Source organism: Fundulus heteroclitus, chromosome 4 (genome assembly GCF_011125445.2).
Source record: "Fundulus heteroclitus isolate FHET01 chromosome 4, MU-UCD_Fhet_4.1, whole genome shotgun sequence".
Lineage (NCBI taxonomy): Eukaryota > Metazoa > Chordata > Actinopteri > Cyprinodontiformes > Fundulidae > Fundulus > Fundulus heteroclitus.
Genome location: NC_046364.1, coordinates 18,727,144 through 18,797,113, shown reverse-complemented (window position 1 = coordinate 18,797,113; position 69,970 = coordinate 18,727,144). Strand labels below are relative to the sequence as shown.

General features: G+C 41.2%; 5 protein-coding genes across 9 annotated transcripts in view; 3 read left to right on the top strand and 2 right to left on the bottom strand.

Annotated features, from left to right (window-relative positions):
• Window positions 1–12,499: 12,499 nt before the first annotated feature.
• dtwd1 (DTW domain containing 1) lies at window positions 12,500–16,876 on the top strand. Of its 4 annotated transcripts, none has more exons than XM_012877164.3 (5): window positions 12,500–12,580; window positions 13,878–14,205; window positions 14,382–14,519; window positions 15,780–16,065; window positions 16,190–16,876. In XM_012877164.3, the coding sequence occupies exons 2-5, from the start codon at window positions 13,948–13,950 to the stop codon at window positions 16,417–16,419; spliced, it is 912 nt and encodes a 303-aa protein (XP_012732618.2). In that variant the 5' UTR covers window positions 12,500–12,580; window positions 13,878–13,947; the 3' UTR covers window positions 16,420–16,876. The 4 variants fall into 4 exon arrangements, with proteins under 4 accessions (XP_012732618.2, XP_021179551.2, XP_012732619.2 ...); XM_021323876.2 differs by lacking the exon at window positions 12,500–12,580 and adding an exon at window positions 12,626–12,794; XM_012877165.3 differs by lacking the exon at window positions 12,500–12,580 and adding an exon at window positions 13,293–13,394.
• A 2,363-nt stretch (window positions 16,877–19,239) lies between these two features.
• Window positions 19,240–41,133, bottom strand: LOC105936358 (NAD(P) transhydrogenase, mitochondrial). Its single transcript, XM_012877149.3, has 21 exons — window positions 41,004–41,133; window positions 40,102–40,331; window positions 39,783–39,982; window positions 38,619–38,706; window positions 38,408–38,496; window positions 38,119–38,306; window positions 35,689–35,822; window positions 35,419–35,610; window positions 34,757–34,907; window positions 32,284–32,445; window positions 32,094–32,204; window positions 31,868–32,013; window positions 28,821–29,016; window positions 27,522–27,755; window positions 25,938–26,098; window positions 25,575–25,754; window positions 25,331–25,490; window positions 22,436–22,517; window positions 20,295–20,413; window positions 19,810–19,925; window positions 19,240–19,720 (listed from the first exon to the last, which is right to left on the bottom strand). Exons 1-21 carry the CDS (start codon window positions 41,131–41,133, stop codon window positions 19,574–19,576), a joined length of 3,216 nt encoding a protein of 1,071 aa, XP_012732603.1. The 3' UTR covers window positions 19,240–19,573.
• On the top strand, window positions 41,131–51,203 carry spata5l1 (spermatogenesis associated 5-like 1). Of its 2 annotated transcripts, XM_021323869.2 has the most exons (11): window positions 41,131–41,447; window positions 43,806–44,472; window positions 44,556–44,741; window positions 45,802–46,086; window positions 46,157–46,342; window positions 47,832–47,990; window positions 48,068–48,277; window positions 48,360–48,587; window positions 48,680–48,814; window positions 50,747–50,872; window positions 50,998–51,203. In XM_021323869.2, exons 2-11 carry the CDS (start codon window positions 43,879–43,881, stop codon window positions 51,133–51,135), a joined length of 2,247 nt encoding a protein of 748 aa, XP_021179544.2. In that variant the 5' UTR covers window positions 41,131–41,447; window positions 43,806–43,878; the 3' UTR covers window positions 51,136–51,203. The 2 variants fall into 2 exon arrangements, with proteins under 2 accessions (XP_021179544.2, XP_035992105.1); XM_036136212.1 differs by lacking the exon at window positions 41,131–41,447 and having other exon boundaries at window positions 43,374–44,472.
• A 181-nt stretch (window positions 51,204–51,384) lies between these two features.
• Window positions 51,385–52,722, top strand: c4h15orf48 (chromosome 4 C15orf48 homolog). Its single transcript, XM_012877114.3, has 5 exons — window positions 51,385–51,504; window positions 51,607–51,658; window positions 51,744–51,832; window positions 51,921–51,981; window positions 52,209–52,722. The coding sequence occupies exons 2-5, from the start codon at window positions 51,620–51,622 to the stop codon at window positions 52,275–52,277; spliced, it is 258 nt and encodes an 85-aa protein (XP_012732568.1). The 5' UTR covers window positions 51,385–51,504; window positions 51,607–51,619; the 3' UTR covers window positions 52,278–52,722.
• Window positions 52,723–67,366: 14,644 nt separating this feature from the next.
• The window catches only part of slc30a4 (solute carrier family 30 member 4), a 16,782-nt gene continuing 14,178 nt past the window's right edge, over window positions 67,367–69,970 (bottom strand). The window contains exons 6-8 of the mRNA XM_021323864.2: window positions 69,204–69,309; window positions 68,968–69,102; window positions 67,367–68,438 (exon numbers count right to left, since the gene is read on the bottom strand). Coding sequence (XP_021179539.2) covers window positions 68,284–68,438; window positions 68,968–69,102; window positions 69,204–69,309 — 396 coding nt within the window. The 3' untranslated portion in view covers window positions 67,367–68,283. The remainder of the gene's footprint in view (window positions 68,439–68,967; window positions 69,103–69,203; window positions 69,310–69,970) is intronic.

Genomic DNA, 69,970 nt, shown 5'->3' with positions numbered 1-69,970 from the left:
GTCTTATAAATTGCTTTTCTCACCTGTCACTGGCTGTTCTGCAGTACTGTAAAGAAGACATTCCTACATGCTTTTTGCCTTTGTTGTAGGTGTTAATATACAATGAAATTCTGAGTTAAATTCCTTATATGTTTTAACATGGCAACAAGAAAATCACCAACTTTGTTTACTGTTTAGAAAACAGATTCTAAAGGTAAGCAGTGTTGGGAAGTAACAGAATACATGTACTGCCGTTACGTAGTTAGGAAACCAATAATAGTAACCGTATTCTGATACAGTTACTATTTTAAACCTGGGTATTTACAATACAGTTACATTGTAAATAACATGCCACAGTCTAAAAGCTGAGTTATACTCACGTGTTGGGTTGCCACATCTGTGCGGACTGGGCACGAGTCCAGAAGCACTATAGACGTTTATACTTGACACAGACGTAGTTGCAGTATTCACAAAAAACACAGGTGAACAGTACTCAACATAACTAATGGAAATGCAGTAAAAAGAGAAGAAACGGTAGATGTCACTTCCAAAATGGCCGTGTGCAGTATTGTAAACAATAATGAAGAATAGTTAGAGCATTTATGGCAGCTAAACAGAAATATGCAAAGGATTAGAGACATAGCAGAAGATGTTACATTCACCCATTGCATACAAAAGACATGAAGATAGGGAAAAACAACCTGTCTGTAAGGCCCATGGGCAGACCTGCAACTTCTGTGGAAAGTTCAGCGTGGGATAATGGTTATTTTTCGCAGCACGGATGTTTAGTCTCATTTTCACTGACTAGACTGGAAGTAGGGATATTTACCTTTGTTAAAAAGTGAAAGAGTATTGTCCACACTTTATTGTTCAGTTAATGTTTTAAAACATAAAATTACACAAAATTGTTTTCTCATGACTGTTTCAATACGAGACTGCCTAATATGAGGAGAATCCCGTCTGTTTAAACTCCATTCACAAATTTACTCTCAATATTGCACGTTCTCAACAAGTAAACGGCTCTGTGTGTCATGATTTGGGGTTTTTGTTTATTTTGCTTTTGGACTTATCAGGACTTTTCTCATGTAGCCTTTTCACCTCTCAGCCACCAGCCATTATCCAATCAGCTCAGTCTGCTTCCAGCCACCACCCGGTTCTAGATCATCTCCCCCTGTTGCCACTAATTACATTCAACTCTGGTCACCTGTTCACCTGGGGCCTGTTTCAATAAGGAGGTTCAACCAACTCTGAGTTAAAACTTGAACTCTGAGTTGACTTAGCCTGAGATGGGAAACTCTGAGTTTTGGGTTTCAGAGCAGCTGAAATGAGTTAGTTCAATCAACTCTGAGTTCACTGACTCTGAGTTAAGTGCGTGCACCACAACTATAAAAAGCCATTATCAATGGAGTGCAGATATTACGAGTCACCATGGCAACAGCTTCAGACAAAAAAAGGTGTGCATTTTTCTCACCAGCAGAACTGGATGTGCTTATGCAAGCATATGCAGAATTTGAATATGTATTTGAAAAAAAAGCTAATTAGTAAGTAGACCAATACTTTCTAGTGACAGTAATTATTACATTAATCTAATTAGACTTGTTGAAGATAAAATTTGTAGTTAGTAATTAAGAACTATTTTAGAGTAACTTACCCAACTGTTATAATATCAGAGGTGAAACTAGAAGAACAGTATTTTATTAAACCTTATTTAATTTTCATGGATATGTGCAATCCTGCAGGCATCAAAAGAACATGGCAGCAGCTGAAAATGAAATATAAAAACATATTTCAAGCAGGTAAGCCTTGAGCACATCATAGAGTAGAGTAGCTACCTGGCTGTACAAACATTTGACATATTAAATGACTAAATGGCATTCAGTGTAGCATTTTTGACATATGTCTAAATGTTCATTCTCATTTGACTTCTACTCAGCCAACAGAAAGAAGGCAGAGGCTCGTAAAACAGGGGGAGGACCTGTACCACCACCCTGACAAATGCAGAAGAGATGGCCCTGAGCCTAAATGCTGGAAGGCCAATGGCTGAGGGAATTCCTGGAGGGACTTCATCAGAGCCAGTCACTCCAGAAGATTTAGGTGCCTTCATAAAATGTAAGAGGTCTACCTACAGTGTGATTTTCTTTATATAGACTAATGTGTGATATCCCATTTATATTACTTTGAGTTGGGTTTTTTGTTGGTCCCAACAGATTCGGATGGTAATATCTGCCTCTTGGAGCCTCCTGTCCCAACAGTACCCCATACAGTTGTCAGTAGCCTACTCCATACACCATCAATTATGACAAATAGTATTATAAAGTGTACTCATTGAAATGCTCATCTTCACAGGATGATGGGTATGAAGAAACCGTTTCTGCTGCCACAGACAGGCCTACAGAGGTAATTTTAATATTATATGTCTACACATCAAACAATCTACACATTCACATTTATATGTGGAGTAGCCTATAGAATCCAAGTTTATATCTATAAATGGTCATTCTTATCTCTACCCCCAGAGTGTAGAAGAACAGCAGGAGGAAGGTCCATCAACTTCTGGTGCACAGATGGACACAGTTCAGGGATTTACAGTAAATGCCACAGTTTCATTCTGAATTTTAGACTGCATTCATGATGTAACTATAATCTAATGTATTTTCAGTTGCCAGTTAAGGAGTTATATAGACTTCTATAATTAAAAAGATAGAAAAAAAAACAGCAAAGAACTTGTATACTTGGACCGCCAGATCCAAAAGGCAGATCTGGAAATCGACATTCTGAAACTAAAGCTAGAGGTGAGTGTATGGTCACAGGTGAATTCTAGGAAGTATTAAAACTATTTTTAAAATCTTTCTTTTTTTTTTTTTTTAGCAAATGAAGAACACCATATAAATTGCTGTGATAGGATAGAGATATTACAAAAATCCACTCTGGCCTTAAAATCCTTCCCGACGTAAATGTAACTCCCTACGAAGTAATACAGCCTCTTCGTCAACAGGATCATCCATAAAAGGACATGCCATTTCATTCCCTTTGATGCGGTCTGCGTGACTGAAATTAAAACGTTAAACACCACTTCCTCTTTAAAAAAGGAGAGGAGACCAAAATAAACTCTGGGTTTTCTGAAGAAAACCTGCTCCTGACCAGGTTAGGTTCACAGAGTAAATTGCCATGGTAACTGACTCTGAGTATAAGTTACCTCTCTTTCAGAAACGGGCTTGACTTACTCTGCTTTCTCAGGTTTAACTTACCTCCCTTTCTGAAACAGAAAACCCAGAGTTTTCCCTCATTTTCAGGGTTAACATACTCAGAGTTTTCACTTAACCTCCTTTCTGAAACAGGCCCCAGGACTTTTCTCATGTAGCCTTTTCACCTCTCAGCCACCAGCCATTATCCAATCAGCTCAGTCTGCTTCCAGCCACCACCCGGTTCTAGATCATCTCCCCCTGTTGCCACTAATTACATTCAACTCTGGTCACCTGTTCACCTGGGGCCTGTTTCAATAAGGAGGTTCAACCAACTCTGAGTTAAAACTTGAACTCTGAGTTGACTTAGCCTGAGATGGGAAACTCTGAGTTTGGGTTTCAGAACAGCTGAAATGAGTTAGTTCAATCAACTCTGAGTTCACTGACTCTGAGTTAAGTGCGTGCACCACAACTATAAAAAGCCATTATCAATGGAGTGCAGATATTACGAGTCACCATGGCAACAGCTTCAGACAAAAAAAGGTGTGCATTTTCTCACCAGCAGAACTGGATGTGCTTATGCAAGCATATGCAGAATTTGAATATGTATTTGAAAAAAAAGCTAATTAGTAAGTAGACCAATACTTTCTAGTGACAGTAATTATTACATTAATCTAATTAGACTTGTTGAAGATAAAATTTGTAGTTAGTAATTAAGAACTATTTTAAAGTAACTTACCCAGCTGTTATAATATCAGAGGTGAAACTGGAAGAACAGTATTTTATTAAACCTAATTTAATTTCCATGGATAGGTGCAATCCTGCAGGCATCAAAAGAACATGGCAGCAGCTGAAAATGAAATATAAAAACTATTTCAAGCAGGTAAGCCTTGAGCACATCATAGGAGTAGAGTAGCTACCTGGCTGTAACAACATTTGACATATTAAATGACTAAATGGCATTCAGTGTAGCATTTTTGACACAGGTCTAAATGTTCATTCTCATTTGACTTCTACTCAGCCAACAGAAAGAAGGCAGAGGCTCGTAAAACGGGGGAGGACCTGAACCACCACCCCTGACAAATGCAGAAGAGATGGGCCCTGAGCCTAAATGCTGGAAGGCCAATGGCTAAGGGAATTCCTGGAGAGACTTCATCAAAGCCAATCACTCCAGAATATTTAAGTGCCTTCATAAAATGTAAGAGGTCTACCTACAGTGTTATTTTTTTATATAGACTAAATGTGATATTTCCATTCATATTACTTTGGGTTGGGTTTTTTGTTGGCCCCAACAGATTTGGATGGTAATATCTGCCTCTTGGAGCCTCCTGTCCCAACAGTACCCCATACAGTTGTCAGTAGCCTACTCCATACACCATCAATTATGACAAATAGTATTATAAAGTGTACTCATTGAAATGCTCATCTTCACAGGATGATGGGGATGAAGAAACCGTTTCTGCTGCCACAGACAGGCCTACAAAGGTAATTTTAAATATTACATTTATATGTGGAGTAGCCTATAGAATCCAAGTTTTATATCTATAAATGGTCATTCTTATCTCTACCCCCCCAGAGTGTGGAAGACCAGCAGGAGGAAGGTCCATCAACTTCTGGTGCACAGATGGACACAGTTCAGTGATTTACAGTAAATGTCACAGTTTCATTCTGAATTTAGACTACATTCATGATGTAACTCTAATCTATGTATTTTCAGTTGCCAGTTAAGGAGTTTATATAGACTTCTCTTATTAAAAAGATAGAAAAAGCAGCAAAGAACTTGTATACTTGGACCGGCCAGATCCAAAAGGCAGATCTGGAAATCAACATTCTGAAACTAAAGCTAGAGGTGAATTCTAGGAAATATTCAAACTATTTTTAAAATCTTTTTTTTTTGTTTTCTTTTTTTTTTTTTTTTAGCAAATATCACACCATATAAATTGCTTTGATAGGATAGGATATGACAAAAAATCCACTCTGGGCCTCAAAATCCTTTCCCGACGTAAATGTAACTCCCTACGAAGTAATACAGCCTCTTCGTCAACAGGATCATCCATAAATGGACATGCCATTTCATTCCCTTTGATGCGGTCTGCGTGACTGAAATGTGCGCAATTAATATGTCCCAAAAAAATCAATGAGGTGTTTAAACACCACTTCCTCTTTAAAAAAGGGGAGGAGACCAAAATAAACTCTGGGTTTTTCTGAAGAAAACCTGCTCCCGACCGGTTAGGTTCACAGAGTAAATTGCCATGGTAACTGACTCTGAGTAATAAGTTACCTCTCTTTCAGAACGGCTTGACGTTACTCTGCTTTCTCAGGTTTAACTTACCTCCCTTTCTGCAATAGAAAACCCAGAGTTTCCCGTTCCATTTCAGGGTTAAAATACTCAGAGTTTTCACACTTACCTCCGTTTCTGGAAACAGGGCCCCTGCTTACTTACACCTGTCTCTGCCAACTCTTCCCTGTCAGAACGTCTCTCTTCTCTTCTCAGCTAGTTTGGTAGAGCCCTTGCTCTACCAGCTTATGTGTGCTCAGCCAAACCAAACCAAACCAAGCCAAGCTAAGTTGCCTGTGTCTGCGTTCTGCAGCCCTGGCTGTTTCTCAGTGATTCCCTGCTGCTTGCTCTGCTGGTTTGGGGGGTTTCCTGGTCTACACCGCCTGTTCTGGTCTCCTGCTCGTCTCTGCCTGCCTGCACCTCCAGCCAAGACTCATCTGCCTGGTCTGGTTCTGTTTGCTCGCCTTACCCGCCATGATTCATCGTACTCACAATAAACTGTTTTGAGCGCTACTCTGTGTCTGGTTGAATATCGGGTGGTACTGGTACTGCAATACTGCCATTAGATGTCTGTTTATATTTGTTAATCGTGCCCAAGAGCAAATGATCTTTTGGCTCAAAAAGGACCATCAATACCCTATCAAGATGGAGGTTTGGTGTGTATATAACCTTATTTTATCATGATCTAGTGGTTTTTGGTCTTTTTTTTTCACAAGCATATCACATGGCTATAAACCTTTGACACTAACAGCAGCAGGACTCTGTGATGGCCACAAGCTGTGAAAGAAGCTGAACCAGCTCCACAGAAGGCGATGTTTAGACTGAGCTGTGAACGGATCATCCGCAGCCCAGGTGGGCGTTGTTGTGTTGTTGGGTTTTGTGTGTGTGTGTGTGTGTGTGTGTGTGTGTGTGTGTGTGTGTGTGTGTGTGTGTGTGTGTGTGTGTGTGTGTGCGCAGTCAGGGAAATGCGTGTATCACACGGTCATAGCGTGAGAGTTGAGAGCCCTTCCCATGGGGATCTTTTTTTTTGATAAGTTTTTTTTTTTTTAAAACACTTTGCTTTACTAAATAAAAGCTGATGGCTTTACATAATGATGGTTGTTGTTTTAGACTGATTTGGAATGTAAGTGATGGAAACAGAAATCAAAAGCCTTGTTTGTCCCCATGGCCAATAAACCAAGTTAGAGCAATTCTTCAGATAGGGAAGACTCATCTTCACTCCTCATCACAACCGAATGACAGATAAGCACTCTTATGTCCTTCTTGCTGTGCTACAACGTCTTTACTGGACTGCTGATTAGTCATATAGATAGACTGGTGGCTACTCACTAATGTGTTTGCCTTGAAATAAGACTTCAACCTGTTTTACTCAGTGCTGTTTGATTCATATACAGCACATTTACCATTCTGCAAATATTTGCAATGTTCTTAGGAAAGAGGATTTAATAATCAGCATGAAGATACAAACTTTGTTAAATCGTTTTACTTGCAGTATAATTATTTTTTGTACCATATTTTCTGACATAGATTTATTTTATTTTGTGAATTAAAAGGGGTAAGCAAAAATGCAGATTTCTTTTAAGAGATGAGTTGCTGCTATGTTCAAGCACTTGTTCACGTTATTACAGAAACAAATATAATCTGTTAACACTAATAGCAGACAATTATTTTGAATTAATTTCTAATCTTTTTCCTGGTCAATAATGTTTAGCATTAATGTTTTTTTATGAGGGAATAGCTCTCAGTGCATAATGTGACAAAAATGCAGTTTTAAGCGTAAGTGTTCCAAGTATTTAGAATCCAGTATGATTAAGCAACACAATAGAATACATTACAAAATACATTTTAAAGCAGGTTTTCAGTATTCTGTGACTAAATACATTTAGAAAGTATTCTCCTCAACACTGACCGTAAGATGTAAACTTGAACAGACCGTTTGTTTTTTACCTGCTGTGGGGTACAATTTTCAGTCTGATTTGGCATCTCTAAACCTATCTCAGAATTACTTTAAAGCGTTGATAAAACCATAACATTTTCACTGCTCTAGAGTCATCTTTATATTTGAACTGTGTTGCTATCTTGCACAAGTTAACTTTTTCAAACAGATGTGGGATCTTAATGGGATAAATCTGATGAAGTAAAGGCAGTGAATTAAAATCAATCAATGAACAAAGTATGGGTCAGCATATGGCATGAATTGTGTGATTAAACAATAAGAAAATACCTGTTAGTTTATTGCAGTCGTACATTAATAAAATCAAGACATGAACTGTGTCAATGTTGGCACAAAGCATATGTTAATTTATAAGTACAGCAAGAGCTCTTCTTCTATGACCTCATAAAATCCTACAGTTTTGGTCCATTACATTTGAGCAAGCGTAATACTATCTCATGGGTCTCATCTTTAAAAGCTGAAAAGGTTCAAAGCAAATGAGTAACACGTGTCTTTACACTTGGAAAAGTTAACAAACCCCAACTGGTCAGGGATCTGTCTGGCTTTAAATGGCTCTTTAATGTTTATAGCTTTTTGCAAGGATTACTATGCGTTTTTGTTCCAGTAGAAAAGAACAGAGAAGGTAGTGTGCAATAGAGGCATCGAGTCACGACATCTCTCCGCTGTGAGAACAAGTATCTTCCAGCTGCACTTACGTCTTTCCATTGGTGGTGAAGTGAAAGAAGTAAATGAATCCGTTTTGGGTCGAAGTCTCCATCAGACTTTGCAGCCAAGTGCGATTATTTCCATTAGATCTGCAGATATGATGCTGTAATTCTCCCAAGAACTGGACGATACTCTTAAAAATGTTACAAGACATTGCAGGATGAGGAAGGATATAAAAGAGGCATTTTTGTGAAGCGGCACTTAAATGAGAATAAGGATGCTGAAATCTAAAACATGACATTCTAGGGCAGAAACGACAGAATCATAAAGGTTAATTAAACAAAATAGACAAAAATGTAATCTTTTTTTGTCATTGCAGCTTTGTACATTCCAATGAATTTGTCATCTACATCCATCCCTTAGACAGCAGTGGGCTGTCACTGAGTGGCACCCAGAGAGCATTCTGGGGCTATGGGTCTTGCTCAAGGACCCAGACGGACAGTCAGTGGGATTTAAACTTTGGAACTTGCAGTTTCTCCAAGATGCAACTTCCCTGCCCTAACCACTAGGCCACTAATTCCTACCCAACTATATTTACATTTACACTTTTACACACTCACTTGCCACTTTATTAGGTATAATTGTCTAATGGCTTGTCCAAACAAATAGCTAATCATCCAATAAAATAGCAGAAATGTAGTGCCTTGAAATATCTAGACTTATTAGTCTGTCAGTAACCTGGCCATAGCATTCGCAGTTACTTAAATTAATACAGCAGACAACAGATATGTAAGTTTAGCCTTGTTCCAATTAATGTCCGATCCCGGACATTAATTGTCCACATATTTCCATAATTAGGTTGCCAATACTGGACTTGATGGATGTAAAGAAGAAGGAAATTGCTTGGTTGATGTCCAAGTGGTGTTTTTCTGTTGTTGTTGTTTTGTTTTACCTAAATTTGTTAAAGATAATTATCAACAATTCAAATTTTTGTCTAGCTTATTGATCTAGGTCAGTAACTAATGTGGTTTAAAGACATCTACAACTGAATATTGTCAGCATTAACATGATGGTGGAGATCATTAAAAGACTGAATAATACCTTCCAAGGAAATAAAACAAATTACTATGGATCAGGTGTTGAATCTTAGGAAACTCCAGAAGTTACAGAACCTTTTACAGAGGATATTTCAAGAAATATTTTTTTCTTTTTTGAAACATAAAACAAGTGACAAATCCCATAGAAAGTATACAAAAATGAAATGTAAAACGTAAATGTTTTTCAGCAAAATTTTATTAAATATTTTTTATTTTTTATTTTTAATTTTGCATATAAAAAACAATTCATTTAAAAGAAGCTCATTATTCAAACTCTCTTCGTATATAGATACTTTAACAGATCAAGAGAAAATAAATTTGCCATGGCTTAATATCACAGGTTAAATGTGAAAGCCAGCAGGCAATGACTAGATGGGGCTTCAACTTTAAGTATCTCAATAAAATCATCCATAGAAAATCGTTTGAAACCCTGTTTGAAACACTGTTTGAAACACTGTTTTATCATTAAGGAATTTAAACCTTGTTTAAACATGTAGAAGGCCTATAAGGTTTAAAGTTTAACTCAGTTATGTCTTACAACATCTGCATTTTAGAACTAATAATTTTCAACAAAATAGAATATGTGTTCCAATAAGGCTTGATTTCAGATAAAAAGTACCTTTTTTGTATCACAACCTTCAAGCAAGTATTAAAGCAGCATTTACTTTTCATTAAGCAAGCTTCTCTGTATCAAAAATATGTTTTATGATCTGACATAAGATTCTAATCTTAAATGTCATGTGTTCATCAGCTGTAAGGGGAAAATAATTAACAGAAAGAAAACCTTGAACATCCATCTGAGTCTTTAATCAATCAATATAATGTGTTTTGTGAATTTCGGTACTGAAATAAATCATAATATTCTACTTTTTTGAAAATGTCCTTATGCTTGCCAAGATTTTTAAAATAACATGTCACGGTAAAATAAAACAAGAATTTGTCTGCGACTATGAATGTGTATATTTCTCTTTTTACACTTACATCCTGTTTTATTCTGTACAAAAATAATTATTTTTTCTGTCCTGCCATATGATTTTAGGCCTAACCAACAGGCCCCAGGTGGTGAGGATAGGGAAACACACATCTGCTCCACAGGAACACCACAGGGTTGTGTCCTAAGCCCTGCTCTCTTCACTCTTTTCACCCAGGACTGCTCTGCTGTCCACCCCACAAACACGGTGGTGAAGTTTGCGAATGACGGCGCTGTGGTGGCCGAAGTCTCATCTCCAATAATGATGAGTCCCACTCCAGAGATGAGGTCTGCAATGTGACACAGTGGTGCTGTAGGAACAACCTGATCCTGAACACCAGTAAGACCAAGGAGGTGCTAATAGATTACAGGAGGTCCAGGAGGACTGAACATGTTCCTCTGTGCATAAAGGGGGAGGTGGTGGAGCATGTGGACAGCATTAGATTCCTGGGCATTCACATCTCCTCTGACCTCTCCTGAACTGTGAACACCTCCCACCTGGTGAAGAAGGCCCAACAACGGCTCTTCTTCCTCGGGAAACTGAAAAGGACCGGACTTTCCACTAAACTGCTAAAAAAAACCTTCTACAGAGCTACCATGGAAAGTGTTTTATGTCTCAGTATAACTGTAGGTGCAGTGCATGAGGAGGTGCAGTGCAGGAAAGGAAGGATTTAGTACGGGTTGTGAGTACAGAGCGTACTAAACAGATTGTGGGATGCCGTCTGCAGGATTTGGACTCAAGTTTTGCAGAACGAGTCCATAGAAGGGCCAGATGCATCTTTACTGATCCCACCCACCCAGGCAATGCACTGTTTGCCCCTCTCCCATCAGGTAAACGCTTCAGGAGCATTAAATCCAGAACTAATAAACTAAGGGACCGCTTCTTCCCAAGAGCTGTGCGGAGTATTCCTCCCTCCAGAGAAATTCATGGTCCATCATATGTTACAGTCAATCTACTGTTATTGCCACGGTTTCTCAGCAGAGGGCGATAGCCCCCCTGCTGAGAAATTATCCATCAGATGTCCATCATATGTTTCAAGCATTATGTTACAATCCAATAAGTTAAATATGTAAATATGTAAATATGTCCATCATATGTTACAGTCACATTGCCTCTGTCGCCTATTTGCAACAGAGGCAGTATTCTCTTACTCTCAGGAATATCAAATTGCAGATTTTTGTAAATGAAGCCTCAAAATCACTGCACAAAAACTACCTCATTACTTGTGATTCATGAATGACTGACTACTGTATGTAACAGGGCTCATATCACTCGCTATAGGACTAATATCAGAGCCCTCAAACTCTGATGCAAATTTTTTCACATTTTGCACGCTCCAATGTGAAAAACATACCTCTAAATAATAAGTCTCCTGTGCACAAGTGCCATGTTACTTGCTTATTTTTATTTCCTTTTTTCTGTACACCCTAAACTGAGTCTGCCTCAAGGGTATTGTCATCACGAGATGACAATAAAGTTGTCTTGATTGCCTAATTCTTGATCTTGATTCTTGATCTTGATTGGGTTACTTTGTCATTCAAAGTAACCCAATCTCAGCGGGAAGTCGCAACAAAACCAACATATTGAGACAAAATATTGTGATAACATATTAGATCCATATTACCCATCCACATTAATTAAAAATTAAAACTGTTTTCTATTTTTTACCTCAACACTTTGCAACTATAGGACTGTATGAATATTATTTTTGTCACTGTCCAAGGAACAATTTCAGTTGACTAGATGACTCAATGGTCTTCTTAAACCATTGAAAGACATGTGTAACAAAATAAATGTGTGCAAAAGGTGAGTTGTGTGTTGAAATTAAATGTTGCTGCATTAAAAACCAACATCCCATTTTAATACCACTAAGTAACCAAAACTAATATATAACAAACTAAAAGCAAACTTAGTTATCAAATCAACTGACATCACTCAGGTGATAAAATATTTCATCAACAGTTAAACAATTTGTGCAGAATTGTCAATGTCAAATTGATGTTTTAAAAAAACACCTAATGAGTAGAACTACTGCAAGGTTTACTTGTTAAAGGTAATTAACTATGGAGGATTGGTCCACCATAATTAACTGAAATTTCCAATATATATATATATATATATATATATATATATATATATATATATATATATATATATATATATATATATATATATATATATATATATATATATATATATATATATATATATATATATATATATATATATATATATCTATCATATATATATATATATATATATATATATATATATTGTGCTAAATTGCACAAATTAAACTATGTATATTGAAGAAAACTTTTGCGTTCCAACTTTTTGCTTGAAATGTCACCTTTGTTCCAGTGGGGGCGCTAAACCCGTCGAACTGCTCGATTGTTGCTTGGCAACGGAGTCCTTGTTTCTATTTCCGCCCCTCGGAGTAGCATTTCCGGTGTGTAGAGAAGACGTGCTTTCTGGTATGCGTCTTTGAGTTGTTTTGCTACGAGTTTAGCCTTAGAGGTGTCAACGGCGAATACTTTATAACCGCCTCTGTTTTGCGTTTATCTTGCTTAAATAGCTTTTAGCTTTTCAGTCCGCTAATGTTTACGGCCTGATCCGTAGATGGGAAGCTAACACAACAGTTAGCTTGACTGATTGATGTAGCTTCAGTGTGGGATAAGGAGGAAACACGTGTGTATTTTTGTCTGATCTGACTTTATACCGCGGAACAGTGTATTTATATGTGAACTGTTTTGTCGTCGGCTACACACGTTTGTCACTTCACTTACTTAAAGCTTTCTCACAGCAGCTAATGCTATAGCTACCCTCAGTTGAGTGTGTGTCAGCAGCTCAGCAACTGCCTCTTCAGCTGTTTTTTTTTTTTTTTTTTTCCCCTCACCATAACTTAGGTTCAGGATTTTACTCAAATATGAACATTTTAATCCGAATGAGACGATGTTGTAGATCTGAAGTGGAATATACTAAAGTTTCTGTTTATCTTGGAAATAATGAGAACATTAGTATTCATATTGAGGCACAAAGAATAGTTAAGATCTCCCAGTTGTTAGGTAACTTAGTAATTGTCACAACTTAGCCACAGTCTAATACTTTCTCTTCCAGCTAGAGATTCCAGCTTTGTAAATAATAATAATGATGATAAAACAGTAAAATATTAAATATGGCAGTCGAATACAATTGAACAGTCTGTTTTTTTCTTTTACCAGTGGTCAGTGCTAAAAAAGGAATGACTATCCACCAATCAAGCGTACCATCACTTCCTCCTGCCTAAAAGTGTGTTTATGTCCCTTTTGCCTTTTAATTATTTAACTTTATATTTAATTGCTGACATTTAGATAATTGTGATTGCGTCATGGCACATATAGTTATTAATCCCCTCTATTTCTGATATCCTGACACTTATTTTGCTCTGTAATGGCCAGTTTAAGTGTTCAAATCCAAGATTTTGACTTTTTAAAGAATTCAACAGAGGAAAATACAGTTTGGCAGGAGGCAGGTCATATGTGCCTCAAGGGAACGTTTTGGTATGAAAACAGATTTTGCTGACAGCCTTCATGATTGTATCATATTTCTTTAAGCAGTGACGGCCCACTCAGTTCAACTCATTTGTCTTTAGAAATTAATTTCCCCTTGAACTTTGTTGAGTAACTTCAAGCCTGATAAATGGTATTTTTATGTTACTCTGTCACTTTCTTTTTCTTACAGTTATTGTTCAGAGGCTAAGTCGTTGATTGATCTATTTATTTTTTTTGCCAGTTTTGTTCGATGATGATTGCAGAGTCAGCCGACTCCAACACAAATACAGCCACATCTAAAAAAAGCAACCATGAGCAGCCTGGATCATCACCAGCCAGTTTATCCCAGTTGCCGTGACAAACCCACAATCATCGGTGATTCATCAGACATCCGTGAGCTCGTCAAGCCGCCTCTCCAGGGGCTAAAATTGGCATCGCATGCGGTGCTGGATGCAGCCCAGCAAAGAGGCAGGTTGAAGTGCTCTAAATGCGGAGGATCCAGGATGTTCTTCTGCTACACATGCTGCTCATTAGTGGGTGTCAACATGCAAGAAATTCCCGTAATCAAGGTCAGGAAGACTTAAGAAATCCATTTAGTGTTCTTTTAACAGAGTCCCTCTGGAGCAGTTATTTTAAATCTAATGTTTCACAATGTGATTCAAAGGTTTTTTTTCGCAAGATCAAGGAATCCTGCTCATAGGGGATGAACTTGGCCTGATTCTCAACATTATTGTGTTGTGCTCAGCTTCCTGTGAAGATAGACATCATCAAGCATCCAAATGAGACGGACGGGAAGAGCACCGCAGTCCACGCCAAGATACTCGCACCCGGCGACGTCACGATGTATACCTACCCCTGCTTCCCTGACTTTGAAGACGACAAGGTTAGATGGGTTTCATTAAATCAGGGAATCGGTTTTACTAAATATTAAGAATTGTTAGCTATGTTTTCGTGCGCAAAATTACTTTGTCGGTTTGAGATGTGGTCGGATTGAAACAGAAAAATAATCTGAATACATTGTTTAAATGGACAAAAAACTCAAATAACCTAATCACATTGCGCGTTTACATGTACCACGTTTTATTCAGAAAAGAACCTCTCTGGTATTTGCAAAGGTGTCTGATTTCCTTAGAAACCACAGAGGAAGTAATACTTCGTCAATGCTGGTGGAAAAAACTACTAACTAGCTGGAAGTGTCTAATAAAACTTTTTGGATTAAGGGTCAGCATAAACCACCCGCCTCTTTCGAAGTCCAGTTTCATTTCAATTGAGCTTAATACATTCACTATATTCCACTTTGCATGTTTTTACTCTGATCCGCCCTTTATTCCAGTTACTAATGTCCATGTAAAGGTAGCTAGTGTGCAGGAATACTAGGCTCATTTGAAGATAACATAAACATTTATGGAGATCTTGCTTTGCAGATGGAAAAGTAAGTTCTACGTTAAAAGGACAGTTGCATTAAGTAGGGTTACTTTAGACCACTATGAGCCGCCAATATAGTTACGGTTGAAAACTCTCAGCATATTTACTTTGGTGAGACAGTGATAAGGAACTCAGTAAGCACAAAGAGCTTCTAAATGCCAGACCTGAGCTCTTCTCCTCAGACTCCAGTGAGTGTCTAGCCTGAGAGATGGAGACCTTCCTCTGTAGTCCACAGGAAACCCCTGAGGCTTTATAAAAGTATCACCAGAAGCCATGTGCTGCCATGGCTCTTAAATGGATTTGGCTTAACAGGCTTTTTCCATATTTGCTTCAACATTTGCTGCGGATAAAGTTTTAAATGCGTGCAGCTGGTTTTTAGTCATTTTTTTTTTATTCACTTTTTTTCTGTACTCTTGCATCTTATTTTGAAGAGCTAGTTTTAGATTTGCAGTTTTAAAAGCACGTGCATTAATTGTATCTGCTAACCTTAAATCGCTTTTATTCTCGCCTCTCTTTCACTCCGCCGAGTTGCACCCGTCTTTCTAATTCTTCCCTTCAGTCTCTGCAATATTTTTTTTTTCTATTTTAGGGCTTTAAAGGTTTATCTGTGGATTAGCGAATGTGCTGCAGAAATGGCAGATTTTAGAAACACCTTTTACTCTTGTGTAATGCTGACGTGAGGGTGACGCCATTCCACTCGTCTCTGGATTTTTTCCAGGTGGTGTTGGTGTTCCCAGGTCCAGGGGCTGTCTCAGTTCAAGACATGATCCAGTGTTTACGTGAAAGGAGAAACAACAGGTCGGAAGAGCCCTTTGATGAGCCCTCCGTAAAGAGGCTGAAAAGCGACGTCCAAGCTGCCACACGCACTCACAAAGAGCCACAGTCCGTGATCCCAGATGAACCAAATGGCTCAGAGTCAAAGGTACGCCCGTTACAGAGGGTGGTCTTCATCGACAGCACGTGGAACCAGACCAACAAGATCAGCACAGACGAAAGGCTGCAAGGTAATCAAAGAGTGCAGCTCTGCATGTGTTTTCTGACACCTAGGGAGTATCCCGGGTTACTTCTATTTTCTGTGCTCTCCTGCTTTTACACAATCTCAACTTTTCTTTTTCTTTTCTTTTCCAGGTTTGCTCCAGGTGGAACTGAAGACGAGAAAAACATGTTTCTGGCGGAGCCAGAAGGGCAAACCGGACACTTACCTTGCCACCATCGAGGCCATTTATTATTTCCTCAAAGACTTCCACCAGCACTGCCTGGGTCAGGAGTACGGTGGAGAATACGACAATCTCCTCTTTTTCTACTCCTACCTGCACTCACTGATTAACAAAGCTAAAACGTCTGCTGGAAAATGCTGATGAAAGAGCAAATTCAACTGCAAGCGAAGATTCACCCTTGTATATTTGATCTAATTCTCATGGCTTAAACTTTTTATTTTATTGGAAAGGCTGACATCACTGCATAACAATACGCAATAAAACACAGGCTTCAAGATTAAGGCATGCGAGTGTTTGAGTCAGTACATGTAAGATGTGTCATAGTGATCTGAAAAGGAAACAAAAATCAGTCAATAATAAGTAAAAACTCAAAGGGGCTTGTAATTAAAATTAGTTTTTCATTGTACAGGTGCAAGAAATATTGCAAACACCAGGACTTTCTGTATCAATCCTTCAAAAGTGTGATCTTCAAGATCATAATCACTGACAAAGTCCTTAGTTTGTTTTTTATGTCACTGTTAAACATGTGAAATGCCTCGATCACAAAACTTTCACGATGTTGTGGAAGATATATTAAAGTTTGGACGGCAGAAACTCAGCAGCGTTTTATTTATTTATTTTGAGTGTTTTTTTTTTTTTTTAAACAGCTATAATGTAAACTTGCCAAAGAACTGCAGAAAAAAAAGTTTGCAGTATGTTTGCAGATTTGGGTCCAGAGTATGAAAATAACACCACTGGCTTGAGACCCGGGGGGTCCCCTCTTTGCTCCTTACTGACGGTGCGGTTGTGTTGGAATATTCAGGCCATTACCTTCTGCGTGCTTTGAACCTCTGGGATGAGACTGAGCGGCTCTCACTCTGAGACCGTGGGGACCTGCTTCCAGGTTGAGATCAGTGTTTGCTGAAAGTGGATCAGTCTCAGATTTGTTGTCTTGCTCAGGAGTGATGGTAGGATAGAGCAGGAGATGGATATACAGACTGGAGCCTCGTCTGTTGTAATGCCAGGAATTACTGCAGAGACTAAACATCCCTTTTGACATGGGAACGTTTTGAAATGTCCCAGAAAGAGCTGGAGAGTGTTGTGAGGGAATCTTCCTCGCTGATTTCCTCCTGGACACGTTAACCCTGGGATCGGCTCTTGGACAAGCGACCAAACAACAGACAAAATACCATTATTTTAAAACACAAAGTGACATTTTTTATTTTCAGCTTTGGTACAAGAAGAACCATGTTTTAGGTCTGTTTGAGGCTGCATTTGAGAAGATAAACTTCTTTAGGAGGCTTCTCAGGTAGAGAGGCCCGGTTCCACACGCAGGACCTGAGTGTTTTGGTTTATTGGCTGAAGTGTTGCCTCCAAAAATACAGAGGAAACAGGTTGCTTTGGCTGTTTCGGGCACACCAAGTACGGTAGCTTTAATAGCATGTTGCAGCTGAGCCACGTTGAACTCCTGGCCTTTAACTACACTTTACCATAGGGCTGCAAGACGGTAAAGAATCCTGCAATGGCCATATTATTGTTAAATATCACCATGACAATATCAGTTGTGATAAATCTCCGTTCAATATTCCTTTTAACTTTTGCCCTTATGATTCGTACAAATGGGGACGCAACGATATGAAAACTCGGGCCGATACCAGTATCCGATATTAATATTGCTGTTATAGCTGATAACCAGTATTTTACATAAATATGTTTCCCTTCCCTTTGGACACCATAAACAATGCACACACTTCTCTGCTTCAGTTAAACGCCCCACAATCCCACACTGCCTCCCTGCCACATGCCCAAACAACACCTTTCCAAAAAACATACACAAACGGCCACAGGGTAAAAATTAACCTCGGCTAATAACATCTGCCCAGGTTTACTTAAAGGACAGATGCCGACGTGTTAAAAAGTGACCGACGTTGGCCGATACCGACATTAATGCTAATATATCTGCAGTCTCTTGTCCACACCTGCTGTGGAACTCCCGCTACATTTGGTTTGGGAATGTGTTGTCCACATGCATGCAAGTTTATGGCCTCATCTGAGTTTAATTAGAATCAGACAAAGGTTAGAAGCGTGTGCTTTGATGCATAAATGGGGGGTATGGTTGTAATTTATTCAGTTTCAAACATATCACACATTTTCTTCCTCTCGTATGTGCCGTAGTCCTCAGAAAAGATAAATCCAAATTAGTCAGAATCAGTACCGGGAAAATCATGAGTGGATTGTCTATAATATTTAGCATCTCTGGAACCGTCATCTGTGTTTAAGTGAGGTGTGGGAATCTACTGCAGTGAGACTCGACAACAAGCAGGTGAAATATGTATAGTTAAGGCTAAAAGTATTCACACTTCTGACAAAAGTAATATTAATGTTTTTTGAGTAACAACTGACAGTAAAACTGTGGAGGGAGAGAAAGATTTGGCTGATGGCAGCGAGGCTTTAAAGACTTGGATCCCATCATGTCGAAATTGGCATCGCATCCAGAAGTAAATATTATATTTTGGACCTGTCAAAATTTATAAAACAATTATTTGTATACTATATATTTATCTTCAGAAAAATGTATACTTTTAGACCTGTCCAAGGTGTATGCCGCCTCTTGCCCATTGACAGCTGGAGATAGGCACCAGCACCCCTTGCGACCCCAACAGGGCTATAGACGTGTTAGAAAATTGATGTATGGATGGATACTTTTATTTTGCACCGTTCTAGATGTGCTGTGGATGTATTATCTTTGGAAAAAAATCGTTTTTGATGAAAAAAATTGTAGCTATGAACTTTTAAACACACACAAGTTGTTGATGAAATAATAAGTCTTGCTGGAGTAAATGGTGCAAATGTTCCTTTTCATTTACACCTTAAGCAGCTAAAAATCGTGAAATTTTCTCAAACATGGAGAGTTGTAGAATCTGTTTTTCACTGTATCGTCATAGTTTGTTTTTGCTCTTGAAAGAAAAACACTTTCTGACACATTTGAATGTTTTATTTACAATTCAGAACACATTAGTCCATGACTTTTGCATTTCCCTCATTTTTTAAACAACCCTAAGAATTTTAGGCACCCAGGCTTGAGAACACACTGTCATATATACACATAGTATACTTGTGTGTGTGCTCTTTTTAACGTTTGCGCTCATTGGATTTGCAGCAATACCCGTGAAATGGCAATTAAAAGGTATCATGCTTTGTTCTTTGCAGATCAAATAAACTTCCAAAAAAATACCCAGATCCTTAAATCATTTACTGAGAGAACAGATTGTGTGGATTTAATTTTATACAGAAAAAAAAAATAGATTTGTTGTAACTAGTAGTAGACCTCTCTGATCTTTGCTTGCAGTGCATCACATGTTTTCTTGGCATCTCCCAGCAACATCGATGTATTGGGTTTGTAGAAAATAGGGTTGTCCACTGCTGCGTAGCCCACTCCCAGTGTGCGCTTCATCACTATAACCTGCAGGTAGGTAGAGTACAAAATAAGTCGATTCTGTAGTAAGACGCTACGTATCCAGTTGGAATTTGCAAAAGCATTTCCAAACAAACCTGTTTGGACTTCCACACTTCCAGAACAGGCATCCCAGCAATTATAGAGTTGGGATCTTCCTGCGCAGCAGAGTTCACCGTGTCATTCGCTCCGATGACCAGCGTCAAGTCCGTCTCTGTGGGTCCCCAACATTCACACGTTTAGTCACAAGACGCAGGGAGACTAAAGCTCCACCCCCATGCCCATCTCGCTCTGTCATAAACAAGAACCATGTGTCCTAGACAGCATGCCGGTTGCTAAGAAAACACTAAATGTTGTCCGAATCACATGGCATGTCTGGATATTCGCACACACACGCACACACACACACGCACACACACATGCACGGCAGCTGCAAGTGTAACTGGAAATGTGGACGTGTTTAATACACAAAGGCTGATACCGTAATTTTATCCTATGCCGCCCTGCCAAAGCGATAACCATGTTTCAATAAATATTACATTTCTGTCTTCATAATTTATTTATTTTTTTTAAAAGGCTTTGCCTGGAAAGTCGTCATTGATCTCGTCCATCTCCAGGACCACGTCATAGGGAACGCCAGCTTCAGCCAGGAGGACGTTCAGTTGACCGGGCATCCGTCCAGCCACTGGGTGGATACCAAACCTGTCAGGGACATAGATCAAAACGGGATGATCAGCCGCCCTCCTGCTATTTCTGGGAATAAAATCCACTTGTCTCTTTGAACAGAGCGCATGTACCGATAGACGGAGGCTGTAAAGAAAGAATTATTCACGTCTTTTGTGCATAGAAGCAAAGCCGTCCCTCGTTTATATTTTGCTTGCCATATATAATGGCTAAATATATTTGTAATTTCTTTTAAAAAAAACACTTCATTTTTGGGGGGGCCTCTTCTTCCATCCTCCTATTGTGCCCCTTTCCTAATTTTTAGTGCACATATCTCACAATCTGCAGTTATGCTCAAGGACTTGCTTAAATAAAAAAAAATAAAAAAAACATTGAAAAGATTTCAGAAAGCCTGGAGAATTACAGCACCATAAAAAAATAGTTCAGACCCATAGGGTTTTCACATCTTGTTGTGACAAACACACACGTCAGTAGATTTTATTGGGATTTTTGTTTGATGGACCAACACAAAGTGCTGCACACTGACTTTTTCACTGGGAAGGAAAATGATGGATGGTTTTTAATTTCCGCTTACAAATTAAAATCTGAAAAGTTCAAACCCCCTTTGATCTCACTCTCCTAAATAAAATCGACTGACTTCAGAAGTAACGTATTCGGCAAATAAATCTACATGTGGGTTATTGACGGCAGTATTTTTCAAGGAGAACATCTATCAGAGAAGCTGCCAAGAGGCCCATGGAAACTCTGGAGTATCTGAAGAGGTTCACAGCTCCGGCTGGACGATCCGCTGACAGGACAAACTGGACCTTTACGGAGCAGTAGCAAGAAGAAAGCCATTATTGAAAGAAATCCATATTCCTGTTTGCAGTTTGGTGCTCTGGTCAGATGAGACAAAAATTTATTTTGCTGGCTTACAAGCAGAACACAGCTATAAAAACTATTACACCACGTCACCCTGAACACACCGTCCCCATGTTTCCAGCTTCGTTCTAGAAAGGATGCTTTTCTTTAGCGCTGGCTGGGAAGCTAGTTAGAGTTGATGAGAAGATGGATGGAGCTAAACACAGGGACTTCCTGAAAATATGTTCAAGGGAGCAACAGATGCAGAGATGCAGAGCCAGGTTCAGCTTCCAGCAAAAACAAAAACCCTAAAATTATGGCCATAATGTAACATCTAGATAAAATCCAAAGGTGCACAAGGTCTTGAATCGCAAACTGCATTTTATTATCAAGGTGTACAAGACTGTAATCTCAACAGACCGCAAATGGGTGAGACATTTGGTGATATATATTTGAAGTGCCATGCATACAAATTCTGCATTTCTATAATAGGTTTCCCTTACAGGAAAGACTTTCAGTGCACTTGGTGCCCACTCTTTATGTTTATGTGTGATGTATTCTTAGTAGCTGAGATGCAAAGTGATGGAGACATTGTGATGCAGGAAAATAAATAATATAGTCACAAAACATTGTCAGTATTCAACAATGGTGTCTCAATTAAATGTTTTTTTTTTTCTGATATTGCGTTGCACTGATCCAAATATATTAATGAGCCAAAATGGCCCAGTCAAAGCGCAAACCTATATCCATTTGAAAATTTGTGATAAGACCTGAAAAATGATTTTGGCTGACACTCTCTCCATCCAGTCATAGTTTAAAGTTGTTGCTTTTTTCCACAAGAAAACTGGCAAAAATCTCAATGTCTAGATGTGCACCGACGGAAAGACGGTTCTACAACTTGTTGACTCTAGGAGACTGAATATAATTGCATACGACACCTAATACCATACACAGGTTTCCTTCCACCTCACAGTTATGCTCTACTTTGTATTGATCTCTCCCATAAAATCCCAATAAAACGTGGTCATAGTGTGAAAAAAATCTAAAGATGTTTCATGGGTATGAATACTTTTGCAAGGGCGTGTATGAGATCAAAATCACTGTAAAAGATTGGAGGAAAACTGGACTTGTTGGAAGGAAGGGTAAAGTGATTAGCAGGGATTATAAAGGAAGTAGCGCTACAGGAGCAGCAGAGCTCACCTCACAGTCTTGCCTTGTTCTCTCAACATTTTCACCATGTCTGCTATTGGGTACTGGGCTTTGGCTGCACACAGACCCCAGCCTAAACAAAAGAAAATGATAAAACATCAGTTAGGAAATTGAATCCTTAAGCGCTACTTGCCTAGATGTTAGACAACCCTCCCCTCCCTCCTCCTTTGTGACTATCATCCAAAAGCATTTCAATTTTTAGATTTGAGTTCTTGGTGCATATCAGAGCTATTGTTCATCACTAAATAGAAACACAATAATCCAAAACCATCAGCCGTCTGTTCTTTATTAATTTTGCACTCCCCTCTGTATCGTCTTCCATCACAAGCGACTCCTTCTTATTTCAGTCCATGAAATTCAATCGTCTGAGACCCGTTTCTCTGAGAAATGTCAGCATATGCGCGCTGCTTTTGGGACCCCTGCGTGCAAAGAACCGCTTTGCCTGAGTCCGCGTTACCCCTGTTTAACTCTGGCGGTCAGGTCCCTAACAGAATTTAGCATTACTCCTCGTTGAGTTTTTCTTTTCTTTTCTTTTTTTTTTTTTTGGCTTCGTTTTTTTTGTTCTGAAGGCAGTCACTCATGACCTGTACAGTAATTCCCCAGACAGCCGGAGCCTTCTGTTTCCTCGCTGGCCCTTCTTTGTTGTTGACACGGAGGAGTCTCGAGCCTGGACTCGACTTTTCCCGGTTTCTGTAATCAAACCAGCGTGTTGGACCACACAGCTGTCCTCGCGTTGGTCCGGGGCCATTTGGGAACAACAACAAGACGCGTATCCAAGATTTTTCAGAATGGTTGCTCGAGCTCGGCCTGCTAAACAACAACTCATTTGTTAGACAAATCTGGCTTTCTTTTGTTGAAAATGAGAAAAATATGATCTGGTAATTATTTCAGCAATAATCTTTCAATGTTGGATGACAGATAATCCCAGGATCATTAGTAAGTGCACTGCTCCCTCTTCTGGTCCCTGATCTTTCCTTTTGTTTGGCCCACAGATTAATTAATCACCACTATTAGTCACAGTCATGGTTGTTTCCAAAGGATTCCAGATTTTTTTTCATAACGGCTGTTTGGACGCACCTTTTGGCAGACCGGTCAGGCTAAACCTTTTTTTTCTTTCTTTTTTGTCAGGTAAAGTTAGTGAAACAAAAGGCAGATGTTATTACAGAGCCAGACTGTCTGAAGAGGATTCACTCTCTTCAGTCAAGATATCATCCCACACTGCAGCTGTGCCCCCACCTGTAGCTGGGTTCAAAGCTCGACGCTGGTGTTTCCCAAAAGTTCTTGTCCTTTTATGGAATGCTGCGATGTGGTAACATCTGTTTCGAGCTAATTCTTCCACAAAAAAAGTCCAAAAGAAGCAGAACCACCCCCACATATGGAATATGCAATAGATCTGAGCTCTTCCAAAAGGAGAGTTTTGTGAATATTTCGTTTCTCCACTACACGCTACTGATGGCGTTTAAACGTCTTACCCTCAATTTTGGCACGATCCTTGATGTCAGTTTGGTGAGTCGGTTTGTGTAATAGTGTTTAAAAAAATAAGCAAACAACTAATTAAAGCGAAATAAATGGCCAGTTAACCATGGCTCTGTCATCATGAGTTTATAATAACAACAATTATTTGCAGCTTCATTGGCAACAAAATTGTTTCTTAAGTGAAACTGTGTGTCTCTTATCTGTATGATCAAATGAACCAAAATACGATTTGAGCCTTCTGGCTTGCTCTTAATCTCTGATTGGTGCTTTAGGCCTTAATCAGTAAAGATACAGTCTCCTCCACAATTAGTGAAACTCCTGCTACATATGTGTAAAAAGAGTTAAAGGACATTATATATTTTTATTGAAGTGGTAAAATTTCTCGCTGATTTAGAACAACCCTAACCTTTTATTTGATCGCATTTATTCAGAGGGAAAAACTCACACATTGAGAAAAGAATAATGTTTTATAAAAACAAAAAACTCAGTGACACTCAATGGTTATTCTATAATAAATATTATTGAGGCATTCTTTAACTGTTTAAATCGATTTAAGTGTATGTAAATTTGCAATAAGCATTTCATTCATCGTTTCCCTTGGGTGCAAATATGATTTGAACAGAAAAGACATTTCTCTTTAGCCCTCTAGTCACATATAAAGCGCCTTATAATCAAGCTCCATCATACATCAAAAATCATATTGCTCCATAAGTTCCTACAGCACTTCGCTCTCAGACTGCAGGTCTACCAGTGGTTCCTAGAGTCTCTAAAACTAGAACGGCTTATCAGGCTCATCTCCTGTGGAATCAACTCCCAGTTTTAGTCAGTGAGGCCGAAACCTGTCTACTTTTAAAACTAGGCTTAAAACTTTCTTTTTTGACAAAGCTTATAGTTAGAGTGGCTTGGGTTACCCTGAGCTATCTCTATAGTTATGCTGCAATAGGCTCAGGGTGCTGGAGGATCTATCTTTTTCACTCTGGTACATTCTCCTACTACTCTCATATTGTGCATTATTTTCTGTTATTGCAACTTTTTAACTTTATGTATTCTCTGTTTTCTTCTGTCCATAGTAGTAACATATGGCCCAGCACTTTGCTTAGCACTGATACCATCTTGGTGACAGCTACAGCTTTGAACAACTTCACATTCTTTTGTTCATAGATTTTCAATATGGGATGAAAAAGATCAATGTCTGAAGTGTTTTTATCCATTTTAACTAGTACAGCCAATAAGTGAGGGGATGAATGTATTGTCTTTGCAACTAAGGATGTAAATAAATGATATAAAGTAATTTCAGACTATTTTTCACCTAATTCTTTTAAAATTAGCTGCTATTAAAGCACACTGGATAGTCATCAGACGGTCCTCAGAAGTACCAAACTCTCTGGTGAGACTCGTTTATTAGCCCACCTGGTGTGATGATGACTGAGTTGGCTTCTTTAATTATGTCGATGGTTTGGTCCACGTTGACCTCGGTGTGGGTGCCAACAATCTCCATGGGCTTTCCGCCCAGTGTGGAGGTGGTGCCGTACCCTCCCAGGATCACATTGGGCAACGAGCGGTTCATGGCCTTGGGTAGAAGAAAGGACTCCCTCTCAGATCGATCCGGTGTCGTGATTCATGTGTGCAGTCCAAACCAAACAGACGTACTCACCACGCACATGATGTATGACAGGATGGCGCCAGAGGAGCCGATCAGGGCTCCTACAATCGTCATGAGGTTGTTGTCGAGAAGAAACCCTTCAGCGCAGAGCGCCCATCCTGAGTAGCTGTTCAACACAGTGATGACCACCGGCATGTCGGCTCCACCGATAGCTGCTGTGAGCGTTACACCCTGAAAGAGGACGCAAAAGTTTTACAAACCTTTGTAGCGCTCACTTTTGATAAAAACGCTGCCAAAAGTAGATTTTTGATGTCAGAGTTTAAACATATTTGCCATCTAAAAAAGTGAAGCATCAAACGCCAATAGCAATACCAAACTAAAATCTGATCCAGTGAAATATTCCTTAAATCTCACCATGACAGCTGAAAGCCCGGACACTCCCATCAGACATCCCATCCCAGTACTATAGCTGGAACTGAGCATGAAGGGCACCATGCCTCCCATGGATGCCGTCATCAGAGCAGCGTTCAACATGTGTCGACCAGGCAGCAGCAGGGGAGCAGAGTTCAGGATGCCTGCAAGCGGAGAACATTTATTTTAAAATGCCAGAAATGATTGTCACTCATTTGTAGGGATAATTGACAACATGAAGCAGAAAGTGCAATTTTCTCCTAATTAGTTTCAAGCGACCCCTTTGGAGATCCAGATGTCTCTGCGGAGGACTCTAATTTGATACAAGACAACAACGACTAATCCTGCAACCACAGGCATAGAGCCACTGCCCAGTGCCCAATAAATCACATATTACCAGAATGTTTCTCAGAACGTCGTTCCCCTTGATCAGACGCACCACATTTTAAATGAAAGGCTGCTGATGCATACACACAAAGCCGCAGCCCTGGCCCGGATTTCACTACGAATGTTTGGTTTTAACCACTCGCAGGAGACAATCAGCGCGAGCCGATGTAAAGCTCAGTGGGTTTAAAGTGTCTAGGAAGGTTGCAGTCACTAGAAATGAAAAGCTGGTAGAGACATGTCTATAAAAACTTGTAGCTGTGATTGCAGTGAAACTTATTTCTACAGAGTATTGACTCATGGAGCTGAAGCTTTCATGTAACCCTTTTAAAACCTTTACTTGCACTTAACTAAGGGTGAAAATCATGCATCATTTCCCTTACAATTTACAGCTTTGCACGGAATTTGTGTTAATTATTAATATCAAAATACATTGAGCTTTTTGGTTAAAGTATCACAAAATGTGGAATAATTCAAGGGATGTGAACATTTCTGCAAGGCATTGTGTATACATCATATACATATTCAATAATTTAAAATATTTTCAAAAAGTAAATTTATTTCACTAACTTAGCTAATAATTTAAAATATTTTAAAAAAGTAAATTTATTTCACTAACTTAGGTAAACACATTATAAAGGTTAATTTATTCACAGACTGTTGTTTTAAAGCTCTGATTTCTGTTGGAAATGACTTTTTTTTTTTTTAATGAAAGCACATTTAAGATTAGATTATTACATCAAACAAAGCAAAATATACATTTTTGATACAGAAATGTGGGCCTAATGAAAAGTGTGTTTAATACTTGCCTAAAGGTTGCTATTTTCAAAGGGTACTTTTAATCTGACAAAAGAAAAACTGTTATTTAGACCCAAAAACCTCAGTTAGCCTAGAAGCTTTGGTTATGGTGCTTCAAAAACTTCTTAGCTTGCGACCAACAATAAACACGGTCATCATGGCAAAGAAAAATATGCTTTATTAGCATTAATGACAGTTTTTTTTTATATAATTATGGGGGAAATAATGCACATTTTAAATTTGGGGCGTCCAGAGGCAAGCTTGGCACGCCCCTACAAAGTGTTTCACATCTCACAGAGGGCTCCCAGACTCTGAACTTCAGATTGCATTGCTTCTCATAAGCACAGCAACTCCATGAACTTCAAACCTGCAGAAGGTGAAAAGGTTTTGGTTAGCAGCTCCAACCTTGAAGCTTTCCGTAAGCCACCAGAGAGCCGCTGAAAGTGACGCCTCCGATGTAGGTGCCCAGATAGGCCACTGTCTTCAGAACGCCTGCAGCCGGGTGAGTTTCCAGGTGAGGGAACTCGATCATGTACTCGGCCACACAGGTGAGGACAGCGGCGAGCCCCACCAGGCTGTGGAAGGCGGCCACCAGCTGTGGCAGGTCTGTGATCTCAATGCGCTTGGCAATGGTGAGGCCTGCAGTTGAGATGGGATTTTCCAGCATTGGGAAGGAAAAGGAAGAAACAAATCACACGTATCACAATTTAAATAGCTTCTGTCCAAACTCTATTTATTAATTTTATAGTAATAGCTACCTGTTAATCATGCTCAAAATTCTGTCTATAGCAATAGCCACCTGTACATATATTCATAGTACATGTAAACTCTGTTATAATAATCATCTGTATATTATGCTATTGTACATATCTGTAAAACTCTATTCATAGTAATATCCACCTGTATATTATATTCGGTACATATCCAGCTGTAAGTTCACAGTTTAGTTTAGTTTAGTTTAGTTTAGTTTGTTTAGTTCACAATACTAGTTATCCATATATTATACTCATAGGACAAATCTATGAGTAAAATTCTGTCTATAATAGTATACATCTCTATATTTATTCAGTAATTACATTATATTTCTGTATAATATGATTGATTTTGACTTTGTAAAGTGCCTCAAGATGACATGTTTCATGAATTGGCGCTATATAAATAAAATTTAATTGACTTGAATTAATAACCCATGTCCTGTACATACGGAACCATTGTTTATCCTGCATTTGCTGCTATCGCACTTCTGGTTAGACCTGAACTGCATTTCGTTGCCTTGTACCTGTAACTGTGTAATGACAATAAAGTTGAATCTAATCTAACCATCTAAAGTCCCAGCATGCTGGATTAAACAAGAAGCAGACCAGTCATGCACTTTAAGTGAAGGCAATACTTATCAAAAATGTAAAAAGAGCTCATGATTATGAGGCAAACTACTGTTTTCTGTTACAAGGCCAGCTGTTCAAAGCTAACTAAAATGGATTAAAATCTGATTAAAATATCATTACCATTGTACTTTGTCAGAACGTGTGATATAATGAGTGAAACCCCTTTCAAAGACTGAATCTATCTTCCCCAGTAAAACCATTGATTGCAAAGCTTTTTCTATGTGCCCTAGGTAGCGGGCAGCCATACTATATTAGTCAATGCCAGAGCTATTTCAGCGCCAGAGAAAGAATATTGCAACACAGCAGGGCACACACATACCCAGGGTCCCCCCAGTGGCCATGGCTAAAGACATCTGGGACAGGAGCTCTGGTGAGGGTTTGAGGGCACCGATGGTGGCAGCAAGGCCTCCTGCCACTCCCATCATGCCCAGGGTGTTCCCCAAACGGGACGTGCTCTGGGTGGAGAGGCCTGCCAGCGCACCCACACAACACAAGCCGGAGCCCAGGTACATCATCTGAGGGATTTGAAGCAGCAAAACAAAATACAGTCAAGTCACGGAATATACAGTGGAGTACATCTCAAACATCCATATTGTTTTTTCAATAAATAGATATATAATGTGCCTTTTGATGTCGGATTTCAAACTATATGTCAGGGGCAACCCAATAAATCGTATGCTCTTGAGATTTTTTAAGACAGAAAGAATGATCAGAAGATCCAAGAAGCATCAGTCACTCGCAGAGAGTTTCACAAGGTCCCGGAATCAGCAAGTTCACTTTTTCCATGTAAAACAAATAGTAAATCCTTGTCCTCTATGCAGGCTCACTACAAGGCTCAACCCCTGAAGAAAACATTCATGTTTGCTGCAGAACATTTGGAACAGCCAATACTCGGCAAAAATACTCGGCTGCAGCTTGGTCAGATAAAAGCATAACTGAACTCTGGTTGCAGACATCACAATTGGATTTTTTCAGGAAAACAATTAGCCCAAAAACCACAAAGAAATGAGTAGCGTTCAATAAAGGTACAAGAATTGCCCAGTTAATGAAATCTCTGAAAAGAACAGAAGACTTGAGTCCTTGATATACCATAAGTAGGCATGCGCTTTATTACATAAACCTAACTGGACTTGTTTTGACTTTATTATGTTATTGATATGAAATTCAAACCAACTGAATCAGTTGTCTTGATTGGAAATTTGGTTACAGCTAAACATGTTGAACTGTTGGATTGTGTTTTGTCTTATTGGGTAATCCTTACATTGTTTTTAAAGCTTTCAATATTTATTTGATTGTTTTGGTCTTTATTCCGATTAAAAACAACCAATTTATCAGGTTTGTGTCAAAAATAAAGTTGCACTGAGTAAATTTCACATTAATCAGAGACCTGTAAAGCACTTCAGAAATGAATCTTTAAAATCACTATTGAAGCGAGCATTTTCCGCCGCCATAGCTAATTCTCTTCAATGTCATATTTTTAAAATGTGCTGTAAATTCATCTTATTACTTCATGTTCTTTCTCTGTTTTTTCTCTTCGTAGTAGCTACATCTTGCCCGGGGTTCTGTTTAGCCCTGACAACATCCTGCTGGGGACTTTGGCTGAGCTCCTGCTGGACTTATGGGCCTCAAAGTTTTTCTCCCCTAGATAAAGCTGCTGAAGGAGCTTGTGCTTAAATTAACTTTGTGCTTTTCTCACACACAGAAAGTATTCCTGGAGCAGTGATTCTGTGTTCTGGGTCTGTGCTCTGTCTTCTCAAACCCCCAGTCGTCGTGGCAGATGGCCGTTCACACTAAGCCGGGTTCTGCTGCAGGTTTCTTCCCTTCAAAGGGAAGTTTTCCTCTCCACCGTTACTACAGGCATACTCTGTACGAGGGATTGCTGCAAAGTCAACGACAATGCAAGCACCTGTCCACCGTGGCTGCCTGCTGATGCAGGAGTGAATGCTGCAAGTAAACAGCTCAATGCAATCTGCTGGGTTTGCTGTTGGTTAAACTATTTGAACAATAACCTGAACTTGACTTGGAATCTGTCTGTGTGGTTCGCTTGAATTTAGTTTCTTTAAGTGTCTCTTTGTGAACTGAAGCTATATTAATAAACCGAGTTGAACTGAATTCCATGATTTATAGAATGGAGCATAGCCTCCCTTCCATGGGTTTATTTATCTATTCATAGAAATATCATATTTTTTGTGCCATTTTTAAAAGGAATAAATTGAAGTATAAATCCACATGTTCTGACGCAAATACATGATTCAGTTTCAAAACTACTTAGTCCTTTTTTTTCCTCCATTTACACTGTTGCATTAAAACTTGATTTTTGCACTGCACAACCACAAAAGAACAACAACATCAACAAATTGTATTTTTTTCAGTTCCATTACTGGGGCTGGATAAAAGAGCTGCTCTTCATCTAGATTCGCTTTTACATGTGTGCTTTGTGTGTTTTTTAAACTTCTTGTTTTAACTTTGTCTACATTCATCTGTTGGACCTGAAAATGAAACACCAGATAGTGTTGTTCTGATGCACAGCATTTTTAAATTCAGTTCCTCTCTTAAATTATATTCTCAGCTCTCTCTAAAAAAAATGGTATCTTGATTCTGTGTGCAAGTAAATAAATTCTTGCTTTGAATAATATTTGTACTGCTCCAGAATGAATCAGATCCCGACATTTTCTAAGTCCAGCACTATTTATTTTTCCGTGAGCCCCTTTCTGCATTGTATATATTGTTTGTATGTTACTGTTGCACGTGTTTCCCCACACCTCTACATGGATCAAATACGCAAAGTCAATGCGTAGCGTATTGAATGTAACTCTTTAGTAATAAAAAATAACCTCTTCAAATGTGAAGTAATTAATTTGAAATTTCCCTCTGGGATTATTAAAGTATGTCTGAGTCTGAGTCTGAGTCTGATGTGACAATTTGGGCCGATATTGATATCCGATATTAATATTGTTGTTATGTCCGATAACCGATATTTACTAATGTGTGTGTTTGCATGCATTTATGTTTCTGTGATGGTCAAATTTTGTACAAGTTTTGACTGAAAACTATGTGAACAAGTTTTTAAATACGGGTTATAGCCTAGACACACTGCTTTTTTCATTTCTGCTTAATTTAAAAACGGCAAAAACCGCATGACCAACCCCTTCCCCTCCTGAAACAAAGGCACAAAGGGCAACTAGATGGAAATAAACATCGGTTGTTAATACTGGCCCAGTTTTACTCATCAGACCAACACCAGTATGTCAAAAGATGATTAACATCGGCCGATACCAATGTTAATGCCAATATATCTCTTACCGCATGAATTCAACAGGTAATGAAGGAAATAAAGGGGAGAAAGGTTGACGAATGTCCCATCACCTGTTCTATGTTGTATCCAGCAGCCACCGAAGCTCCGTATCCTCCAACAAATGCAGCCGCAGGCATCATATAAAGGTAATTGTATTCAGGTGGATCAGTGGGACGTTTGAACATGTCCAGCATTCTCTGGGTGATAAGGAAACCACCTGCAAAAACAAACCCGCATTTAGCTAAAACAGGTAATAAATCATGTTCTCTGCCATAATGTTCACGACGACTGTCAGACCAGCAATGTTGATTGAGGAAACAAAGGCAGCGGCCAGGGCGAGACTCTCAGGCAGGCTGGAGGGTGTGAGACCTCCGCCCATCAGCACCAGACCTCCTACGGCGGTCAGACCTGAGAGGCAGAGCGGCCAGCGTGAAAAAGCCGAGCAGAGAACCACCCGAAGAACCGGACGGTACGCCGACCCCCTGACCTGAGATAGCGTTGGTGACAGACATGAGAGGCGAGTGCAGAGCGGGGGTCACCCCCCACACGGTGTGGTATCCCACAATCCCAGCCAAGCCGAACGTCGTGACCATCTGAGTGAAGGCGGCGTTGGGGGAGATGATGCCCAGAGCCAGACAGGTGGACACACCTGTGAAAAAAGACGCACAGCGGAGCAGATTTGTTATGATTCTATGAAAATCTGCACGTCTTCCTTAAACTTTGATCCCCCCCCCACCAGATAAACTGCTTTTCCTAAACCCAAAACAGATGAATCTTTTTCATCATCAGTCATTCTTTTCATTTCCTGTTTCTAACTGAAAATTGTAAAACTTTTAGCACATTCATGGCTGAACATGTTTATGTTTAATGCAGTAAATTGTGTTTATCAAGATTAACGGCTTACAAAACCCAGTTCTAAAATTAAGTACGCCCTCAGAGACCACGGGTAATAAATCTGGGGTTCTGATCCAAGGAAAGAATCAGGCAGCCATGGATTTTACTCATGATTTTATACTATCCTGTAGCGCTCTTAAGGATTCAATCATCCACACGGCATAAAACCTCACCGCAGTTATGCTGTAAAAAGAAGTGCAAGCATCAGATTGAGAATCAGTACAGCCAAAGTATAAAGGCCTTGTCCAGACGAAAACACGAGAGCTTTTCCAAAGCAAATATTCATGTTTGTTGTCTTTGAAAGTTTCCTATGACTCACGGATTTGTCTTTGTCAAAAGGAAACCGCAAGAAAAGACCCAAAACGCCACAGTGCCTGTAACTACGCCTGTATGCGGCGCTGTGACTCTGCCCGGAGCATAGAGCAAAGGAACAGAAAAGCAGGTGTGGAGCACGCACATAAAGCTGGCATGGTGGAGCTGTGATATAGTCATTTATAAAAACTATAAAAACAGTTTTGGTGAGCTTCACAAAAACACAAGAAGTGAGATTTAAAACTTTAGTGTGGCTGCAAGACAGAAACACTAAAAGACTTTTGCGTATTTACGTAACAGCCTAATCTCAAATGCTTAAGACCAATCAGAATCATCTTTGTTCGGGCGTAATTGTGCAAAATGCTTTGGTTGCCATGTGTACACACATTTGGTACACTCATATAAACAGTAAGTTCTTGTTGTGGGTTTATTTTTATTTATTTTTTTACTTTTTTTTTCCAAATCAACAATGTGGACTAAAAATCTTTACAGGGACTTTCCTGATTTTCTACATCTGTAGACATTTACTTCTTTATCTGACTTTATGACTCAGCAGCAGGAAGGATCTGGGCCTTGGTGGCACCTCCAAACAATATGTTGGGGAAATAGATACCAGGGTCAAAGAGGCTTTTTGAGAAATGATGACATCACAGAAACTTTGCGTGCATGCTCCTCCCCTTCCTCTCTGCTTCGGCTGTATCCTGATGCAGTCTTCCTGCTGCACCACACACAGCCCTGGCATCGTTGCCAACCTTTCTGGGTGGATGAGGGTAAATATTTCTACAACTAATTCAATAGACAAATAGAGCAGGGAAAGCTTTTTCCTGTGGACCATGCCTGAGGAAAATGTTTTCTTTCTCTCGAGGTTTAGACATGTGAGAGGAAAAACTGAGGCTTCCTTTTCTAAATGTTGCATTATTCATGATTGACTGAAGTTACACTGCTATGCTGGTGCTGCCGTGGATTTCAAATCAACTCTAATGGCATGAAAAAAATGTTTCATGACCCGCTGATACATAATTTATCTTGAGTATATGTGAACTATGTAAAATATCAATCTGTTTAAATCGTAAAGCGAGCAGGCAGGGTCCCGAATGGTTGGACTATCCGGGCAACGCTAAGAAGAAAATAGCAATAGATAAACAAATAAAGCACGAAAAATTACGTAAAAGTAAGTAGCTTCTCTTAGAAATGAAAAAAGAAAGTCAAAAACTTATGTTTAAAAAAAATAAACTTTTCTCTTTATATCTTTGTCTTTTTCTGTTCCTATAAAAGGCAACGCTGCCATTTTTAATTACATTTTTAAACAGTTATTCCATTTAACATTTCTGAAGCGGACAAACGACATCTAACTCATGGAACCATTTTGCAAACTAAACAATTGGTACAGAAACATTTGTTCAAACAGGAATTTAGATTTGTAACATCAAACATAGTCGCTTTGCATGTTGTGAAAGAAACAGCAGTTCAGCTTCACATTTAGGAACCTAAAACACACACAATGCACTTTTCTTTCTTTCTTTTTTCTTTTAACTATTTTTAGCAGCATGCCCGTAAAACTGTATTTTATTCGAGAAGATAAAGGAATAAGTGGTGAGCTTTAAACATTTAAACTATTTGCTGTTTCTGCTCAGCTCCTCCACAAGCTTAATCCAACATGAAGCTGTTCCTCACGAAACAAAGGAGCAAAGAAGTCTACGGCAACAGATGTTCAGAGGAATATTTCTCCCTGAATCTGCCGTCTGGTGTCTGACCTGCAGTGTAGACCCCAGCAGAACTCAGGGTGCGATTAAAAGGGGAAACTACTGCAGCTTTTTCAGCCTGCAGCTCTGCCACGGTTTTCTGTTTCACCGGGGCCGGCGGGGTGGTTTTGGGCAGGGGGGACGGGAACATGTTGTGACCTTCCTGTTGAGGCGGGGGGAAAAAAAACACACACAGACAAAAAATACCAGAGTGACCACCAGTAAAATGTCCACGAAGTTTACATGTTAGCAAAACAGAAACCGATATTGGATGTGATTTGCATGTCGGAACATCTGGACTGGATGCTGGGTGTCCTCCACAGGAGACTACGCTAACCAAACAGCAATCATCAACCAGTTAGCTGTGGTTTTTGAGGATAAATTCACCTTAGCTTGAATCAAGCTTAGTCCAACCGACAGTAAGCCGATCTGTCCTGGTGAGCTTGCATGATTTCACCGCCATAAACATCGCGTCCAAACCAACATTCCTGGGAAATTATGCTTTGAAATATTTATAACTTTCTTGCCGGGATCCAGCTCGAGCCTTCCCCAGCTGGAACTGGGTTTTCGGTGCTCGTTTGGTCCCGGAGCCTTGGCTTGACGAGATCTGATAGCTCATGCAGAGAGGGAGCGAAGGCGGCCAGCGGTGACTTTCACAGCAAATCAAAACCAACCTTCATCACCAGAGTGCCGCGGATGACATGGCCGATTGTTCCATAGTCGAATTCCTCCGAGTGCTCGTAGTGAAAGTATTCCTTATCTGGGCTGATGGCCTTCAGCAGCTTCAGGATGTTGTTTGAGTACAGGGTGCTGGCCTGGGTGGGCATGCGGCTGGGAAGGTCGGTGTATCCGATGTGAGTCACCCCCTGGTTGAGGAAGACAAACATGTTCTTAGTCATTTGGGGCGAACGGATTAGAGGAAAAGACGCTGTCAGAAAGCTCACCTTGTAGACGTAGAGCTCTCCTGGCTTGGTGGTCTCGATGTTTCCTCCAGTTTCTGCCGCCAGGTCCACCACCACAGAGCCGTCCTTCATCGACTCCACAAACTCCTTCTTGATTAAAACAGGAGCCTTTTTCCCTGCGCGACAACAGAAGAGCGATCCGAATCCAGTTTGTCTTACAATGCGACGCCCTTCAAGTTAAACAGATTTCTGCCGGGAAGAATCAAACTGCACTGAATCCGACTCTTTTACGCTAATTTGGACCAAGCTGAAAGTTTTAGACTTGAACTGAAGTGGACTGAATCAGACTGCATGTAAATCATTTGAAATCCAGGTACATTTCAGCCTGAGAAGAGAAGAACAGATTGAATGTAACTCAGCTAGAAGGGAAGAAAAAAGGCTATTTTGTGTAACAAGGAAACAGAAAAAAAAAGAAAGACATGTTTTTTTTAATGTACCTTGCATTTATCTTCTTCCCCTTTATTCTGACGCCACAAAGTAAAACAAAATGCAACATACAGGTTTTGGAAGTAACCTAAGTATTAAATAAAGGTGCCATTTACACTGCAAAAACCAAACTAAAAATAAGTACAATTTTCTGAAAATGAGTGTATCTGTCCTTGATTTGAGCAGGTAAATAAGATGATCTGCCAATAGAATAAGATTTTTGCACTTAAAATAGGAACAATTCCTTTCCATCATCTTATTTCAAGTGCAGGATGTCTAATTATCTTAATTTAGGGGTCAAAATACTCATTCCATTGGCAGATGATCTTATTTACCTGCTCAAATCAAGGACAAAAACACTATGTTTAAGGACATTTTGCTTATTTTTAGATCCGTTTTTGCAGTGTAATCTCAGTATAAAAGCTGTGATTCTGTGAAGGCCTCAGAGGTTTGACAAAGAGCATTATTGGACAGAGACAGAGAGCACAGCTTTAATCAGAAGCAGCCAGGAAGCCCATAGTAACCCTGGAGGAGTTGTAGAGACCAACAGCTCAGGTGGGGGAATCTGTCAACAGAACAATAATTAGTTCTGCTCCTTACAAATCAGTTTTATGGCAGAAAACTCCTATGTACGGTCTGCCATAAACCATGTATGTGCAAACTGAAAGCATCAAGGTGCTCTGGTCAGATGGGACCAAAACCTTTGCCTCAGGTCTTCCCCTTCTCTCTCTCTCAACCCCATTTCCTGTCAGCCCACGTTCAAACGAAGGCCACGGGTGCCGCAAAATAGAAGTAAAAATGCAAAACACTATTTGTGACAGTAAGCGATCACCGAAAACCCCTCTGAACCCACCATGAGGTGGCATGGTGGTGGCAGCATCATGCTGTGGGGATGTGCGTTTTCCTTCAACCGGTCAATCTAAGCCAGTCATGGCAGCACTGACCAAAGCGAATAAGAAATATGAAACAGGACAGAACTGCTGGTAGCGCTGTAGCCTTGTAGCAAGAAGGCCTGGCCTGGGGTCAGACTTGCTGTACGCAAGGTCCCAATATAAGAATGGCAGCTTTAATAAAACCCACTGTCAAGGATCTAAGTAGGACTGAACAATTAATCGCATTTTCAATGTAATCGCGATTTAAAAAAACGCAATTTCCAAATCGCAGAGTCTGCAATTTTTGGCTATGTAACAATTAGGGAATTAGACACGTCCATTAGGTGTTGGTAAAATGTTTAAAGTGGGTTTGCCTCCACATGGAAGGGAAGACAGTTGCAGCAGTGAGATAATCTATTTTTATTACTTGTTTTAGAGTTTATATAATCATACACAGCATTAAGTACAGGTCAATTAGTTTAATACATAGACTTGCTTGTTGGCTGCACTTTATGTTCACCAAGGATTGATGTCCAAATCAACTAAAAGCTGTTCTCTTGAATAATATTCCGATTAATAGAATTATTGAAAGTTCTTGTTTTAAATAGTCCTTGTTTACAAACGCCGGAGACGCCATTTTTGTTGCTTGTGGTTAACGCAGAGAAAAGTCAAAATTGCAATTTTGGTTGAAAGTTTGGTTGTAGGCAGAACACAATCATTTCTGCTCTGAGTTTAGATGCTGCAGGTCTTTTAGCAACTAATCTGCACAGCGAGGAAACAAAATGATTTGTTGTTTGTATATGTTTAAAAAGACATGATAAATTAAACTGGGGAAAAAATCGCATTAAATTGCAATATTAAGAAAAGAAATCGCAATTAGATTCTTTTCCAAAATCGTTCAGCCCTAGATCAAAGTGAATAAAAGAAAAGAGCGCGCTACCTGAGTTTGGATGGCCGTTATAAGAAGAAATAGTCTCTCTAAAGTCTCTCTAAGGTGTGCTTTTAGAGCTGTGATTGGTTGAGTATTGCTGTGCAGAAACAGTGCACCATTCATCTTAGCTTTAAAGACAAAAAGATAACGACCAAGATGGTAGAAGGTTTCACCGTCACTGACCTGGGATCAGAGCAGTGCTGATGAGAATGTCAACTTCTTTACATTGCCTGGCGAACAGGGCCATCTCGGCCTCGATGAACTCCTTTGACATCTCCTTTGCGTAACCTCCGACCCCTTCGCCAGACTCTTTGATGTCCACTTCCAAAGGCTCTGCCCCAAAGGACTTGAACTGTTCAAGCGCTGCGGGCCTGACAGGAAACTCACAGTCAGCTTATCGTCAAAATCAGGAACCATCAACACCTAGTCTGCCGTCTGAAACACAGGGTGTCCTTTTGCTTTCATCTCATACCTGGTGTCAAATCCCCTCACTATGGCTCCCATTGACTTGGCTGCCCCCGCTGCTGCTAGACCAGCCACTCCCCCTCCAATAACCAGGACCTGTGTGGAGCAGAAACATTAAGAGCAGACTCAGTCCACAGTTTTTATGGCGCGAGTGAAAGAAAACACCAAAGGATGACGAGACTCCATCCCTTCAGATGTAACACTCGGCTGCAGGTTACCTTAGCCGGAGGTACTTTTCCTGCCGCCGTGATCTGACCAGTAAAGAACCGGCCGAAGTGGTTGGCAGCCAGAACCACAGCTTTGTATCTGCAAAAATAGTAAAAATAAAAAACAAGGCCGCATGTACTGTGACAAAAAACAAAGTTCCTATATTTTCTGTAAACTAGCTGTAAACTAGCAGTCTTTACTTTATGTTACTTTCTACGTAGTAGAGACATAGCTGAAGACATCAAAACAATGAGGCAAAAGTATGTAGAATTATGTAGCAAACAAAAAATTGTGAAATAACTCAAGGTATACGACAAAAGGCAGGAGTCCAAAACTGTAGATTAATCGAATACGTTTAAAAGCAGTTTCTGATTTCATTCTTTTGCTTTTTTTATTTGCAAGCCAATTAGAATCACAGTCAAAATATGTCAAAAACTAAAGCTGCAGAGTCAAACTAAGTAAAATAACCAACTTGACGCCAATACGTTTGGAAATAGGTTGTTGGTCTATTTTAGTGTTGATTTAAAAAATGCATAACTTTTATTTATTAGTGTATCTTTTTACCTTTTTTTCATAATTGGAACCCTTTTTTATGGGAATTTTATGAAAACAGAAACAGCGTTCACAGTGACTAAGGATCTGTGACATTTTAACTCCCTCTGTGCCTAACCTTAACTTTTCAGCAGCAACGAGTCTTTATGGTGAAAATAAAATATCCAAGATAAACTAATCAATATTTTATTACAACGTATGTCAGCAGACTGACCCCATTCAGTCTGCTGAATATTTTGGTATCCCAGATGCGATATTTGGGTTACTGGCCTTTGATTTTTCAATTATAGTTTATGTAGCTCATCGGTATCTGATTGCCATAGTAACTAAGGTGCTGAAAATCGTACCCATCTGTTTACGCCAAAGTTGTGAAGTATTTAAGTTCAGTATGTGACTGATGTATAAGGGCCTCCAAAACCTCTTTTTGTATCAAAACTTTAACTCTTTTGGTTTTATCATAATTCTCAAGCCTTTTCGAGCCATTAGACGGACGGCGGGGCGGATGCTCTTATCTGAGCACATGGCACACATCATCAGGCAGTGATAACAGTGTCTAACCCTCCATCTCCACGTGTTTATCCGTACACACAGAGATCTGCATGTTTGTCTCAGTATTGTTTTACCCGGCGATGTTGGCCATGGAGCTGAGTGCATCGTATCCCTGCGCGATGGTAACTCTGGGCACCTGGTCCATGGCCAGCACGGTGCTCTGCCTGTCCGACAGCTTCTTCATCAGGTCTGGGTTCTGCGCCGGATAGATGAAGCTCACCAAGGTGGACTTGGGCTTCAGGAGATCCGCTTCACTCAAACTGGGAGCTCGAACCTGAAAAAAAAACGAAAGGAACGCATGAGCGGCGGCGTGGATCATGGCGTGTCAGGCGGGTTAGGGGACACTGTTTGGGGGGGGGGGGGGGGGGGAGCAAAGGAAGGGACGCGTGAAACCTTGAGGACCAAATCGGAGCCGAGAGCTCCCTTGACGTCAGTGATGGTGGCTCCCGCCTCCTTGTACTGCTGGTCCGAGAACTTGGCTTCATCTCCGGCGCCGCTCTCCACCTGCACCTTGAAGCCCTGCTTGACCAGAGCCTGAACGCCGGCAGGCGACAACGCCACCCGACGTTCATTCAGCAGCGTCTCTTTAGGAACGCCGACCACCAAGTCTTTGTAGGGCACACCTAAACAAACACACAACAGGGGACAGTTAGTTAGTTCTTTTGTTTTTTTTGGAAAAACAAGTTTGGATGAATATTTAAAGTTGTGACCCAAATATCACATGTTTGCACGCGCTTGGCTTAGAGAGCCAGCGTGAGCGTGCAGCTGACATTGTGTAGCTGGGGAACAATATCATGTTTCACATTTCTTTGTCCATACATGGCTTGGTGACCTCGCCACCATGGTGACATAAGTAGCAGGTGATTGGCTCTGGTCCACCATGCACACACACACACACAGAGAGAGGCCTCCGCTCCTACAGAGACGCTCAGAGTTTCCACTTTAAAGCTCTGGGTGACCCCTAAAAAACTACCACAAACGCTTGTCTGTGTCTCTCTGCGACGAAGCTGCCGCACAAACACGACATCTGTGCGGAGAAGCCGCCAGACGGCGGTCAGGACTCAACACGTGTCACCTTTAACTGACCTACATGCTTAGCGGCGTCCTACACGCCTGCTCCACAGCGTCTTTCCCTATTTTGGGAACACCTCTCCTAACCTCCTGAAAGCCTTTTCTGATCTGAGGAGTTTCTCTATTTCTCCGGCCAGAAAGAAACTTTGAGCTCCGACACCTTAGACTGGACACAGGGCAGAAGCAAATCAAGCGAGATTGTGTCCGGCCAGCACGGCGCCTACCTCGGGAAGCGTTTTGGTCCCATAGTACGGGAAAAGTCCTGAAATGCCTCCTTCCAAGTATCTTCTGATGAGCCCTTCTCTGGGACAGAACAAGGCAGGAGCTGGAGATGCAGCGCAGGAGAGTCGACATGGCTCCGAGACTCCTTCAAACACCAGCCAGCGGATAGATGTGCTGCGTTAAGACTGCTTCCTCAGCTGCTGTCAGATGCCAGAGGACATTTTGATTCCCTCCAGAAGGCCCCGATTCCCCCCAGTCGCACCCTCAGGCTGGCTGGCTGTGCTGCGAGGCCTACAGACAGCAGAGTGACATTTCAGCTCTGCAGGACACAGCTCTCCGTCTCTCTCTCTCTCTCTCTCTCTCTCTCTCTCTCTCTCTCAGGGCCCAGGGTTGGTTACATATTACGTTCCAGTTCGCGAGATCTGGAATTGTGACGGCACAGAGACGTAAGGGCTCAGTGGGGTTATCGAGGCACACAACTCCATTCACAATTTGGACAGAGAAAAAGCCTATTCTGGTCTTTTATAACAACCTGCAATCCGACGAGGGAATCTAAAAAGTGAAAACAGTCTTTTTTGTTAATTCAAATGTTTCACTTTTTTCAGTGTCGGTGAATGAAATCATCACATGGTTTGTGAAAATGGCAAATGAGATGGTGCAGGGGTCACCAACCTTTTGAAACCGAGAGCTACTCCAATGGTACCTTTGAACTAGAAGAGTCAGAGTCCACCTTAACTGAAAGTAAAATAAACATATAAAAATTGTATAAATGTTGTCATTTTTAAATCTATATAAATGCAAGTGGGATTAAAAAGGAAGAGGAACAAAACATCCTCTGCAGCTCACTGGTGGGTGGTGCCATTTTTAGAACAGGCTGGTGGGCGCCTGCCGTGGTCCTTGCAGGCCACCTGGTGCCAGCGGGCAGCGTGTTGGTGACCCGTGAGACGGTTGGGTTCATTTTTTCAGGTTTGCCTCCTAGATTTAAGAACTGGTAAATGATACTGTCTCTCGACGGCAGCTTTACTTGGAAGACTGATAACACCTCCCAATGACCTTCACTCTGTATCACCGCTGTCCTGCTTGGATATATTAATGACACGCTGCATCATCACTGAGAGCCACCCGTGTAGCATAATAAACTCCTTGTTTGACCTACTTCCAATGAAACGCTGTATTAAGGTCAGGAATCATGTAGAAACATTATCACTTAACGCTACATGTCATGAACAATAATGATAACAAACTATGCAAACGTCCTCTCGATTTGGTATTTGACTGGCAAACCAGCTTTATATTTCAAAATTAAGGACTCGACATACTTTCAGCTTCGATATATTTTCTTTTTTGGACACTAGATGGCGCCAGAGGACTAGAGAAAATTAAACCCGCAAGGTGTTGGACCACAATGACCTTTCTCAATCTCTTTCACTTTGCAAACTGTTTAAAGAAAGTTCTACATAATTAATGGAAATGGAAGACTACTTGCAATAATTAATGGCGTGGTATTAAAGTGTCTCTAGATGTAAAGTAAAGGTAGGTATAAAATTATGTAGTCATATAATATAACACCGAAAGCAGATTTGCTTGCTTGGTGGTGGTGGCTGCATGAATTAAAGGGGGAAAATTATTATAGAAAAGCCGAAACCGATAGTTTTTGCAGACGATCTTTGCTCAGGTGAGCTTGACTTTTAGTTTTTGATGAATTTTGTGGGTCTCCTAATGAGTACTGTGAATCAGCGAACAGTTCACACATATTTCCAGAGCAGGACGGCATCTGCCGGGTAAAAATGTGACCTCCTCACGTTTTTGTTTTGTTTGTTTGTTCTCTACCTTTGCAGTTTATTTTTTCTTTCCTCTGTTATTATTATTTGAGAACGGCAACTCACTTGTTGTTCAAGTAATCACAACACGTCCAAAATGTAAGAATGCTGCAATTTGTGCGTCATAATGTTATAAATTATAAAAAAAAAAATAAACATGCCCAACAGCTATGTTAAAGTTAGTTAGATTTTCAAAACAAAATGTAATACTAGTTGCGGACAAAATTTTATTGTGACAACAATCAGAGCTGTTTCATTGTTGTAAAATATCTTTACATACCTGGAGAAACTTTGATATCCTCTTTCTGTTTATACTTCGTAGAATTTGTTACAATTGAATACAAGTAAAGAAAACGCAGTAGAGCAATAAATACAATTTAAACGCAAATTACAACTTTTTTGCAATTTTTTACTCTTGTTTTGAAAATCACAGATTAACTTTATCATAATTGCTGTGAATATGAAAAGCAACAGCAAACTCTTATAAGACTGCGAAGAATTATGTGGAGAGAAAAAATATGAACCGCTGACACAAACTAGAACTACAAAATGAAAAAATTAAATACTACAAATCCACAAACTTCCGTCGCGGAAGATTGAGTACTTCCGGTAGACGAGGAAGCGGCACAGTCATGTGTTTCTGGAGGAGATTCTGCCCATAGACATAATATAATATAATTTATATATAATCTTATTTTATGTCTATGATTCTGTCCGTGATGTGGAGGAATGCGTTTTGCTTTGACTTTACGGCATCTCTGGTAGCGTCGCGCAGGGAAAGGCTTTTGTTGGCCATCTTCTTTTAATGGGGACAACGTGAGTTCAGTAAACATCAGCCGCTGTTGATGCAAAGCTGGTGGATCCTGACTGTTTTTGGTTAATTTAAGGTACCTAAGCTTGGCGTGGAGCGCTGTCTGGTATTTCCCAGCAGTCCCGCTTCTTCTCAGCACTAACTCATGCTGTTTTTGTACTTTGTGTCTGAAGTCCACGCTGCGTCGGAGGCTCCCCGGCTCCTGGCTCCGTTTAAACCTCGCTGTCAGCGGCCATCTGACGGACAATGCAGCCTCTCAGGCTGCTGTCGGTGGAGCCCTCGGACCGGGGTTCTCAGAGGTGCAGGCTGGGTCCGGCTTTGATGTCGGCGCTGGGTCTGAGGCTGGGCTCCCCGCTGCTGGTGTCTGTTCCCGGGGGGAGCTGCCTGTGCGCCGCCTGGCCCCGCGCCGACCTGGCCGAGGGCTTCCTGCAGGTGGACCCGAAATGTGTCACGCCCAGCCTGATCCCCGGCCTCCCCGCTCCCCTGACCCTGGACCCGGGTCAGCTCAGTCCTGCGCCCTGCTCCAAACTGAGGGGCGTCAAAGTAGCCGTGGTCGTCCAGAGTCCGGACTTCAAGCAGCACACGTCTCCTGGCCTTGTCCACGAGCTGGTGAGGGACATGCTGAGGGGCGTCTATGTCCACAGGGGCTACGTGGTAAACCTGGAGGCCTTTAAGACAGATATTAGATACGTTGCCATAGACGACATCGGTCCAGATTCTGCCAGCGCCGGGGTCATCACCTCCAAAACCGGCGTGGAGATCACCGAGATCCAGACGGTCCAGCATTACAGGGGTCTGCTGCAGGACCAGCCCACAGCACCCCTGGGAGGACTGGAGGAGGTCAGCCTGAGCCCACTGGGGGGATCCCTCTTGTAGTAATCCACAGGGTTGACTCCATCAGCTGTCTGTCTGCTCCTCTGTAGGTGAGGGCCTCCCTGAGGGAGATCCTGCAGCTGCCCCTCCTCTACCCACACACCCTGACCTCGCTGGGCGTGTCCTGCCCTAGAGGCGTGCTCCTGGTGGGACCCCCTGGAGTCGGGAAGACGCTGCTGGTCCGCAAGGTGGTGGCGGAGGTGGGAGCCGGCCTGGTGGTGGTCCGGGGGCCAGAGGTAGGGGCTTCATGTGAACACAGGAGGGGGCCTCTCGTGTTTATTGGGATGACGTGTTTCAAGAGCTACGAAACAGTTTCCCTGCACCGTAGTCACGCAAAGCAGGGAAGAAAGTAGCTACACATTGTAAAGTTATATATATATATATTTTTCAGAATAAAACAAGTGGCTTAACGTTTATCTTGTTGAAAATGAATCGTTCCTGCGTGGATGTTTAAGATAAGCTCTGCTTCACAGGCCTAGCTTAGTTTCTCACATGTTTTATGAAAACAAATTAAATAAAGGACCAAACAGCCGTTGTTTAAGTACCGGGCTTCTTACTGAACTCGACTTTATTTCATCCTCTCCTTACATCCCACCGTGTTGATGCCGCAAAATCTAGTTTGAGTCGGTGTGGGAATAAAAAAAGGTTTGTCTGAAATCAGAGATCACAGTCACAGAGCAGCCCTGGATGTCGGTATTTAAATTTTATGAATGTTGTCATTTAATTAAATTTTTACTGTAATATTGTCAATTAATCTCACTATAAGTACAGCTGTAAATATTTTAGAGCTCAACAAGGCATGGGTAGCCAGCTTCACGGCCGGCCCACTGCTGGTCAGCTGGCTGAAAGAAGCCGGCTACACTTTACTCAGCTTGCTAGAGCGTGGGACAGTCGAGGTCCAGAGAACCCCGTCTCATAAAGGTAGCGCTACTTTAAAGTGAAGATTGCTGCCAGCTAGTTAACCAGCTCAAATAAGCTCGTTTTATTGTCTTGTTTTTACAAAAGAGCAGAACAGTAGAAAGGTGAATATTCTGCACAAATTCAGACGGTTTAATAAATCAAATCAACAAGGTTTAAATAAATGTTATAGGTGACGTGTTATACTTCTGATATTCAATGTATATTTAAGCAAAAGTGGGAATAATAATCCATTTTTAAGTTAGAAAATGTGTTAAATGGTTGTCTAAATAGCACAACAGCATGAAAAACGTGTGTTTAAGGTCCTGGTTTTGTGAGAATCCCTCACCTGTGCGCATCAACATGTCGCTGAGTAACAACCATCATCCTCTCTATCAGGTCGTAGGGTCACGGCCGGGTGAGAGCGAGGAGACGCTGCGGGCCGTGTTCCAGCAGGCCCGGTCCGCGGCCGAGAGCGGCGCCTGCGTCTTGTTCCTGGACGAGCTGGACTCCCTGTTCCCGAGGAGAAGCGGCTCGTCCGCGCCGGAGAACCGGCTGGTGGCTCAGCTCCTCACCCTGATGGACGGGATGAGTCGGGGCGACCGCTTCCTGGTCGTGGGAGCCACCAACAGGCCCGACAGCCTGGACCCGGCGCTGCGTCGGCCCGGCAGGTTTGACAGAGAGGTGCGTCCCCCCGAGCTGCAGCCGGCGCCTGCGAAGCGAGCCGCTGAGCGTGCCTGTCCTCTCCGCCCAGGTGATCATCGGCGCCCCGACGCCGCTGCAGAGGAGGGCCATCCTGTCGGCGCTGTGCGAGAGGACGCCCGTGTGTCCCGCCGTCAACGTCGCCGAGCTCGCGCGGATGACCGCAGGATATGTCGGCGCGGACCTGAGCGCGCTGTGCAGGGAGGCCGCCATGCACGCTTTGAGGGAGAGCGCCAAGGTAAAACGCAGCCACACTGAGTGCAGCTCAAGAGTTTCTTTAGGCAGAATTCTCAGATCGGCTTAGATTTGTGTCTGAAGCTGATGCTGCTCCCAAAGTGTGATAAATCCTGTTTGTACTTATTGATGCTTCTGGAGACGGGAAGTTGGTGATATGCTCCTGGAAGATTGTGTTTGAGTTGTTCCTGAGGAACGTGGCTGTTGAGGAGTTGTGCTGTGCGTCTACTTTTGATTAGTGAGGTTTTTAGACTTAGAGACTTAGACTTAGACAACTTTATTTGTCATTTTGTATGCACAGAGTGCGTTCAGAACGAAATTTTGTTGCATACAGCTTGTGAATTGCAGTAAAATTAAATAATAGTATAGGGTGCAGCAGTGATTTAAAAGTAAACAACTTAAATATAGACAATGCAGGAGAAGTCACAGTGTACAGGTGAGTATTTTTAAAACCATTTGTATGTGCAGAATTTGATCGTGCAAAGGGCATTTGTGCAAGAATGCATTTAAAAAACTAAGAGTTCGGCAGCATTTGTAATGCTAGATGGAGATGCAATGATGCAAAATATGCAAATATGCGAATGTTGTGCAGAGTTTGTGGGTTATAAGGTTCCTAAAGCGAAAGCACTCGTACGCTTTAGTGCAGAAAGTGCAGCACCGACAGTGGTGGTGGAAAAAGAAGCTTTTCCCAACCGCTGGCCGCTCAGTTGTTCAAAGATTCGATACGCCCTTGCTGCCTCCGCTGGATTTAGGAGTGAATGTGGCGAGCTGCCTATCAAACCCTACCTGATGAATTTATCGTCAGGGCGACCGCCTCCGCAGCAGCCGAGGTGGAAAGGCATCAGAGTGGAGAGGGGCGATCGTTGCTGCCCTTTAATCCAGGGTTGTGAGGTCATCCTCAAACAAGGGGAAGTCCATCATGCTACAGTCAGAAAAAAACAAACTACAATTCATCAGAGAAGAGGATGTTTTAGCAAATCCAACCCAAGGCCAGACTGCAATGCTCAGAGAGGCTGCTGAGTCTCTGCAGGCCTCAGTTTGCTTGTGAGGTGTTAAAGGTCTGACCTGGACAGTCGTCATTTGAAAGGGTGGCTAGAAAGTCTCTTCTCTCTCAAACAGAATAAAGCTGCAACACTTAGGTGTGCAAGGCTTCTATTAAATGAACATCACAACTTCAGGAGCAATCTGCTTTGCACCGATACGATATGACCAAGAGACGTTAGGGTCTAATTGTGAAGTGGTTTGGTGAAAAAGGAGACGCAGCGTACCGACGCAGCAGCAGATCTAACACAGAACGGCTGGAAATGAAAAGAGTCCAGTTACTGGAGTGGCCCCTGTCGGCCTCAAGGCCTCAGCCTGGCTGAAATGTTGGGGTGGAACCATTAGCATGCAAAGCTCGCTAAAGCGAAGCTGCGTGGTGAAGAAGAGCTCCTGGAAGCAGCCCCCGCAGAAGCTGCTGGCTCATGGGACGTGTCGCCATTGTTGCCCTGCAGGGTTCAGGGCAGCAGGCGGTGGAGATGAAGCACTTCCAGGAGGCCCTGAAGCTGGTGGGCCCCTCCTGCCTGCGTGGGAGCCTGGGCAGGACGGAGCTGTGCCCGGTGCCCTGGGAGCACATCGGAGGCCTGGAGGACGTCAAAAGCAAACTGAGACAGGTAGCTCGCTCAGCAGCAGTCCACGCCCGGTCACACGTTTCCAACAAATTCATCGTTCTCTCTTTAAAACGCCGCAGAGCATAGAGTGGCCTATGAGATACCCGGAGGCGTTTGTCCGCCTGGGCCTGCGGCGGCCCCGCGGGGTGCTCCTCTACGGGCCTCCAGGATGCGCCAAGACGACGCTGGTCAAGGCTGCCGCCGCCTCCTCCCGCTGTGCCTTCCTCTCCGTCAGCGGCGCCGATCTCTACTCTCCTTACGTGGGAGACTCAGAGAAAGCTTTAGCTCAGGTACCCCGCGGACGGCCAGAGCGTTTTTTTCCCCTCCCGTTTGGTGCGTCTGCTAACCCCCCTCCGTCTTTTCCCAGCGCAGCTGTTCAGGGAGGCCCGCGCGTGTGCGCCCTGCCTTCTCTTCCTGGACGAGATCGACTCGCTGGTCGGCTCGCGGTCCAACGACGGGGCCCCCAACGGCGTGCAGGCCCGGCTGCTGTCCGTGCTCCTGAATGAGATGGACGGCGTCGGCCTGAAGACCGTGGAGAGGAGAGGAGGAGAGAAGGTCCTCCAGGCGGAGGGAGCGGAGCGGAGTCGCACCGATGTGGAGGTCACCTGTTACTGAGGTCACACAGCGTCTGATCAGCACAGCCTGACTTGGGTTAGAAGCTGTTTTTTTTTTTTTATCCCCTTTCTTCACAGCTGGACTTTCAGGAGGTTTGCAACAAAGATGTGATGGTGGTAGCTGCCACAAACCGACCCAGCTGTATAGACAGCGCCCTGCTTAGGCCCGGCAGGCTGGACCACATCATTTACGTCCCACCTCCTGATCTGCAGGTTTGTCTTTTTTCCCTCTCTGGATAGCGAGCAGGTTTTATAAAGGGCGGTTCAAACTGCTCCAAACCTCTTAACGTTGTGTTTTCCAGCTGCTGGACCATTTACAACGACAGGGCCCCCGTTAGTGTGGAAAACGATTTCCTTTTTCAGCGTACAAAGGTGTCACAGAAGGGTTTAGTTTATGAACAGTACAAATATTTCTGTTTTTCTCTGTGATTTTATCTACGATTGTTCCCAATTATTTATGTATTTTAATTTTGAGGACAGAAAGAGATGAAAAATCCAAGCCTGTCTGAGTACAATTACAATTACTTCCTGCTGTACATAACTAAAAAAACACAAACAGACATCATCATCATAGCCTCAGCTAACAGAGACCCACACAGTCACACAGATACACTCACCTGAGAAGCAGCATCAACAAGAGGCCACCGTGATAACTGTCCATCAGATAGCCAGGGCAGGATTTTCTAAGAAGTCTTGATGTTGGATTTGTCCTTATGTGCTATGTTCTTGGTCCATGCATGTCTGAGTAATCCTCGTGAATTCGCCTCCCTGAGCAGCAGCCCTTCTGTGTTCTTGAAAGCTAGCGGCCATGACAGGCCTACATAGGGCGGCCATTACCGCCCCCCCCCTCCAGGAAGTACCTACCTTGACCGTGCCCAGTAAACAACACGCCCAATAAGCGGCGCTGTGAGGCAGATTGTGATAATTTCTCCCCAAAGTTGGGTCAAAGTGGCTCTTTTAGCACCTAATCTGCACAGCGACAGCATCTGCTCCTTTTTTGATGCCTTGTTGCTTTGGCTCTAGGGTGACCCCACATGGGCAGAAGTGGTGTTGCAGTGAAGGCAAGCATCTGTCTCACTGGTTGAAAAAAAAAAAAACGCACCAGAAAACAACTAATATTTTATACCTAATGAGTCCTCCGTAGTGCCAAAGATGATAATTGATCGTATAAATGCCTATAGTGTATTTTGGAAGGCTTTAAAAAGAAGCACGATAAAGATCCTTGAAGGCCTTTGAGCAGAGCAGTGGTGGGTCCAAATGAAAAGTCTATTTTGGATCTTATAAGTCCTGTTGTAGAGTCTAGCTATGGCCTCCAGGGTTTATTTTAAAGTGAGCGACCCAACAGGATGACAGAGTGGAAAGCGTTCTTGCATAAAGATATGTTTTGGAAACAGAATGCCATATTTGGCCTATTTCTACAATAAACATAAAACGTTTGTTTCAGCCTTTTAATAAAGATTTATAAATGATCATTGTAAGTGAGAGTCGAGGAGGATTCCCGAATATTTAAGCTGTTATAATGGAGAGTTTTTTGATTAGAATAAACCTGCAAACTGGGGCTAGATCCACCAATAATGATTCTCCCTAGTTGATTGGTAGCGGACCATCAGTCGTGTTGCGGATCACTTGTAGGTGCTGAACGCAGTTTGAATCCACCCTCTGTGTGAGTTTTACTCATTCGGACTGGATAAATAAAAGCTTCAGACTCCGCGTCAGTATATGTTCAGAGCCGCTAATTCAGCGTAGCGTTGGCTGCAGCCAAAGAATGAGCTTCTAACTTGTCTTCCGCTGATTACAGTCAGTCCTTACAGACAGACCCCAGTGACATCAGTCCCCTGGATGTTCACTATGTGCACATTAAGACGGTTGCTGGATGCTTTTAAAAAAAAAATTACATTTTTGCAAAAATTCTGGATTCAATTTTAATCATGCTCTGTTTCAGTTTCGTTTTTCATTTTAATTGATACTTCTTTTTCTAAAGGTCTTTCGTAAGCTTTTTTGGGGGGGGATTTTGGCTTTTTTAACATAGAGAAAAACACTACGCCACAATGTATTTACACAGCCCTGCACAACAGTTGCAGATAATTTTATCTTTGAATGGTAAACCGCAAAGTGCCTTGTTTTTGTTTTGTTTTTCATGTTAAGGCTCGACTCGCCATCCTAAAGGTTTGCACAAAGTCGATGCCAGTGGATTCCCACGTGTGTCTGGAGGAGCTGGCTGCAAAGACCGAGCTTTACTCCGGAGCTGACCTGGCAAACCTGTGTAAGGAGGTAAGCGTATCCGAACGTCCTGCTCGCTTACAAGTTGATTTTGTTTTTCTTTCTTTTTCTTTTTTTTTAAATCTAAAGAAAAACATATAAGTAAGAATATTGAAAAAGGTTGTTCTGATTTGCAGGCTGCTCTGTTGGCGCTGCTGGAGGAGAACATGGAAGCTGCATCCATCCAGCACTCTCATTTCCAGCGTTCCATCAGTAAAATGAATCCTTCTCTCACTACTCAGCAGATTAGTTCATATTTAATACCTTCCCAGTGATTTTATCGTCTTTCAGTGACACGTTTTTATACATGTATCAGTTTTGAAATAAACATTGTAAAACTTGACGTTCATTGTGTCGTCTCTTCGTCTCATAAGCTTTATAATGACATGATTTCGACTGTTTTTAACAAGCGTCTCTACAACTGGCTTTTAGTTTCCAGTCTGGCCACTAGAGGGCCTCATACATTGAATATTTGCACTGATCATCACCAAAGAGATGCTTTGCCCTTCAGTTGTACATTACAATACAGGAAGCACCGTGTGTCTACGTGCCTTTTACCTCGTAAACCCTCCCACCCAGCCTTACATCTGGTTTGCCTGCCTCTGCGCAGCACTCAGAGCCGTCAGGGACCTGTGAAGCAGCAGGTGAGACATGTTGCACTTGCCGCCTTTGGGATGTCGCCTCTTCCTTTAGGAAAGCAGAGGCTCAGACTGACGATGTGAAACCCAAACTCTTTTTCTCTCTAGGTATTTTGAGACCATGTCAGGATTCATCCAGATGTTGAAGAAGAGGAAGGAGGTAAGGTGTTTTTGTTTTTACCTCTGGGACCTGGTCCAGAGTGGATCGTGTGTGGTTATTCACGCTTCTTGTGTGTCTTTATCAGCTGATTCCTCTGGTGGGGTTCATGGCTTTTGCTGCAGCAGGAGCCACATCTGCTTCCCTCTACTTTCTCTTCACCAAGACTGATGTGATGTGAGTTTGTTTTGTTGTTGTTTTTAGCACATTTTGATGAAATGTTCTCCGCTAAAGCAGGAAAATTATGCTTTAATGTGCTTTACAGTCTGAACAAGACTGATAACCCAGAACCGTGGGAAAGACTGGACCCATCCAAACCCCAAAAGGTGTGTTTTCACTTTATTAATGATTCATAAGGTTTTTATCACCAGGTTGTATTTGTTTTCACGGGCGTTTCAGTTCACTCTCTCGCCTCATGTAAACAAGCACCGCCCTCTACGCTGCTGCGTAGAAGTGCTGAGTCCTTATCACTTGTGCCAAACGTCTTCTGTGACATCAGAGCCAGTCCTGCAAAAAATAAAACCCTAAAGGAAGTCTTATTTATCCGCTGCAGCTCATCACCATCAATCAGCAGTGGAAACCGGTGGAGGCGCTGGAGTTGGTGAAGTCCATGACCAAATAAAGAAGGCAGACCATCGTCCGGCTTCATCCCTGAAGATGTAGAGTCTTGACTGCTTGCCGGGTCCCCCCACCCCACCCCACCCCCCCACCTCATCAGTCTAGCAGAATCCTTTCTGCACAAACTAGGACGCTTTGACACTCAGTGTGCGGAAATGCTTCTGCTCAACTGGTGGGGTTTCACCCTGCGCTGTAGCGGCAACACAAGGACATCAATCAGCATCAGCAGAGAAGGAAACATCTGGGAGATTAGGGTGGGTCTTTTGTTTTGCTTCTGTTTTTGTCTGTCCGCAGCTAAAGAGCTGATTTTATTTTTTTTTACTTTATCAACTGTGGGTCGTTATACTGTCAGACGCCTCAGCTATGAATGTCCATTGCTGTCTGAATGTGAAAGACACAAACTCAGAGTACTGCACTGTATATTGTCAATAAATTATCATGATCAATCATTTTTAGTCATCAGTGTTTTGTTTCATTGCTTCTTTCTGTTTTAATGTGACACTCATGATTAAAGCTAAAGTTACAGCTCAGGTCAGAAGGTTCTTTTTAATTGGGAGCGTTTCATGATTTATTTAAACTGTTCAGGTTGGAAAAGATTTCAGTGAAAAAAAAACTGCACAGCTTTGAATTTACTGTTGATTTGATTACCTGAATGGGTTTAAAAAATATATACTTGCAGCCTCCACTACAGGCACACAGCCCATCTAATATTTGGTTAAAAGCCCCATACCAAGCTGAAGGGAAACCACATGAGTTTTGTTGCCATCAACAAAATGCTGGCAGAATACTGGACCCATCATCTAGTCAGAAGAGGTAGAGTTCATTTAACTTGAAGTACAGGCTAGATACTTTCAATCAGATTTGACTCTGGGGCCCAGAATCCTAACGTTAAGAGTGTTGAATCTAAAAGGATTTTTAAGGTGTTTGGGATCACAGTCCTGTTGAACGCCCAAGTCGTAACTACCTGCTGAGAAATAGGGGTGTAGTGCTAAATCTTTATTACTCCATCCTCTCTGTACGTACAATACACCCAAGCCACTGGAAGTGTAGCAGCAATGCAGCATGATGCTGCCTCCACCGTGCTTGACAGTGTTTAGGTATAAAATCCTGACTTGACCTTGACTTTCTGCAAGGGAGTGAAGTGAACTTTCTTCTCACCCACGTCTATTTTATCAATATTAAACAAATATTCTCTGCAGAACTTTTTGCTCAATTGATCTTAAATATGAAGTGGGGATGGTAACTACAGTCACACAGTGGGAGAGATCTAGGAAGATCTCCCAGGGGCTCTGGACTTGGGTTCTTGTGATGCAGGACATTTTCTGTTCTTGTTCTGTAAAAGAACATGTTTCTCTGTTCTTGCAGAATATCTACAGGCCTTAACCAATTGTCTTTTGTATGAGATTAGAAGCCTGTACACAGCTGGTTGTTCTAACAGAACAGTGATGCCAATCAGCGATCAAAATGGATTTTAGAATAGATAAAGCAGGCTAACATTAAACTTCAGCAAGCTAAATGGCTCTGTGCTCAGCCTTATTGAAAATCTATAGAGTATGCCTAAAAGCCTGAACCAACCAGTTTAAATGAATCCATCCATTGTCTATATCCACTTATCCATACATGACTGCGAGGGGCCTATCTCCAGCGGTCATTGGATGAGAGGCAGGGTGCACCCTGGACCATCACAGGGTCCAATTTAAATGAACCGACATAAGAACTATATCACTGTATATACCAGATGCACCTTTTCCTCCTTTTGGCAACTTCTTTTGATTATTGATTACTGAGCCGATTTCTCCAATGTAAGATCAATAAAGCCTATCTTATCTTAAGAACGGTCATTTATCCATCTAATTATTGTGCCATTGGCTCTTTGATTGCTACCAAATCTCTCAGTATCATAGGTTAATACTACAGTCATTGTATCCTCCCAACCAATCACAAACTCAGGAAAGCTCCATCAGCCTTCAGAGAGTTCAGAGCACACGTCTTCTTCTTTTTCTCTTTTAACACTTACAGTTTTCGTAAAACGTTGGTTGAATAAAGGGTTGTGTTTTAATCCATTTATTTTATTTAAAATGGCCAGGGCTGCACTTAAAATGTATATTTAGATTTTTTTTTTATAATTATCAATATCAATCAATATGATTTCTATTTTATCGATATGCTTTTTTTCTATGTCGTCCAGCCCTAATATACAGTATTTGAGGTCGCGTGTTTAATTCTGATCCCACGCAGATTAGAAAAATCTGGCACACCAAAAAATTCTAACTTGTGTACCCCACGATTGTTTTTTTAAGAGTTTCAGAAGAATGGTCGTTGAACAAATGCCTCAACTTAATGACGTCCATGCCCATCATGACTGCGTGTAAGCTGTGGCAGTCATAAACAAACCCTCCTGCTCTCTCTTTGTTCAGAAATCCTAAACCTCTTGCAACGGATCGCAGCCTTTTCCACTTCAGTCACAGTGACTCATCAAAAAAACGGAAAACGTGTGGGGTGTTACCTCCAACTGGATTTGTTCTTAGAAAAACATGAAAGCCAGCCGTACCAGCTCCCTTTAATCTAAACGGCTAAACATGTCCCAAAAATATATATTTATTTTTTTCTTTGCTAAAATCAAATGTCTTTTTGAAGGACAGCTGTTATCGAAAAAATAAAACTCAAATGAACCTGTTTTCCCCAAAACACTGGTTGTGGACACTTGGTTATTTTTAAGTCAGCCATGCATCTCTCTCCCAGGTGTTGTAAATACTTACATGTCTCATTCCTCCACCGATTCATGCTACTAGCAAACTATAAAAACAACAAAACTAACAGTCTGCTGATTTAATAAATACTTTAAGCAGGGAATAGTTAAAGGAAGGTTGATCCATTGTTTGCGGCGGCAGCAGCAAACAGTTTTCACACCTCTGATCCAAATCCATCAGTGGGCTTTTAAGAGGCGTGATCAATACGTTTCCCGTTCAGAAATAATTAACTTGGAAACTTGGTGTGCTTTTTTTGGACTAATTCCAACTTGTTCTTTCCTCAGAGCAACATTCTTTGCCCTTTTATAGATGCTTTGTGAGGTTAAACTAGCCCTGTGCCCGTTAAAGCCTCAGAGTAATGGTGCACACATGATCACGGTCAACTGTTGTTTCGAGAGTTTTGTTGCCATAAATAGGTTGGAGGCTGGATGCCAAACGAGCCTGGAAGCCACTTTACTGTGATAGGGACTAAAACCGCAGAGACTTTGGACAATTCTTTATGAATCCCTACTCTTTTTTTGTTGCTGTAAATTTCAGTTCTTTCCTCGTGTTGTTTATGACATGGCTAGAAATGATCAGATTGACTCGGTGTATGAAGAAATGCATTATAAATGGTGATTTATGAAACTCTGAGAGGTATGGTGGTTTGGCAGAAACTTTAACGCACAAGACATCAGAAAGAAGAAGAGGACAAATATTCATTAGAGAAGACGATAAACTGTCAGAATTATGCAGTTTCAAGATTACAACAGCTTTAAACACGTCTGTATTCATGGTAACATTTTACATTAAAGACACACTTGAAAACATGATGAGTGGATGGAACGTGGGGATGGGGGCGTGGCATAGTCCTGCGTTGTTCTCCCCCCTGCAGCCATGCTTGTTGGGCAGGGACTCTACATATGCTGATAGACCAGGTTGGGAGGCGCAGGGACTAAACTGGGCTCTGGTAGGAATCCCTCCATCTTTTCTCTATACTCCCAGCCATCAGTGTTGCTAGGAGTATAGAGAAGACATACAAATAAGGCTGATTGAAACAGCATTATTGGTCCAGGAGCGCCTCCCATAATAAATAAAACTCGAGTACACAGAGCTGCTAGCAGCAGTAGCGCCACTGGAGACTGTGTCTTGGACAGAATCGCAGCTAAACAGACTAGCCAGTAGTAATATCTACACTGCTTAGTTGCCAAGGTGTTCAATTGTCACCCTTCACACACTAATGGACCCGAGTGACATCCCATGCTAAATGCATGGGGTTCATTGTGTTTTATCACAATGAAACCCGAACTTTTCAGCCTGCAACCCTCAAAACAACAGGGCCAAAGATCCCCTTTTGGTGGGCGGGATTATTTATTTTTTCTTTTTTGTTGTGTGTGTGCGTGTGTGTGGGGGGGAGTTATGAGAATATGTTGCATCTGCAAGCTTGTGTTTGTTACTTCCTCCTCTTCCTCCTCTGCAGGGTGTGATTGGTAGGTGCTGCTCTCAGCTGGCTTGTTAAGGGGCAGCATTTGGAGGAGTGGATGTCCTGACTGGCCAGATGGTCAACTATACTTGTGACCTTGCCTTCCTGAAGGAGTTCCTGGATCCTCCCTTCAGTGGTTCCCTCTCAGCGTCTCGCTCTCGGCCTCCTTGCTGCTCCTTCACCCACCTGTGACTCAAGTCCACCTGCCTGTCCACCTTCCAACGTTCCACGACCAGCTGTCCTGAAAACGGCATATCAAAGCACCAGTATAAAAAAAAAAGCAGCAGAATATTGTGAGATAAAGTGTCAAATTATGAGAATAACATATTTTTATAACAACTCTTAGAAAAAAATGCAGACTTCCTCCTGCTTTAAAATGAGGAACTTTAAACATCTTGTAAAGTTATACTTTGGCATCAGTTTTACAAATAAAGAAAGGTTAAATATTTTCAGTCAGTATCAATCATCTCATGACCTGTCAAATTAAAAGTAGTGTTTGCATGTGGAAATTTCAGCTTTAAAGGACGTTTAACTGGAATGCTTTTTACTCAGGTTGACCCCATTCCCAGCTCCTGCTTTCATTTTGAGGCAAATAGAATGCAACATTAGAACTGGGCCATTTGGGCGTGGCAGCACACAACCAGCAGGGGCGTTGAATAAAAGGAGGGTTTGTCACCTGCCTGTCTAAGCACACTGACACGGTTGCACTTCCTGCCATCTTTTGTTGTTCGCTGCCTGATTGGCTGTGTGTGTACAAGTCTGCTGATGCAGTAGGTGCGTTCTATCTGTTGCACAGGAGTTGTAGATGACCGTCTGCTCAATCCAACTCTTTTCTGCTCTTAGCATCTTGGTTATGGCCGGCTCTTGTTTGTCCTCCCCAGGTGAAAAATAATAGACCAGAAGACGTAAGTATTGTGCTGTTCTCAATGTTTGTGGTTTTAGACTTGGACTACTCTAACCTGAGCTGTTTGCACGGTGGAAATGTCATGGAAATGGCATGTGGTGTGACCTGTTGCTGCTGGGTCAGCAAGGGCTCCTCTCCTATCTAGATGGAGTATTTCAGCAGGTCTGGTTTGTAAAAGTAGCATCCCTGCTTTGCATTTAAACTGTCATTGTATTAAATGCAATATGTCACTTTTTAGATGAGTGAAGCTACAGCAGCTCTGCAGGACATCCTGCTGCTTTATTGTTGTCGTTTCAGTGTTTCCTGGATTTCAGTATCTTTCTTTTTTTAAATTAGATAAATTTACAGTTTTGAATTGTGAAAACTAACCTGTGCATCTTGCAGGTGCCTTTTATCAATTCCCTTGGGTGAAATTCCCATGGTGACAACTTTTAGCTGATCTAACTGTAGTGGAGATAATGAACTTAATTAAGCCCAGAGGGTTTCAGAAGCAATTTCCGCTTAAAAATGCTCAGCTGAAATCATCAAGAACAGCAAGTGGAACCGCTATCACAACTTTCACTATGTCAGATTTGTTTGTAATTAAACAAAGGAGGAAAAAAAGTCTTTCTAAAGTCTTTTTCTGAATAACTAGTGAACAAAATTATTGAGGTCCTTTTGAAAACCCAAGAGACACCTCAGTATTTACTAACATCATTACTATAACTGCAGCAAATTTGGACTTAACAAGTTGAAACATATTTGATCGACAATGATTGCAGTGGGCCATTGTGCCAAAACGGTGTCAAATGTGTTTTTCACCTCATAAAAGGGAATCTGGTCAAATAAAAGCACTGATTTCCATAGTTTAACTCCTGCATATGATCGAGCCTTAGGTCATGACGTGTACACTGTATATCATCAACTGCATCTGGATCAGTACGTAGAGAATAGAAGTTACAAAAGTGACTACCATTTTTATAACTTTTGTTCCTCTTGGAAATTCTGTCATGTGACAATAATGAGGGGAAAAAGCTGCAAAAGGGGAACTAAAAGTAATACAATATTCTTGAAATTAGTTTATTTGTCCTTGATTTGAGCAGGCAAGTTCACATGATCTGCCAATGCAATAAGATTTTTGCACTTAAAATCGGAACAACTCATCCCCATGTTATTTCAAGTGCAGTGTATCTAATTATCTTATATCAGGGGTCAAAATACTTATTGCATTGGCAGATCATACTATTTACCTGCTCAAATTAAAGAAAAATACACTCATACATGAAATACATCCCAAGAAAAGTTGACTTACTTTTACTTTCCTTTTTAGCAGTGAAGACGTGTGGTAGTTTCTGGGAAGGTATGAGTCTCTAGTTTCCAAAGATGCCACCAATAGGGAGCTGAGCAAGAATCTTAATCAGAATATCAGAATATTTTATTTGTCACCAGTGAAAATTCTCTTTGGCTACTCTGGTTCACATTAAAAATAATGAAGGCAAAAAAACAACAGACAAACATGCAATGAAAAAGGGTTACTTTTTTTTTTTAAAGCATTCATGGAAGTCAGATATAGGTAATGAGGTAGTATGGCTCTTTGAACAATGATGGTTGTGGCTTCGTTTACAGCAATGTGCATTTAGATGTTCAGAGACGATAGTGTGCAGTAGGCAGTAACATTAAGGAGATTGTAACGTATGACGGGCTAGTAACAGTGCGTTGGACTATCGTCTCCCATCAGGGGGACGATTACCCTCACAACTCTTGGGAAGAAGCTGTTTTTAAGTTTATTTGTTTTGGCTTTGAAACTTCTGAAGCATTTACCTGATGGGAGAGGGGCAAACAGTGCATTGCCTGGGTGGATGGGATCAGTGGAGATGCATCTACCCTTCTTTGGACTCATTCTGCATAAATTGAGTCTAGATCCTGCAGACGGTATCCCACAATCCCCTGCTCTGTAATCACCAGCCGTGCTAGGTCCTTCCTCTCCTGGACTGTGCTACTCCATACACTCTATGCTAGCTCTATAGAAGTTATTTAGCAAAAGAACATGTTAAAGAAGAACTTTCTTTAGAGCAAGAACATGTCTGTATCCTGAAGCATTTTTCCAGAAGAGTCAGCCACGTTTGATAGGCTTTAATTGGCATTGTCTGTGTTTAAAGTGCTGACACCGATAGTACAAACCTGAGGAGTTTCTTAGACGTGTCCAATGAGGTGCAGTCGTTTGTGTCAAGAGAGGAGTGGGGGAGAACACACCCCTGGGGGTCGCCAGTGCTGATGGTTCTTGTGGTAGAGAAGAATGTCTCACCAGTTTCTGCTGGTCTGTGAGGAAGTTGGTGACTGACAGATGGAGGTGATGTGAGGTTCTGGTGGAGGATGTCTGGGCTGATGGTGCTGAAGGCCGAGCTGAAATCCTCAAAAAGGACGAATGTCCATGGTTGGTGCAGGATGTGGTGTAGTTCCAAGTTGGTGGTATCATCTGCTGACCTGTTTTACTTGTAAGCAAACTGCAGAGGACCCACTTTGTGAAATAGATGGCATTACAAAGAAAGAACATTATGAGAAAATCTCAAGACAAGCCAAGAAGTTTAAGTTCAGGCTTAAATGGGTCTTCCAAATGAGCAAAAACCCTAAGCATACATAGTCAAGTAAGTAACAAAGCAGCTTAAGTACAACAAAGTCGACTCATGTGTAATTTGAAGTTAGACTGGGCTTCCCAGAGACCTGATCTCAGGCTCATAGAAGATTTGTGGGTACAGCTGAAAAGGTGTGTGCAAACGAGGTGAATGACAAAATCTCAGCAAACTATTGCTTGCGGAAGAATGACCAAAATGTTTCACCAAAACCTTACAGTTTAAGAGATGATTCTACTGAATACTAAGGAACTCTATGCACATTTCTGATTTTGAAAAAGTTTAGACAATATAAATAGATTTTAGAATCCTAAAAGATCTAAATTCATGTTTTGATCAGGGGAGGTTGTGAGCAAAGCATGAAATGATTTGACACTAAGACTGTTTTAGTTTGGAGAAATTGTTGAAAGTGTTTATTTCTCTCCACACATTGATGGCCAGTGATGCATTCATTCTTTTTTGTTTTCTGTTTGGCTGGAGCAACATAAGAGCCATTATTCTGCCCAGTCTGACATTTATTACCAATTTAAACAGATTAGCTGTGCCACAGAATCCAATTACATGGTATGTTGTAATATTTCAGCTCCAGGCAGTACTCAAATAACATTCCACTTCCGGTTTGAAAGAAAAAAAAATATATATCTTTATTCGTTGAAGAAGCAGGCCAGAATGGAGCAGAGAAAGACATTGGTTGCCAGTCAATCACAATGTTTAAGCTCTGTGGTGATGTAAAAAGCTGTATTTTCATATTGTATCTGATAAGAACCATCGCATTTGTTATTTCTGGGTTGCAATTGCAGACTGTGCATTTGGTCAGTTCCCCTTCCTGGTTCATGGGTAGAAAAACAAAATGTACATTGTAAATTAGGAGCCATTATTAGGGATGTAAGCATACTGAGATGTTTTAGTGTCTGTGACTCACCAGGCTGTTGCTACCATTAAACACTAGTCTTTGACCCCATTCATGATACTATATCATCTTGTAAACGGAGGACAGCATAGCAACAATCAGGTAAACAAAGCAAAAAAGATGTATTGCTCTCTTTCACTTATTGTAGACTTATTGTAGGCTCATATAGCTTTATACAATAAGTACTGCACACACTGAGTTCAGTCAGAGCCACAGGAGAGAACGTTCACTCTTGTTTTTAGGAAAAGTAGAGCTGCTCCCAGATTAACTGATGGGAATCTATTTATGCTGTATCTTGTTCACATCTGTGGCACAGAACTGCCCTCCGTAGCTGTGACCTACCTAGATAGGTTTTTAAATTAGCTGTTATTAAACCGTTACTTAAGAAATCCTCTCTTGATCAACATGACTTTATAAATTATATACCTTTTTATCTAATCTTCTTTTCTTATCTAAAATTATTGAGAAGGTAGTTGCTAATCAAGTATGCGAACATTTACAAAGAAATTACCAATATTAAGAGTTTGTTAGAATTCAGAGCTCATCATAGCACTGAAACAGCTCTGGTGGAGGTCACTAATGATATTCTCATGGCCTCAGATAATGAACTTGTGTCTGTGCTGTTAGATCTCGGTGCTGCATTTGATACAGTTGATCACAATATTATCCTAGAAAGACTTGAACATACTGTAGGGATTAAGGGAAAAGCATTAAGATGGTATTAAATCTTATCTGTCGGACAGATTCCAGTTTGTTTAATAATAATAATAATAATAATAATAATAATATAAATAATATAATAATCATAGATAATAATATAATAATAAATTATTCAAACTAATAAGGTAAATTGTTGAGTACAAACAGGGTGTAGTTGTCCTTTGTGAGGACCCACAGGGTTCATTCCTTGGGCCAATTCTTTTCGTGTGTGTGTGCTTCCGATTGGCAAAATTATCAAACAGCATTGGATTAATTTCCACTATTATGCTGATCACACTCAGCTATATTTATCCATAAATTCTGATGAATTAAATCAATTACTTGAACTATGGGCATGTCTTGCTGACATCAAAACCTGGATGACTTTAAATTTCCTGCTTTTAAATTCTGACAAGACAGAAGCTGTCATTTTTGGACCAGAGCTGAAGCAAGCGTTCCGATGAAAATTAACAAGAGAGATCATATTTCTAAGTAAGTTTTTTTCTTGTATAGGCCTGATTTTTGTGGATGACTTCCTCTTATCCTCCCAACATACAGGTAAATGTGTGTGCACTGTGTATGCGAGCGTTCCTATTTGTTCAAACTGAACAAATAGGAGATCACAATAAAAGTTATTTGCTCAACCTCAAGTAAGAATAAGCTGAAAGGGAAGCTGGGATAGAAAATTCAATCTATAATATCACACAAGTTTATATTGTGCATTATTTACTAACATGAAGATGATTGCTGTTTGGTTTTTAGATTTCTATTCTTTTGCATGTGTCACCACAGCAGAAATCAACAAATATTATGTTGCCAAGCTGTCTTTAAATTTGCTTGGATGGTAAAATCAAAGGTTTTCACAGGTGATTTTTGGACTGATTGAAGATGTTAATTTTTTTTACAATGCTTAAAAGAAGAATAACAAACCTTAACCCCTTGTTTAGAAAACATGTTTTCACCGTTTGTCTAGATTTAAACTTAAGATAACAAACTCAACATAAAAATGTGATAATTAGAATACTTTGTTGAAAAGATCAAATGAAAGAACTAAAAGCTGACTAATACATTATTTGTTCTGTTACTGCTCTCCATTTTTCATTCAGAGGAAGACAGTAAGGTCAACTGTAAAGTAATAAAACCCGCCCAGGAAAAAAGCTGACCTACTAATCTGCTTAGTTTATGGCTGGATGGGCATTCAGTTTGCCACTCCTGTTAGAGAAGAGGGCAAATAATCAGAAAATGTCTGTCCTAGAGAGTTGCCCTTTATTTGGCGTCCACAGCCTGCGGTTCAGCTTGATAGCCGTGGTGCTGAATGGGGTTTCTCATGACTTATTAAACAAAAGGAGTGAATGCAAAAAGAGAAGGTGGTGCTAGGCCTTTATTTCCTGCTCTGTATTGTTTCTACTTTTTGGTTTCACTTACATGAGAGGCGCTGTTCTCCTCCTCCTAGCCATATTTAATGCACTGTCATGCTGCTTCATGAGTTTTTAGCAAGGAAATTACATGGTTTTGGAGAGACAAGCTCAGACTCGCCCAGACACTTGTTTTGGCTGCAGTCCTGTGACGGTTCCTATAGGTGAAAGCAAAGGCCCCGACACAGTGAGCTGTAGAGCTGTCACAGCTTCGCCCATCAAGCCATGTTTGACCGATAAGTTATTTACAGAAACAATGAGGGAGGAAGGACGCAGTGACGGCGCTATGTGACTTTAAAATATGTGTACGTGACTCTGCGGCACACACAGGCGACACCACAGACCATGTGACCAGAAGTGAAACACCTTAGCTACAGCTGTAATTGAACATGAAAAGGACATTTCCTTTAGTTCACACTGAATTCATAAAAGTTCATGTGAGTAGCTCACCTTGGATATATGTCCGTGTTGTGCGGTGAAAACCGCTCAGACAGAATAACCACCTGGTTGTGTCTTAAAATGATAAAGTAAGGCAGGGGACCTGGAGGGAAATTCTTCCCTTCTCCTAAAACAAATAGTTAACAGCTGCTTGCAAGTTTTATGGTGCTTCTGTTGCCTGGAAACCGGCACTGTCCTGTCATTTATGTTGTCAATTATAAACCTTTTATATATTTGAAATTCACACACCATGTCCAACATGTGGGGGTGCTGTAGCTTCTTTTTATATAGTTTAATGTCATCCTTGGGGTCCATTTTACAAAGAGAAATTACTAACTCAGATTTTTAGACATTCTAATACTTTTATACACTTACCGGGAAAACTTTGTTAGGCACACCAGGTTGGCTCCACCTCTTCCTTCAGAACTGCATTAGATTTGACAGGATGGTATCAACAAAGCGTCTGAAACTTTTCTCAGACACTTTGGTCCCCGTTGACATGAAAATGTGTCAGCCACACATCCTTGACCCACATCTCTTCTCTTGTTCTGGTTCCACCACTATCCTGTTCAACCCAGGCCTACTGAGCACCCAAAAGTGCTCAGGAGGATTCGGATCAGGTGACCTTGAAAGGTCCCTGGATTATTGATAACTTTCCAATCAAGCTTTGAATTGTAGCCTCGGTTTCCTCTTACGAGCATCGAAGTGTGGCACCTGGGGTGGTCGTCGGCTGCTGGGAGAGGGTTGAATGGGTAGGAAAATCCCAGGAGATCATCAGTTTCTCAAATACTCAGACCAGCTCGTCTGCCATAAACAACTATGTCTCATTCAAAGTCGCTTAAATGTCCAGCCCGCCCCGCTGAACCTTTAGTTTGTGCAATAAGTGGTTGGCTGAGTTGCCGATGAACAGCAGTATCTAATATAGAGCCCCATGAAAGTCTATATTACTATTCCCTAAAAACAGATTTTTTTTTGTCTCCACTGACTCATCTTTCAGTTTTAAATATTAAATCACTCTTTAAAAAAACGCCGTGTTTGCGCCCCCTGGTGTTGATAAAATGAACCACACATTAAAATAAGGGCTGATTGATGCTTCCATCTAAATGTAATCATCTCTGATTTCATTTTGACAAATTTGAGTGGAACACGCCTCCTTTTTATTATAGACGCATTAAAAAGAGTGTTACAGATTCCAAATTTAAAATTCTGACAAAGCTCCATCCATCCGTTATCTATACTCGCTTATCCATGCAGAGTCATGTCCAGGAGTCATAGGGTGGAAGGCAGGTTACACCCTGGACATCACAGGGACCAGACAAACAACCATACACACACACCTAAGGTCAATTTAGAGAGACCAGCTAACCTAGCCGTTGTGTTTTTGGACTGTGGGAGGAAGCCGGAGTACCGACAGAACCCACACGTACAGGGAGAACATGCAAACTCTGTGCAGAAAGTCAACAGTGCTGCCACCTGTGCCACACTGCAGCCCTCTGACAAAGGTGATCTCAGTTAATACAAAATGCAGTATACAAACATTGTATTATTTGAAGAATTAAAGAAAGCCATCTAAATGAAAATGGCCCTATGTTAAAACAGGAAATGTCCCCTAAACTAAATCACTAGTTGACCTTTCCTTTTACTATAACAGTGAAGTGTTTGAAGTAACTAGGACTCAGAATTATGGCTCATTAATCTATGCAAAATTGTTTTTATTTCAACCCCATGCGAGGCTTTGGACCATGAACAGCCACGTCGACTCAATGAGATTGAAGTCCTGACTTTAATTAGGCCACTCCAAAACCGTAATTTTGTTTGAGCCAATCCAGAGGTGAGGTGGACTTGCAGATAGATATTTTTCCTGCTGCATATTTTAATTATTTCCCTAAAAGTCTTAGAAATCACCATGTCATTTAAAGAAATAGATGTTTTGGTGTTCTTTTTGGTGACCTGTGGGTTTTGCCTTTTAAACCAAATTTTGCCCATTCTTAAAACTGACCATAACTGCGGCAAGTGAGGGCTGAGTTGCTTTCAGTGGTACTCATGTTTCATTTGTGACCTGCTGGATGAGTCGTCAACGATCTCTAGGAGGAGCCCATATTCACAAAGATTCTCAGAGTCTCTCAGAGCTCCTATCTTAGCTTAATAATGACTACCTGTCTTAGCCTAAGAGTGATTTAGATGCTGCTGAGAGTGACTCTGAGGGAGATGACAGACATTTTTATGTTGGTGTGGAGGTGTGTTTGACCTCAGCTGTCATCGTTGACCCTGTTGCTAGGTGTGACTGTCTTTCAAAAGCTGTGATTGGTTGATAGTATAAGAAAAATAAAACCACACAAATGCACTCCTAGTGATCAAAGGAGGGGAGTTACCCGATTAGACTGGATTCAGAAATGGGAGTCGTGATGATGAAACTTAGTAAAATTAACGGTCACACAGCATCAAAATGTTTAAATGTACCTTAATTTACATCCTCATGATTATTTTGATTTACGTATTGTTGTTCTTTGGTCTGTCATTTTACTACTTTATCTATATCATATTAATGCGCACTCGCCTGTCAGCATTTTACTAGGATTGTCTACTTGTATAAAGTGATTGTTTTTGGCAAAATGACCTACATAAAATGCAGCGCTGTCCAGTTCACAGCTTGCAGCTCTGGGTGGAGAATAGTTTTGAAGGGTAAATTGGTCCTTGGATCGCTGCGACAATACACAGACTTGAAGCGTGTTGTCGCAGATCAGTGCATCTTATTGTCTGCACGTTTTGGTGCTTTTACGTACAAGCCTGGAAAGTGAGAAGCTCTCCGTGCAACAACCAAAAACGAGATGGCGGCATGACGCAAGCAAACTTCTAGGTGACCATTTGGGCTGCTAACATAAACTTGTACATTACAGAAAATACTTTCTCGCCTGTTTTGAATATATTCTTTGTAAATATCTCCACCTCTTATTCATGATTATTTCGTATTAATTATCAATAAAATTACGTTTCTAGAGCTGCACCTTTGGATCAGCCAATCAGCTCCCTCTGTTTCCACCATCTTCACTGCTCTCTTGAAACTCTTAAGCTCGCTGAAAGTCCTCCTCACTACTAACATCTTTCCCCTTTAGGAGCTCTCTTAAGACATGAAATGCTTTTTGAGTAACTTTTAAGAAAAATCCAGTCTCTCCAGTCAGTTCCATAATACATCATGGTCAACAGTGTCAAATGCTGCGCTGAGGTTCAAAAGAACTAGCACTGTGGTTCTTCCACAGTGATGGGAAGATAAAAGGAGTACTTTGAAGAGATTATTGAGGAAAATGAGAACAAAGAACTGAAGAAGTCCCCTTTGGGGATCAGAAAGTAGATTAACAAAGATTAATGAGGATAAAGGTGAGCAGAGATAAAGGAAGTGGAGGATTTTAAATACATAGGGTCAACAGTCCAGAGCAATGGGAAGTGTGGAAAAGACGCGAAGAAACATGTCCAAGCAGGTTGGAACGGGTGGAGAAAAGTGTGAGGTGTGTGTTTTGAGACGAGTATGAGAGAGAATAAAAGGAAAAGTTGTACAAGACGGTGGTGAGACCAGCGCTGTTGTCTGGTTTAGAGACAGCAGGCAGAGCTGGAGGTAGCAGAGATAATGTCGAGGGTCTCTTTGAGGGAGACGAGGAATGAGTACATCAGCGGGACGGAGGATCCCGCTTCATCTCAGTCTGGCTTTAGGAGATAAAGCCAGACTGAGAAGGTTTGGACACGTAGACTCACTGTGGCGACCTCTGAAAGAGAAAAGCCCAAAGATGATGATGCGTGTGAAACTGGAGTGGTGTGTAATAGACTTGGAGTTGGTAAAGCTGACGCGTAGAGTTGATGGTCTGAAACCCTTTATGGTGCTGCTGCACGATATTAAGTAAAGAAGCAAAACAGTAAGACAAAACAACTTAAAACTTTATTTAAAAATAATAAATCACTGGTCCAGTTTTTAATACTTCCTGGTGGTCACAGACCAAGACAGGCATTGCCCAACACACACACACGCACACAACTCTCCAGAAAACACCATGAGTGGCAAGTTTCACTTTACTCCAACCCTTGTGCACTGAAACACTAAAATATAAAACAGCTTTATACTTGGAACCTTATTCTCTGTTAATTATATCAATTTTTATGATCATTAGCACTGTGTCTTGCAACAGCGAAATCAGTAAAATATCGAGTAATGTAAGTGTTGGTGAGTAGAGGCACCACCATTGTTTTTCCTTTACACAAACAATATGCCAGGTCAGTTTTTGGCTGAACGCACATGGTGAGCTGTAATGTCGCCAATCTTAATAAAGATGAGCGAGGCTGCTACACAACCAAGGTTTAAGCTTGCATGCGCTGCGGCCAGTTACACAAATCAGATCCAAGTTGCTGATCTCCTCTGGATATTATTAAAATTATAGCATCCAGCTTCAACATATCAAACATATGGTGAAACTCAAACATAAGTTGAAATAAAGCAAACGCTTTCATGCAAAGAAAGTCACCCGTTACGGTAGGCTTTAATGGTGAATTAAGGTCAAGTCTTCAGATTTTCTCAGCATAAGAGGTCAAATTCCACCCATTAATAAGAGCTTAGCAAGCACAAGGGTTTCAGGTCCCCAGAGGCTGCAGTTCTCCTTTAATTAGAAATGTGCATCTGTTGTTGTTCCACCGACTGTACTTTGGCACCGCCCTTTTTTCCACCCGTGTCTGTGTGCTGCAGCTATGGCACTGAGCAGCACTGAGACGTCCAGACCCCTCTGAACGGTCCTCCCTGCCTCCAGTGGAATCAACTGCGTATGTCAGTCTACGGAGGAGCCTCAGACGCTGGGCTGCTGACACTGTGCACAGCTACGTACTGTCCTCTGTCTGTGAGTCTGGACCTGCACCGTGCATCTGGTGAGACCGTAGGTGTGTAGCAGCAGGTGGCGGGCCTTGGCCTGGACGTCCTCCCAGTTGTTGGCACTAGAGGGAGCTGTGGACACAGGCATGTATACGATTACTGCCGACTCCCATCGTCAGTCTCCAGAAGTCATTTCAAAACATCAACACAAGCTTCTTCTTTCTTTTCTTTTTTTGTTGTTGCTTAAAACATTTGCGTTCTAGTCTTGGTACGCTCTCACACTATTTTTAGCTCAAAAAACAAAGGAACAGCACCCTCTTGTGTTCAATCTGCAGCCTGATCAGCAGTAAACTAGAAACCATTTCATTAGGATCCTTAAAAATAAAATGTAATCGTTAAAAAAAAGAAAGAAGAGCCAAGCTATAAAGAGCAGAAAAAAGTCTGTATGTGTCTTTTTCCATGAACTTTATAGTTGCACAGATGTGGAGAGAGGAATTGGAGGGACAGTTTTTTTATTTTAGGAGGTAATAAACTATGTAATACGGTCTGCTCAAAGTTGAAGTTTGCAAAGTGTTACATTTGTTAACAGCAGATGCCAACACACTGAGCACATTCCTGTTGTAAGATCTAAATGTGCGTAATCTTTCCTGAGGCTACTCACTGAGCTGCAAATGCACCAGTGCTGTGGTCTTGTCAGCCGTCAGGGCCCAGACGTTCAGCTCGTCGACAGATTGGACATCCTCCAGCTTCAGGAGGTCCTCTTTGATTCGTTGAGTGTCCAGGTGTCTGGGAACACCTGGAAGACGGGGTAAAACACCACCAAGGCGGTCTATAATAGATTCTCACACATAAAGGTAACAAAAATGAGCTATGGGGGGGTCAAGAGCCGGGACTTACCTTCTAATACGATGATTATTGTGTCCCGAATGATGCGGACTGTGGTGAAGAGCACCAGGACTGAGAAAATGTAGGTGCAGATGGGATCTGCCAACTTTAGCTCCGGCTGTGAAATCAGACAACTGCGTTGAGTAAAAGTTTCACATAAGGCTCAGCAAGAACATAATAAAACACTGAACATAATAAAACACCGATTTATGTCGTTTATTCCTTTTAAAAAGACCTATATTGACTCATTCCACATAGTGTTCATTTGAAAGATTATGGCTTACAGCAAATTAAATCCCTGAAAGTGAGTTTTCTCGGGAAAGGACACGTCTCAGCGGAGAAAGCATGATGCGTTTCTGCAACTTAGAGTGGAATTTAAGACCTTTTTAGGCCCATAGTGAGTTATTTTTAAAGACCTACTTAATTACAAAACAATCAAAGAACTGTTTTTTTGACGAATGCCCATCAGAAGAGTGTGAAAATCCCAGTTTTCACGATGAACCTCAAATAGATCTTTATTCTGTAAACTAGGGCTCTCAAATTCTAATTTAAGGGTTGTTAAAAAAAACTGGGCAAAGACCAAACCTGATAAACAGCTTTTCAGAAACAAAGACAGACATGTTTAAAGATGTTATATGTCAAAATATTAACAAAGAGCATATTAAGGTAATTTTTACTATTAAAGAATTTAGAACAAAGTTTTTACTGATTGAGCCTAAAATTTGATATTAATATCCATTTTCTGAATTACTTCACCTTTTTTCCCTCTAATCAAATCG

What these genes read in the sequence shown, in the direction of transcription:
- LOC105936358 (XM_012877149.3), bottom strand. Translation starts at nt 41,133, where the DNA reads ATGTCGACTCTCCTGCGCTGCATCTCCAGCTCCTGCCTTGTTCTGTCC. An exon ending in CCGGGCTTTCAGCTGTCATG is followed by an intron (nt 25,755 to 25,937) that starts GTGAGATTTAAG and finishes GTCCTCTTTCAG; the next exon opens with GGTGTAACGCTCACAGCAGC. An exon ending in TGTCATACATCATGTGCGTG is followed by an intron (nt 25,491 to 25,574) that starts GTGAGTACGTCT and finishes CTTCTACCCAAG; the next exon opens with GCCATGAACCGCTCGTTGCC.
- dtwd1 (XM_012877164.3), top strand. Translation starts at nt 13,948, where the DNA reads ATGAGCAGCCTGGATCATCACCAGCCAGTTTATCCCAGTTGCCGTGAC. An exon ending in AAGAAATTCCCGTAATCAAG is followed by an intron (nt 14,206 to 14,381) that starts GTCAGGAAGACT and finishes TGTTGTGCTCAG; the next exon opens with CTTCCTGTGAAGATAGACAT. An exon ending in CTGACTTTGAAGACGACAAG is followed by an intron (nt 14,520 to 15,779) that starts GTTAGATGGGTT and finishes GATTTTTTCCAG; the next exon opens with GTGGTGTTGGTGTTCCCAGG.
- spata5l1 (XM_021323869.2), top strand. Translation starts at nt 43,879, where the DNA reads ATGCAGCCTCTCAGGCTGCTGTCGGTGGAGCCCTCGGACCGGGGTTCT. An exon ending in CCGGCAGGTTTGACAGAGAG is followed by an intron (nt 46,087 to 46,156) that starts GTGCGTCCCCCC and finishes CTCTCCGCCCAG; the next exon opens with GTGATCATCGGCGCCCCGAC. An exon ending in TGGCAAACCTGTGTAAGGAG is followed by an intron (nt 50,873 to 50,997) that starts GTAAGCGTATCC and finishes TCTGATTTGCAG; the next exon opens with GCTGCTCTGTTGGCGCTGCT.
- c4h15orf48 (XM_012877114.3), top strand. Translation starts at nt 51,620, where the DNA reads ATGTCAGGATTCATCCAGATGTTGAAGAAGAGGAAGGAG. An exon ending in TGTTGAAGAAGAGGAAGGAG is followed by an intron (nt 51,659 to 51,743) that starts GTAAGGTGTTTT and finishes TGTCTTTATCAG; the next exon opens with CTGATTCCTCTGGTGGGGTT. An exon ending in TTCACCAAGACTGATGTGAT is followed by an intron (nt 51,833 to 51,920) that starts GTGAGTTTGTTT and finishes TGTGCTTTACAG; the next exon opens with TCTGAACAAGACTGATAACC.